We start from the raw sequence: 69,928 nt of genomic DNA, 5'->3' as shown, positions 1-69,928 counted from the left end.
CAGGAGCCCAGCCCAGCTCAGCAGCACAGGAACAGCCCAAGGTGCTTTAATGATCCCTCTGGTGGCTTTGGCGTTGAGTCCATGAACCTCAGACACAGAGAGGAAGTTGAAGAAACCTCTCAAGAAGTCCAAGTCAGATTCAAACTCCCAAGTTTCTGGTAATGTTAATGGGTCCCATTGAGGAACACTACTGAAGAAGTGACCCCAGGGTCTGGTTAGAGAAGGAAACTGGAGGCAGAGATGACAGGTCAGGAAAAGCAAGGTGAAGGTCTCTCTGATGATCAGGAAACCTGGATGTGTTTCATTAACCAAAGGGTCAAGCCCTGATCCCCAGCCCTGGGAAGGCAGATCCTGTCCCTCCCACGTTGTCCAGGGCTGTTCCTGGGACAGTGTGATGTGGGGCTGTGCAAGGCCAAGGGCAGGACTATGGTCCAACACCTCCCAGGTTCCTGGCTGGGGACAAGGAGGCCACGAGGCCCCTGTGCTGTAAGGACAAGGTGTCTCCTCACAGGCATCAGAGGTGGACACAACAGCCATAGCTAAGGGGAGAAGGAGCTCATGTCTGTTGGGGGCTTTCAGCCTCTTTACATCCCTTGATAATCTCCACAACAGCCTGTGCTATGTTGTGGCATCACCTGCACCTCTTTCTCTGCAGGCTGGAGACATCCCCCCTGCTGCCCCACCTTGCTCTTGTCTGAGCATCTTCCTTCCTTTGCTGATCTCTCTCCATCCTCCCCAGCTGTTCCTTGAAGCACAAAGCCTTGGGCTGATGCAGACTCCCTCTGGGTGACCTGCTCCACCACAGCACTGCCCTTCCAGTCACATTCCTTCCTCCACATGTCCAGCTGGAACCTACCCAGTTGCAATTTGTGCCATTATTTCTTTCTCAAGCTCTTTCCCACTATGACGAAAACCTCCACCATCTCTGAAACCACCCTTCAAGCACTCTCAGGCTACTCCTACACTGCTGCAGCCTCCCCAGCGCTGCTGGGCCAAAGCAGCCCAGGTCCCTCAGCATCCCACACCATGAGCACAAGGTCCTGAACCCTGCCTTGGCACAGCCCTGCACTCTCCAGTTCCTCCCTAGCTCTCCAAACTGGGAAGACGCACACTGGCACACACCTGTGTGTGTGGGGTCACACCAGTGCTGAACCGAATGGGATGAGAACTCCAGGTGTCTGGGTCCCCACGCTCCTCCTCATGCAGCCCCGTGTGCAGCTGCCTTGTTCATGGTGAGCGTGCAGCACAGGCTTGTGTGGCGGCCCTTGTAGTGCCCAGGCCCTTCTCCTCAGGGTCCCTGCTCAGCGTGTCAGGTCCTGGTCTGTCCTGGTGGATGGGGTTATTCTCCTCCCCCATAAAGCTCCTTCACAGCTTTCAGATGGTGGAATCCCAAAGTTTCTCAAGGTCTGGACCCTCCCTGGACTGAAGATCCATTTGTGGTCAGCTCTTGATGTTTGCATGCATATGGCTTATCCTGATGAGTGTGTATCTCCAAAGATAACAGCATGAGGATTTTCAGGGCACTACAAATAGCCCCTCCTGGAGAAACTGTGGAGTCTTGAGGGTCTGGTGCTCATCATGCCAGAGGTCTGGAGTCTGAGGGGAAGTTGCCCTTTATGTGAGGGAGCAGCAGGAATGTGTGGAGTTCTGCCTGGGGACAGAGAATATCAGCTCAGAGCTGAGGAGTCAGCATGAGAGGGCAGAACAACATGGGCAATGTTGTGGTGGGTGGACATCAGCAACAGACTCACTGATGAGGAAGAGGAATTAGATGAGGCCTCCTTCAGACAGATGAAAGTAGCCTCATGTTTGCAGGGCTGTGTCCTCATGGCAAACCTAAGATATCCCAATATCTGCAAGGTACCAGCCATGCAGGAGGGGTTTGGAGCTCATTGACAACATCTTCCTGACACGGGTGACTGAGGAGTCAGTGAGGTGAGCTGCCCTGTGGGACTTCACACCTACAAACCAGAAAGAGTTCGTCAGGGGTGTAGCAGTCAGGGATGAGAAAGGAGACTTGAGGCTCCTGGAAGATGATAACAAGGCAAAGAGCAGGATTTCAGGAGAGCAGGCTTTGGCCTGCTGAGGGACCTACTTGGGTCCTATGGGATATGACCTTGGTGTCTGCAGTGTTTTTTCCCTCACATTTCCTGCCTCCTCTCTCCCACCTGCTGTTGTGCAGTGTTTTTTACCCTTTCTCAAATACAATATCACAGAGGTGCTGTCAGCATCACTGAGTGTCTCAGATTTGTCAAGGAGTGGGTCCATCTTGGAGCCAGCTGAAATCGGCTCTGTCTGACGTCGGTCAAACTCCTGTTGTTTTCTCAGAGAGGTGACAACTCTAGCACAGCCACACTCAGCCCAGTTCCAAGACTTGGCCATGTAAACCCAATACAGGGTGACAACGTGTTGGATTTTACAAACTCCTTGACCATGAAGAAGAAATGGGAAAGATCTTCTATCAGCAACCAGAGGAAGTCTCCAGTCAATGAGCAGGTTCCTATGGGGAAGTGTAATTGCCCTGGTATTCACTGGCCAGGCAAAGCAGCAGGTGCCAACAGTCCAGAGGATCTTGGGCCAAGTTCTTAACATGTCTGCCTGGGGCGTCAACAAGGGTGATGCTCACCTGGATCTGGAACTGGCAAACAAGGCAGAGCTGGTCGAGGATGTGAACATCAGTGTCCACCTTGGCTGGTGTGAGCAGGAAACAGTGGGGTCCCAGGCACCAGAGGGGAGGGAGGAAGGCCAGCAGCAGAGCACAGGCTGGTGGGCTCCAGAGGAGAAGACTTTGACATGACTGGGGGCGCTGATAGAGGTGGTGCCAGGGAAGCAGCTCTGAAGGCTGAAGGAGCTCAGGAAATCTGACAGGCCTTACAGGACAGCCTGCTCTAAGAACGGGAATGATCTCTCTGAGTACCTACAAGAAGTAGCATTTATCTTGTGAGGCTGCTCGTCTGAACTGATGGAGCTCCAGGGCAAAAAGGCAACAGACAGAATGTGGGAGCGTGTCGAGCTGTAAAGCAGGAATTTAGAAATGTTTTCCATTGATGTGGCGATGATGCCACAGCTGCCCTGGACTTGAAACCTGCAGAGGAGGCTGAGGGCAGCCAGATGAGCTGACACTGCTTCCTTACAGTAAAATAACCGTCCAGGGTAACATGGACCTGCTGCTGAACTTTGTAAGAGTAGAAGCAGACAGGACTGAGGTACTTCACAGTTTCTTTGCCTCCATCTTCACCAGCAAGGTCTCCTGGGGCTTTGTTCCTGAAGACAGAAGTCTGGAGAACACCCAGGAGTGGATGGGGCTCAAGTCAGGGGTTATTTGAGCAAACTCAGACACCATGACAGAAAAGGAAATGGGTCATTTCACCAGCTCCCTGAACACAAGTATTGCTGTGCTGTGGCACCTGAGATTCCCAGGAACACCCACCTCTTGGTCCAGAGGAGTTGACTCCTCTTGAGCTGTCCTGGCCTGTCTCCTGACTCACAAGGTGATTTAAGCACCCACTTTTCTGACATCTTCAATCTTTATCAGGAGACGCTCCAGATCAATATGAACAGGAGACTGCTGAGAGCACCTGTTCTGGAAAGGGAGGGAAGGACGAGCAGGGAAGGAAACAGAAGAAATACTGGTTTATGGCTATTTGTTATGGAAATGCTCTCTGTTTGGCTGTTCCTGAAATCTCTCTCATCACCCACACCAGACTTGAAGCCTTTTGGAAAATGATGCACAGAGGATTGCCATGAAAGGGCATTTATATATTAGTGAACCCTCTGGTGCTGTGATCCTGAACTGCAGCTACTGAGAGAATGAACAAAGCTCTAATGAAGTGAAAGGCAGAAGCAAACCCCAAGTTTCTGAGGGTGTTTGGGACCCCACGAAGGGCCATCACTGACACAGCTGTGAAGGAAACAACCAGTCGAGGTCCCTGTCCCTGGAGGCTGGTGAAGCAAAGACTTGGACAACAAGGTGGGCATGAGGACATAGCAAAAAAGAAGATGCTAGGTTAGGGCAAATGAAAAGGGATGCACAAGATGTGGTCAGAACTGTTTGGGGGCACTTTTAAAGCAGCCCTGGACCTCATGTGAATTATTCCTCTAGTCAGAGAGATCCTGAGAGCTCTTCCTAAATTGAACACATGAAGGGGATGAAAGGACAGCCTCGTTCAGGCTGGATGAGACCTTGGGAGGTGTCTTGACCAACCTCCTGCTCAAAGCAGGGTCAGACCAGATTACTCAGGGCTTTATCCAAACACATCTTGGACACTTGCTGGGGTAAAGTGGATGTGCACTCCTGGGAAACAGCTTCCAGTGCTTGACTGTCCTCATGATTGGGAAGTTTCTCCCTTTCTATAGCACCTTTCCAAGCCCAACTATCCAGATTGTTTTTACCCATCTACTTACACACCAATGCAGATCCTATTATCCTTCCTTGGACACAAGAATATTGTGGGGGATGATGCTGAATGCCTTGCTGACTGCCAGGTAACAGACCACCACTGCTCTCCCCACGTCCTGCAACCCTGTCCTTTCCTCACAGGAAGCAGAGAGGATGGACAGACACAACCTGCCCTGGGTAAACCCCGTCACCTTCTCTTCCGGACACCCCGAAATGGGGTCCCAGTGGACATGTTCTGGGGCACAGCCCTTAGTTCTCCTTCTCACCCATTGGCCATTTTTGAGAAGTGCAGACAATGTGTGAGAGCTGCCAGTGGTCAGGGAGTCCCCCCAGTCTCCATGAGCTTTCCAAGGTGGTGGAGAGTGGCCTCACTGTGACATGGTCCTGCTGTCTCAGCTCCTGGATGCTGCCCCTCCTGTCCCACAGATTGGAAAGGATTAAGTTAGTGCCAGTGACCCCTGACTTGATCTCCATCCACTGCTGGTTGTTCTGCCTCCAGTCACAGAGTCCAGAGAGACCTTGCTGGTGAAGATGGAGGACAAGAGGACAAAGAAATTCTCAACTCTTTCCCTTATTAATTTCATCAGTGGCCACCCCGTGTCTTTATTTTTTAGTTAACTGTTCCTTGTATTGCCTTACACATCTAGACTGAGTTTTGATCTGGACTGTTGCTGTGCTTGGAGGCTGATGTCCTTGAAGACCAGACGAACTAATTTCTGCCACCCTGCCTTGGCAGTTTATTCCGTCCGTGTCACAGCTCTGTCTGCACCACTGACAGCTCCAGCTCCCCCAGTCAGGTCCCTGGCTGAGGACATTGCCTCACATCTGGGCTGAACCACTCCGGCTGTGGCACCAGCCCAGCTCTGACCTGCCCCAAGGAAACCTGGTACCAAGTGTCCAAGAGCCCATGTGTGCAAAGGCTTTGCTTCAGAGCACTGACATGACATGGCCAAAGATTGCTGAATGTCTCTCTAGTCCTAGGAGTATAAAATCAGAATCAAATGGCTAAATTCCCTCAACTGAGGATATTCCTCCCCAAACTTAGAGAAATTAGATCGTTTCCTGTAACATTCCTTGTGTCCTGTCTAATGATGGGAGAAGAAAAGATGATTCTCATATCAATTTATTTTTAAATACAAAGAACACAATTCTGGAAGGAAGTGTCTGTGCAAAAGAGAGAAAATCTACATCACTGATTACTTGAGATTGTTTCAAAGGCTGTTCCCCTGGAGCCCCAGGAACTCCTGGAGAGAGCCACGAGGGGCCAGAGAAAGGGACATCATGGCTGCTCCTGTGCTGCTGAGCTGGGCTGGGCTCCTGGGACAGAGGGAGCTCATGGCAAGCGGCAGCGCTGCAGAGAGACAGCTCTGCCCAGGAGCAGCTCCTCTGCAAAGCGCAGCAGGGCTGAGGGCTCTGCCTGCAGCACTGAGGGGACAGGAGCCAGGCACAGAGAGGGGAAAGGCAATGTAAGGTGTGAGGTGGCTGAGGGCTCATGGAGAGACAAATCTTCACAGTCCTAACACGACAAGTCTCTGCGTGTAGGACAATGCAGCTGCATTTCCAGGAGGGATCTCCTAAAGCTGGCACATGACACAGTTTGCAGGATCTGTCAGGTCTCTCTCACACTATCTCTGTTGTAGAGAAGAACACACTCCAGAGCAGAGCTTCCCTGCTGCCCTGTCAGTGGGAAAGGGCATGATGGCACCTTCTGCTGAGGGTGACTGCAGGGGGAGCACCCAGGGGTGCCCAGGGCTGTGCTGCAGAGCAGGGTCCCTGCACCCCAGGGCTGTGCCGGGGCAGGGACTCTGCCGCCTGCCAGGGTCAGTGCTCAGCCTGCCCGGGGAGATCCCAACAGCACTGAGGGGAGAAGCTGTGGGGGGAAGGAGGGACCGCCGGCAGGGCAGGGTCCTTCTGCTGCTGGGTTCTCCGTGGTTCAGGGCTGCTCACAGCTCCAGCTCACTGCAGACTACTTCCAATTGGATGTGTCAAGCACAAGGTCTATAGTGTTATTAGTGTAGATATAACGAGCTTTCCTGAGTCTGTCCTTTCAGTTTCCTCTTCCAAGACTGGGGGGAGGGAGGTGTAGGAAAGGATAAATGCAGAAGGAGGTCTCAAGTTTTAACAAGTCACTGAAACTCCTGAACTGCAGCTCTGAGGGACCAGCACATCTGCCAGAAGACTCGGAACATCCCTTCAGCCACTCCTCTGCCTATGGACAGCAGCAGCACCACATCTGCTGAACCCACCAGCCTGAGGCTGACCTGTCCTGTTTTCCATGCAGCAAACAGGAAGAAGCCCCCAGGCAGTGCCCTGCAAACAGGCAGGATCTGCAGGGCCCGAGTGAGGGCACAGAGGGTGGGATGGTCTGTGAGTGCTGACAGGGAAAAGACATGGACAGGGAAACACCTCCCAGGAGGAAAATCTCCCTGCAGCAAGGATATGATCTGGGAAGGAGAGGAAAATGAAAACAGAAATGTTGTAGGAGGGAGAATGCGGGAAACTCTGTACGAAGCCCTCCAATGCAGATCCCTCCTGTGAGCAGCCCCCTCACCTCCTCTCCCACCCAGCAAAGCCTCTGCCCTCAGGGCCGGGGGCTCCAAGGCATGAACCAGCTGCTGTGCAGCCAGAGCTCCAGTTCCCTCTGCAGAGCACAGGGGCTGAGAGCAGCTGCCCGGCAATGCTGGTGTGTGGGAGGTGGCTGCACAGCTGGGGAAGGGTGACGCTGTCTGAGTGCCCGGCTGCCTCTGCCCTGGCCTCTCTCACACCCACCCTCACCGCATTTTCCTTCTTGCTCCACTGCTCTGGGTCACTGCTGTTGTGATCTGGTTCTTGCTGTCAGGCTCTCTGGGGATGGGAGTTTCAGCTGCAGTCACAGCCTGATCTTGTGGGTCCTTTCCTGCAGGTGTGTCCATGGGAACACGTGTCCCAGCTTTCCTCTGACCTGTGGGGTGTGGGCAATGCAGTCTGTGGGGCTGGGGAATGAGCCCTGTGTGTCCTGGAGTAAATGTGGGGTACTGAGACCTTGGGAAAGGGTTAGTCATGTTGTGGCCTGAGGTGCATCCTTCTGCTCTCAGCAGTGCCTGGTGGCTTTTCAGGGTAACATGGCAGTGTGATCAGCCTCCATCTCAGCAAGGTGCCAGCCCAGGGCAGCTGGAGCAAGACAGAGGGACGGAGCAGCTGCCCTCACTCTGCACTGACCCACAGGCATTCTCTTGCCTTGCAGGACTCGCTCTGTTCTCCCTGAGCGCAGCAGAAATGCTGAGGGTTTATGACACCCAACAAAATCTGCAGTGACCATGAGGGGACATGTAAAAACCCTGGAACTCCTAAACCTCATTCACCATCTCTTTTACTTACCACTGGGAAAGAAGTGCTGACAGCCCTTCTATGTTAGCAGAACCAGGACAGTCCCCACCGTCCCCTGACTGCACTTCAGCAGGGCTGGGCTGACTTAGTGAGAGCCCGTGGGCAGAGGCCCTGCTTTTGGTTGCACATTTGGCCAGCACCAAGCAGGGCTCCAGCCACATTGTGAAGAAAGTTCTCCTAGAAAAAGAAAAGGGTGTCTGTGTGTAACAGGGGAGGGTCTATGGGAGTTGGTTTGATTATTGTCAGAGGACTTTCCCCTGGCTTCTCACCGTCTTTTTTTTTTTTCTCATGACACTGCCCCATGCTCAGGAAAAGCAAATGTCCAATGGCAGCTCCATCACCCAGTTCCTCCTCCTGGCATTCTCAGACACACGGGAGCTGCAGCTCTTGCACTTCTGGCTCTTCCTGGGCATCTACCTGGCTGCCCTCCTGGGCAACGGCCTCATCATCACCACCACAGCCTGTGACCAGCACCTGCACACCCCCATGTACTTCTTCCTGCTCAACCTCTCCCTCCTTGACCTGGGCTTCATCTCCACCACTGTACCCAAATCCATGGCCAATTCCCTCCAGGACACGTGCGCCATTTCCTACACAGGATGTGCTGCACAGGTCTTTTTTTCCTTTTTCTGTGGTACAGCAGAATATTGTCTCCTCGCCATCATGTCCTACGACCGCTACATTGTCATCTGCAAACCCCTGCACTACGGGACCCTCCTGGGCAGCAGAGCTTGTGTCCACATGGCAGCAGCTGCCTGGGCCACTGGGTTTCTCAGTGCTCTGCTGCACACGGCCAATACATTTTCACTGCCACTGTGCAAGGGCAATGCCCTGGACCAGTTCTTCTGTGAAATCCCCCAAATCCTCAAGCTCTCCTGCTCAGATGCCTACATCAGGGAAGTTGGGCTTCTTGTAAGCACTGTCTGTTTCACTTTTGGCTGTTTTGTTTTCATTGTGCTGTCCTATGTGCAGATCTTCAGGGCCGTGCTGAGGATCCCCTCTGAGCAGGGACGGCACAAAGCCTTTTCTACGTGCCTCCCTCACCTGGCCGTGGTCTCCCTGTTTGTCAGCACTGTCATGTTTGCCTACCTGAAGCCCCCCTCCGTCTCTTCCCTATCTCTGGATCTGGTGGTGTCTGTCCTGTACACAGTGGTGCCTCCAGCAGTGAACCCCCTCATCTACAGCATGAGGAACCAGGAGCTCAAGGGTGCCCTGTGGAAACTCATATCTTACTGTTTTCTGAAGCAATAAACTGCCCATCTGCTTCTACATAAGAGTTTTAATGTAGCTAATTGCAGGCCCAGCCTGTCATCTGGATTTTCTCTTGTTGGTTGGGTTTTTTATTGCGATAATTTTGTCATACCCTTTCTAATTCTCTCTCTGCTTTTCTTTTATAACCACTGGCTATGTAAATGAGGAGCCGTGCTCTCCTTGTCTCTTAAACAAAATAAACATTCCTGTACTACCTCGTTTTTCACTATATCCTTCCTCCAAGGCCTTTTTGGAGGTTCAGGGAAAATTCCTGTGTGGGTGGGAGGAGGGGAAAAGAGTCCAGCCTGGCAGCACTGCCAGGGAGCACCAGCGCTTGGCCTTCCAGAGCTGTTCTCATTCCACTCCCACACTCTCCTTCTCATCCCTCCTGTTGGTGCAAGGCCTGAGTGCTCTGGCAGCCTGGTCACCGTCCTGCTGTGTGTGAGTCCTGTGAGCGCAGGCAGGGACAGGCAATGGGCACTGCTGTGACAGAGCTGGCCTCCGTAACAGTACTTCTGTAAAGAAAAGTGATGTTCACAGGGCAGTGCCTGAAGGCTTAGGTCTTTTTCATGTTCGTCTTAAAAATATGCACAAGAAAGCAGCCTGCAGGTTGAAACACCAGTGTACAGCTGAACAGTGTGTGTGTGCAGGGCTGGGCACACAGCAGTGTCCGCTCACAGCCAGGCCTCCTGCCAGAGACCTGCAGGACCAGCAGAGCAGGGTCTGGGCTGTGCCCGTGTGCACTGGACACCCTGAGGAAGGAGCCTCAGGTCAATCATCATGCACTGGCCCCTCACAACCACCATTTCCAGCCCTGGCTTCTCACCCACAGAGGTTGTTTTTCCCTCCATGGATGGACACTGAATGAATAGTTCAGCAGTCCGAGTTTGTATTGTACAGATGAGATGTGAGCATGCACATCATGTATGTGACGTGACATGAACGCGAGTGAGCACAAACACCATCAACTATTCCTTGGGGTTCCATGAAGGCCTGTGGCACAAAGAAGGCCTTGAGGTCACTTCATATTGGGAGGAACACCCCATGGGAAATCACCCGAATGCAGCCCTGGGATGTGCTTCCTTTAACTGAGGTCCCCGTGTCCATTCCTCGTGACGTGGGACATCTCAGATGAGTGCAGAGCAGGGGGACACACCACAGGGCTGAGGTGTCTCCCGTCCCTTGGGAGTGGCAACAGGAGGCCAGAGAGACACTGTGACTCCTGCCTCTGTGTGTGAAAGGGACAGACTCTGTCTGTGAGCATCCCTGGGTGCATAAGGAGTCCATGAGGCCAGCTCAGATGTGGACACCTGACAGAACCCTGACATTTCTGTGTGTGACTCCAGGAACCAACAACACAGGCCCAGTGAGACTGATCTCAGCTGCCTTGGACAGGCTCACTGCAAGTGTTGCTGTCTGCTACGTCACCCTTGCCCATGATTCTGGATTGTGCTCTCATAAGAAGCAGGGTAATTAGAAAGGTTCTGGGGTCTTTGGAAAAGGCAGACATCAAAGCCATGTTCAAGAAAGGCAAGAACAGGCATTGGGAGAATTGCAGATAAGTCAGCTGCCTCTGTCCCTGGGAAGGGGATTGGACACGTCCTCCTGTAGAATGCGATTTTAGCTCTTTTGAGGGTGATGCAAAGGTGGGTGGAGGCCTTGAACAACCTCCCTTGGTTCACCCGGCCTTGAGCAGGACAGTGAGACAAGATGAGTGAGACAAGGGCTCTCTTCAAGCAAGGCAAGGAAGTGAGATGGGTGTCTACAGCCTGCAGTGAAAGAGGGGCAGGTGCAGGACTGTGTAGAACACGCTTCAGTCTTGGTCAGGTCCTGGGGGCTAAGGAGGGGGATGGATGGGTGTGGTATTTTGAAGGTCAGTTGGGTCTCAGACACTCATAATCCAGTCAGAAGCGCGTGGCTGTGAAGGGGACTGTGGGGTCATTTCTGTCTCTGGAGGTGACAGCCCAGCAGCAGGGACATGGCTGGGAAAGAACCTCGGCCTAAGCACCCACAGGCCCTACCCAGGAAGAGGCTTTGGAGACGGGCTGTCATGTCCATCCCACCTGAGTTCATGACGGGACAGCAGCAGGGACATGGTTGTGTCTGTCAGAGAAGCTGAAAGGCCAGCAGCAGTGCTGGGATTTAGAAGATCATGGTGAGGTGACTTCTCTCTGGTCAAGTGCAAGACCACAAGAAGACTAACAGGTTGGGTTCCCTGTTTGAATTGCAGTTTCTGAGGTGGTAAAGCTTTCTCAAGTAGTGGGAAAAAGCAGCAGAGAAAAAAAAAAAGCCACCAAGTACAGATTGGGAAGTGGAGACTGGTTATCAGGAGGAAGAAATGTCACTGGAAGGGCAGTGCCGTGGTGCAAGAGGTCACCCAGAGGGAGCTGGATCAGCCCATGGTTTGTGTTCCAAAGAACAGCCAGTGAGGGTGCAGACACATCAGTGAAGGAACAGAAATGCTGGGGTGAGAGCAGGTGGGGAAGGGAGATGGGTGTCTGCAGCCTGCAGGGAAAGAGGGGCAGGTGTAGGACCATGTAGAACAGCCTGTGGTGGAGATGGCAAAGGGTCCTGGCAAGGCTGGACGGCACCAACAGAACCCAGGTGTCTGTCTCCTTGGCCATGGCAGTTGTCTCTGCCACTGAGGCCTAGGAGAAGACATGTTGTCCCAATGGCACTGGGGCCTCGTTGTCTCCTTGCAGCCCCATGGGGAAGCTGGAAGTTGTTGTACCAGTGTTGTCCTTCCCTCGGCCTTGCACACCCACATCCCACGGTCCCAGGAAGAGCCCTGAGCCGTGTGTGAGGGACAGGATCCCCCTTCCCATTGCCTGGAGGTCATGGCTTCTCCTTTCTGCTTCAGAAAGCAAACCAAGGGGTTTCTCAGCATCAGAGCCACCTGCACAGGGCCTTGGCCTCCCTGTCATCACAGCCTCCAATTATCTGCTCTAACGAGTCTCTGGGGAGGCTTTGTCAGGAACAGCCCTCAGTGGGGCCCATTAATGCTTCAAGGAACTTTGAGGTTTTGCTTTTGCCTTTGGCTCCTTGAGAGCTTTGTTGAGTCTGTTCTCAGTAACTGATGTTCATGGACTCAGACTCATATACTCCATGGGCTCATTAAAATGTTTCAAGCTCTGACAAGCCATGTCTCTTCCATCATTTTCTTCAAGTATTGAAGACTCGTAGAGGTAATTAGAGAAGTTTCAGGGGGGCAGGTAAAGAGGATATTTAGGATGAGCACTAGGAAGAAGTGAGAGAAGAATTCTCCCATGGATACTGGTGCAGAGTGTCTCCTGAGGAGGTTGGACAGGTGGGAAAAGCAGTCCCTTGAGGCCAGACACGGGATGGACACCCTTGCTCCTCACCTCTCCAACCTCCCTGTTTCGCTCATGGCCCCCTGGCAGTTACATCACTTTTCTTTACATCAGATTTTCCACTCAAGTTTGCACCTGATTGTTACAGCTTCTCTGCATGAATTACTTCATGCTTTCCTTAGAGATCTGGATTTAAATAGGCACAAAGAGGCTTTTTTAATTGGCAAAAAGCAAAAAAGATAATGAGAAAGAAAACACAACAGAACATAAGGAAGAATAAACTATACTCTATCGTTAGTTTAAGCAATTTCCAGTGAGGTCCATCACCACAACTGAAGAGTTGCCTACAGGGAGTATGAGAGCGACGGCTGAAAGACAATTCAGCTTTACCTGCCTTAAGCTCAAAGCAGGGAGAGAGGTGAGAGGGATCTGAATGAGCAAAGAGTGAGAGGAGAACCACCTCTGGAGAACAGTGGAAAGTGCAAATGTCGAGACAGGCTTCTGAAGAGGTGACTGCATGGCATGATGGGTTGAATAATGACCAGTGGAAACATCTTGAAGGTCATGGAGATTAAATACACAGCATGACTGACAGAGCTCTGGCAATGTAAGCCCAGGAAAAGGCCAAGATTTCTTCTCACACAATGAATCCACATTCTGAAAATTCATATTGAGATATTCCACTGATATTTATGGAACGTGTTGAATCATCTCAACTGACTAAGAAGTTGTGGGGATTTTTTTTTTCCTGGTTTTTTTTTTTTTTTTTTTAGGTATTTAGTGCGGTTCTCATGTTTTCAGGCAGAACTCCATGGTCTGACCATAAGCCATCAGTGCAAATCTCTCGAGTCCCCAGTTCACCTGAGGTATCTGCCTGGGACTGGCAGTTGTCAGAGAAGACTGATAGAGCCCTGTTGCTTCAGTCTTGTACATCTGTTTTTTTGTATGCTTAGTTAGATAAGTTTCAAGAATGTAGTTAAAGAGTAAGGCATGTAAAGAGCACATAGAAGAAGTGATAGAGGAATTCTCCAGTTGATATCAATGCAGACTGTCTCCTTAGGAGGTGTGGACAGGTGGGAAAACCAGTCCCGTGAGGTCCATCACTGTATGGACAACCTTGCTCCTCACCTCTCCAGCCCCACCGTGTCTCTCTGTGTGGGTGGCTGTGTCAGTGGAAAATATATATCCATATGAGACACATATGGTTTAGATTCCTCCCCGAGCAAGTTTTAAGTTGACAGTCTATCTAGAAGTTCACCTTGGATTCCTGAATCTACACAGACAACTCAGAAAAAGGCAAACACACACAAATGAATGGTTCTGGGATGGACAGTTCTTGAGCTTGAAGGTCGCAGAAGCATAAAATATCTCAAGTTAGAAAGGACCCATAGGGTTCGTTAAGTCCTCTCGGCACTTCACAGGACTACCTAACACTTAACCTTATGACTAAGAGTGTCAGCTGGACACTCCATGAACTCTGAGAGGTTTGGTGCACTGACCAGTTCCCTGAGGATCCTGTTTGTGTGACCATCAACCTCTCAGTGAAGAACCTTGTCCTCATGTCCCATCTGAACTTCTCCCGACGGAGCTTCATTCCATTTCCTCAGGTTCTATCGCTGGTCACCAAAGAGAGAAGATCAACCCATCTTCCTCCACTGCCCCACTTGAGGAAGGTGCAGATGGCGATGAGCTCCATCCAGCCCCAGCCGCGTCCCATGCAGGGTCTGCAGACAGCCCTGCTCTGGGCTCTCCTAAGCTCTGGGCAAGAAGAGAGGCCGGGCAGGGCTGGCTGTTCCCTGACACAGGCACCGAGTCCCGCAGGAGGAAGGAGAGGGACAGAGAGCAAACCTGACCCATCAACTTGGGGAGTGGCCAGTGCTGGAAATGGCGACAGGAGAGACAAAGGTCCTGGGCACCGTCCCAGTCTGTCCATGCACCAAGGGCACAGAGCGGCCTCCTCTCTCTGCCCCTGCGTGTCTTGGCTCTGCACCTCACCCCACTGCAGTGTGTCCTCCCCCTGCACGGTCGCACAGCTCAGCCAGCACTGGGCTGTCCTCTCCCGGGCACTTTCCAGCTCAGCACAGCCCCTCCCCAGCTCTCCCCACAGCCCATTTCTCTCCAGCCCAGCCCAGCAGAGCAGCCCAGTCTGGGCTGGCCCCACGGCCGTGCCCAGTGCAGGGGGCTGCAGAGCTCTGGGCACTCACCCCACAGCCCCAGCCCCTCTGAAGGGCGCAGCAGCTGCTGGGGGCACAGATGGGTCTCAGCCTCCCCCACAGCCCCAGGGCTGGAGCTGGACATGGCACAAGGACATGGAGACCAGTGGAAATCCAGGACTGCTGATGTCAACTCCAGGAGACCCCCAGCACAGACGGCCTGTGTCCCTCAGTGCCAGCCCCTCTCCCCAGGCCAGAACAAGAGTCCTGGTCCAGCAGCAGAGCAGCCTGCCCCAAATGAGTGTCTGCAGAAAGAGGTTTCTCTTGCTCCTGGACTCCTCTCTGCAGGCACAGAAATGCTCCCTTGCCCAGCACTGCAAAGCCATGTCCTACTGCTGGCCATGGCCATGGCTGCAGGGTTAACAACACAGGGATGTTCTAGTTCCTGCTGAGCAGTGCTTACACAGCATCAAGGCCTTTTCTACTTCTCACACCACCACACCAGCGAGTAGTCTGGGTATTGGAGAGAATTTGGGAAGGGGACATGGCTGGGACAGCTGACCCCAACTGGGATCCCAAGGGATCTTCCCAAGCATATGACATCATGCTCAGCACTAAAAGCTGGGAGCAAAAGAAGGGAGGGGAGGACATTGGGCGTGATGATGTTTATCTTCCCAAGGAATTGTTATGTGTCATGAAGCCCAGTTTTCCTGGAGATGGCCAAAGACCTTCCCGGCTGATGGGAAGCAGTAAATGATTTTTTTATTTTGCTTTGCTTATGAACACAACTTTTGATTTGCCAATTAACCTACCTTTATCTCAACTCAGGAACTGTCTCGCTTTTACACTTCCAATTCTGTCCCCCACCTCACTTTGGAGGAGTGAGCAAGTGGCTGTGTGGTGCTGAGCTGCCTACTGGGGTTAAACCATGACAGTACATTGGGATAGCAGCTCATAAAAAACATGCCAAGAAGTGAGTTGAATACTACTATTTCATTGCAATTAATATTATCAAAGGTATTAGGAAAAAAACAAAATAAGGAAAAGAACAAAAGATAGTCCTGAGATTTCCTGAGATACTATGGGGTTCTTATAAGGCAGATGAGTATGTTAATGATGCTGAAACAGTAAGTGTTGAAACACTTTCCTCAGGGAATGTCTGATCTCTTTGTTCCTCATGCTGTATATGAGGGGGTTCACTACTGGAGGCAACACCGAGTAGAGAACTGCCATCACCAAATCCATGGACTGTGAGGAAAGGGAAGGAGGCTTCAGGTAGGCAAAAAAAGAGGTGCTTGCAAACAGGGAGACCACGGCCAGGTGAGGGACGCACGTGGAAAAGGCTTTGTGCCGTCCCTGCTCAGAGGGGATCCTCAGCACAGCCATGAAGATCTGTATATATGAGAGTATGATGAACTCAAAACACAGAAAGATTAAACAGGCGCTGACCGCTATAAGCCCAAGTTCCCTGAGGTAGGCATCTGAGCAGGAGAGCTTGAGGATCTGGGGGATTTCACAGAAGAACTGGTCCAGGGCATTGCCCTTGCACAGTGGCAGTGAAAATGTATTGGCCGTGTGCAGCAGAGCACTGAGAAACCCAGTGGCCCAGGCAGCTGCTGCCATGTGGACACAAGCTCTGCTGCCCAGGAGGGTCCCGTAGTGCAGGGGTTTGCAGATGGCAACGTAGCGGTCGTAGGACATGATGGTGAGGAGGGAATATTCTGTTGCAATCAAGAAGGAAAGCAGAAATATCTGTGTAGCACAACCAAAGTAGGAGATGGCCCTGATGTCCCACAGGGAATTTGCCATTGAATTCGGAACAGTGGTGGAGATGAAGCCCAGGTCAAGGAGGGAGAGGTTGAGCAGGAAGAAGTACATGGGGGTGTGGAGGTGCTGGTCACAGGCTATGGTGGTAATGATGAGGCCGTTGCCCAGGAGGGCAGCCAGGTAGGTGCCCAGGAAGAGCCAGAAGTGCAAGAGCTGCAGCTCCCGTGTGTCTGAGAACGCCAGGAGGAGGAACTGGGTGATGGAGCTGCTGTTGGACATTTGCTGCCTCTGCTGAGGACCTGTCCAAAGAAGAAAAGACAGTGACAGCTTCGGTGAGACGTCACTGAAGAAAAAAAACATGTCATTTCTCATAGAAAATCCCCTCCCTGAAAGAGCAATGATTCCATTCATTCTCCATGACTACCAACTGAATGACATGGTTCATCACAGCTTAAAATGTAGCTTCAGCATCTAGTTTCCATGAGGATGCTTCTGGGACAGGACTCCCAGTGTTGGTGTCTGAACAAAAACTGACCCACATCCCCACCCCAATCCTAGAGAGTAAGAGCACCAGGACAGGTGGAGAAACAGGGACGAACATGGCAGTGCTACAGAACAAATAAAGCAAGGACACAAAGGCAGACGGGCATGATGGGAAGCCTTCTCCCTACCCAGCTGTGCTCAGTGCCACTCACATGATGTCACGGTAGGGCAAGTGCTTTTAGCACCTTTTTTGTGTACCACCTTCTAGGAACCCTTCACCTGCAGGTCCAGCTGCTGAGGTGGTGACTCATGCCCTGGACCCCATGGCTTTGGGGCAGAGGCGCTGCTGAGGAGGAGAGGAGAGCAGGGGGTTGCACTGGGAAATGAGTCTGCACTGCAGGGGATGGCAGGGGGGTTCCTGAATCCCCTCCCCAGCATTTCTGGTCCCAGCTCCCTCTCCCTGCCCATGTCTCTGCTGCCTGGAGCTGTCCCTGCTGGGAGCTGCATCTCTGTCCCTGGGTCTGCTCCCTGTCACTGCTCATAGAGTCAAACTCTCCTGCTGTGTGCTCAGCTCTGTCCTGCTCACACCTCCTGGCCCCGGGCACTGCCCAGCGGCAGCTCTGTGTGTGCAGGCACTCAGGAGCAGCTCAGACAAGTCCTAATGAGAACTGGGGCCTCAGTTGCCTTCTCCAGGGCAGAGAAATAAATCTCCATCTCCCACTGCCCACCCAGCAAATCAAGAGTGGAAAAAATCAAAGCACAGTATCTGGACAAAGGCTGCCTCAATGTTCTTCGCAAGGACCCTCTGCAAGTGTCCCAGAGTGAGCTGGATCTGTGCGCTGCCTCCTCTCAACAGCAGAAGGACCCTGCCCTGCCGGGGGTCACTCCTTCCCCCCATGGCTTCTCCCCTCAGTGTTGTTGGGATCTCCCTGGGCAAGCTGAGCGCTGACCCTGGCAGGCGGCAGAGTCCCTGCCCCGGCACAGCCCTGGGGTGCAGGGACCCTGCTCTGCAGGACAGCCCTGGGCACCCCTGGGTGCTCCCCAGCTTCACACCCTGCAGCTGGGAGAAGGCAGCTGTCGTGCCCTGTCCATGCAGGGAATCCTTGCTGAGGAGCAGATCCTTCTCCTCCACACCAGCCATGGGTTGTGCCAGCTCTGGGAGATAATTGCAGGATCCTCATCTGCACCGCCCTGCACCCAGAGACTTACTGTGTTAAGGACTGTGAAGATTTCTCCTCCAGTGATCTCTCAGCCGTCTCACTACCCCAGACTGTGTTTCCCCTCTCTGTGCCTGGCTCCTGTCCCCTCGGTGCTGCAGGCAGAGCCCTCAGCCCTGCTGCGCTTTGCAGAGGAGCTGCTCCTGGGCAGAGCTGTCTCTCTGCAGCGCTGCCCTTGCCATGAGCTCCCTCTGTCCCAGGAGCCCAGCCCAGCTCAGCAGCACAGGAGCAGCCCATGATGTCCCTTTCTCTGGCCCCTCTGGGCTCCCCTGTGGTGTTCCTGGATCTCTGGGGGAACGTCCCATGAAACGCTGTGAAGTAATCAATGATGTTTCTTCCCTCAGTACTACAGAGACACTTCTTTCCTGCAAAAGCATTGTTCATATTAGAAAAGAATTTGGGTGTGAGAAACATTTTTTCTTGTCCCATCATTAGACAGGACACCAGGAAGATCATAGCAACGGATGTAATTTTTCCAGGCTGGGGGAAAGGATATCTTTAGTTGAAGGAATTTAGGCATTTTATTCTGGTTTTATACTCCTAGGGCTAGAGAGACATTCAGCAATCTTGGGCCATGTCATATCTGTGCTCTGAAGCAAAGCCTTTGCACCCATGGGCTATTGGACACTTGGTACCAGGTTTCCTTGGGGCAGGTCAGAGCTGGGCTGGTGTCACAGCTGGGGTGGTTCAGCCCAGATGGGAGGCAATGTCCTCAGCCAGGGACCTGACTGGCTGAGCTGGAGCTGTCAGTGTTGCAGACAGAGCTGTGACACAGACGGAATAAACTGCCAAGGCAGGGTGGCGGAAGTTAGTTCATCTGGTCTTCAAGGACAGCAGCCTCCAAGCACAGCAACAGTCCAGATCAAAACTTGGTCTAGCTCCATAAGGCAATTCAAGGGCCCCATAATGAGCTGTTACTACTCCAGGAACAGCTAAAGGAGAAACAAAGACACCGTGTGGCCACAGATGAATTTAATCAGGGAAAGAATTGAGAATTTCTGTGTCCTCTTGTCCTCCCTCCTCACCAGCAAGTTCTCCCAGGGTGTTCCAACCCGAGCTGGGTTTGGCGCCCGTGACCCCACGTACCAGCTCTCTGCTGTGCTTTCTGACCTCATGGACCCTCTTGTCCTGCCTCCCTTCTGCTGCTGAATCCTGTTGTAGGAAACAATCACCTTGCCAGTAGAATAGGCCTGGGCAGGATCTCTCAGCAAAGCATATTTTATAAATGGTTTTACAGGACCGGGTGTTCTATCCAAAAGTAGGTACACAGAACAGGGCAAAAAGCCTCCGCTTATATCCCCCCCAAATCCTGGCTGCAAATTCCCTCCCCTGCTCCCCATTGGTTGGGTACTGCAGAGTTTACAGACTACCCGACGCCTGCCTCAGTTTACCTGTCTCATTCATCTAATTCTAACAACTCTCTAACATTCTTGATTTAATTAAAATATGGATACCTGGTTACCCTATCTTTGGTTACCCTATCACTTAGCTTAACTTTTTAAATACAGTAATCAGTTTGCATTCCAGGATTATTTCAAAGAGACTTTGTTTTACATTAAGGATTCATAGTCTGATGTCTCTCAGTCCTCCCCCAGCTGGGGTCAGGTGCCAGATCAGTTGTAAAAACAACATTCCTCCTTCAATGGCTCCTTACAACTCGACCTCCACATTGAAACAGAAGAGACAGCAAGACGGGAACACACAGCACACAGCTCCCAAAACCCCATCACAGAGACTTCTTAGAATGGGGATTTCACCAATTGCCCCAAAACCCTCATAGAAGCAAACACCCCATAAATGACACACACAAGGCCAACAGGAGTTTGTTTTAATTGTGGCTTTGGCTTTTCGGCCTGCTGGTGCCCAGGGACTGTTTCTGAGAAGTGATCCCAGCCGTGGGACACAGGTTGCAGCTCCTCCTCGAGGGGCCTGTGGGCAGGCGGGCCGGCCGGCAGAGCTGCCCCTGGCTCTGGAAGGGCTCTCTGAGCTCTTCCTGGCCAGAGGCAGCACTGGCTGCTGGTGCCCTTGGGGCAGCTTGGTCCCTGCTGGGGCAGCTTTGGTGCTTCCTGGACTCTTCCTCCTCCTCTCCAGCATCACAGGCTTCAGACGCTGTGTCCTCCCTCATCCCAGGCTGCAATCTGCCTCTGTCACCACTGGCTGTTTTTCTGATTTGTAACTCTGGGGCACTGAAGCCTTCCTGCTCCTCCTCCTCCTCCCCCTGTGTGCTGAGGGGTCACAGTCCGTGATTTCCACAAACTGGCTGTGGACGTCATAGCGCCGCCGCGGGGATCTGCTCCGCTCCCTCTGCCTTGGCTGAGGTTGCTCCTGAGCAGCTTTGGGTGTGGAAGGACACTGGGAGATGCTGTTGGGGGGTCCTGGAGCTGCATCATCCCTTAGGGCTTGGTCACAGCATGGAGGACTTGTTCTCCAGCTCCTTGTCCTCCTCACAGAGCGATGCTGGTCCGTGATTTCCACAAACCGGCTGCAGAGATCACAGCCCCGCCATGGGGATCTGCTCCGATCTCTCTGCCTTGGCCGGGTTTGCTCCTGAGCAGCTCTGGGGGCAGGAACGGACTGGGAGCTGCTGCTGGAGGGCACTGGAGGTGCTGGTGCAGACTGGGAGCTGCTGCTGGAGGGCACTGGAGGTGCTGGTGCAGACTGGGAGCTGCTGCTGGAGGATCTTGGAGCTGCCTCATCCCTGTGAGTGCGGTCACAGCTCAGGGGACTGGTTCTCTCCCTCCTCCCATCTGAATGTTCGTAGTCCGTGGTGTCCACAACCCAGCTGCGGAGATTGTTGCCCCACTGCGGGGATCTGCTGCGGGCCCTCTCCCTGGCACCGTTCTCCTGGCAGTGGGCAGAAGGGCTGAATCCCTGCTCCTCTTTGCTGCTGTCCTCTCGCGCAGTGTGGGGCACACGGTCACGGGGGTGACAGCGCAGCGGGCACGCAGCTTTCCTTCTGGACACCAGCCTGACGCAGCCGTGGAAGAAGCGACGCAAGCAGGAGCCCACGGAGGAGATGCTGTTGATCCTGCCTGGCCAGATGGGGCACGGCCGGCCCGCAGCTGCCTCCCGGGCACCTGCCCGGCTTTGCTGGCTGCTGCTGGCTGGTGTGGAGGAGCTGCTGTCCTCTGCAGAGTCCTCCATGCCCCCCGCCATGTCCTGCAAAGAGAGCTGTGAGAAGCTCCTGCCCTTTCCTCCTGACAGGACCCACCAGTGGGGAACCCCCAGAAGCTTTGAGGGGACAGCTAAGGGCCTCCCAAAGGCTCCAGGAGGCTGCAGAGGGGCCAAGGAGGACAAATGGGATGGATGCAGGTGGGATGCTGGGAGAGGGAGCCGTGCTGCAACTGTGCAGAAAGCTGCTGTGTGGGAGGGAAAAGAGAGCGCTGCCAAGATCCCTGAAAGAAACCCGCTGTCCATCTGGTGCCCTGACCACCTCCCCACAGCCACCTTAGTCCTACGGGGCAGACACTGCGGTCCCACAGAACCCACCTGCTTGCTGCCGGCCACCCACTGACTGAGGAGGGAAAGGGCGTGTGATGGTGCCGGTGAGGAAGAAGTCATTTGTGCAACTTTCAAATCAGAGCACCTGGGGAAAAATGAGGGATCTCTGCTGAGGGCTGTTCTTGCAGCCTCCTCTGAGTTCAGGCATTTTCTTGGAGCACTTTACATGACAGAGAGAATATGTAACTAAGAACACAAATGGGAAATTTGATTGGGCTGAACGATGCACGTGGTAATTGTCTGCTATGACAGAAACACTCCAGAGGATCTGAAGAAAAATAGCAAAGCCAGGAAAAGGAAACATATTCTGAACACAGCTTAAAACTTGTGATTACCTGATGTAAAACAGTAAATAGGCTTGCTGCCTGAGAACTGTGTCGATGTTGCAAAGAACCACAGATTCATCGTTCATCTGGTACCACAGTCCATCGCTGGCCTGCAAAGAAAAGTGTCGATATCTGGAGATGAACGGCACAGCTCCTCCACAAAAATACAACCCAAAAGCTGCCGAACCAGGAGTGTTCTAAAACAAATCCAATCGAGCCCCTGAGGAAACCTTCTCCCCTCAGCTCCTTGGCTGCCAGAACACGGCAGGGGAAGTTGGTTTTGCCCAGGATACATTTTTCCCTTGTTCAGAAGGAAGTTGCTTTTCACCTTGATGTAGCAGAAGTAGTGTCCTGCACGGCAGCTGCCACCTCCATGCACCAGGACAGCGTATAAGGAGTAGAGGAGAGGTTCTCCGGCTGCCCGAGACATGTACGGGTGAAGATCCAGGTACTGGGGATACTCCACAACCTACGGAGAGACCAGGAGGGCTCAGCAATGATCCTGAAAAACTTGAGGACACAGCCTTCCAAGACTAAAGGCCAGAGGTGTAGAAATGCATCGTTTGGAATCACCAATGCTTGCTTTTCCCTAAAGCAAGATGTCACCTTTTGGGTGGCAGGAAGCAGACCTGGGCCAAAGCAGCTCTGTGGGAGCAGAGGACACGCTTGTCTTCCCATGGGAACTGTCCCCAGAAGGGAACGTAGAAATCTCAACATGAGCTGCTTGTGACAGAGCGTCTGGCTTTGGGAAACCCCCTCCAGGAAGAGAACGTTGCCCTCCAGTTGTGTACACACCTTGCTGATCTTGTCGCCGGTGAAAGCTTCAAACCTCTTCAGACACACCGTGAGAACCTTGGGTGCGCGATGGACCGTGAACCTCTTGGAGGCGGCAGTCATCTTGTCACACCTTGAAAGCAAGTACAGAGCCAAGGGCTGAAACTCACCATTTTTTCCCCCAAAGGCCAGACAGCCTTTCCTGTCTCACACATCCTGATGCTATTTTAAAGCTGTTCAGTACCATGAGGCCATGTTAAAAAACCTGCCTCTCATTACTGTGCCTTAACCCAATGTGAAAACATGACTTCTGCTCAATGACACCTTCACACGGCATCTAGTATTAATATGTCATCAGTAATCGTCTTACTTGCTACATTTAAAGCAGTTTTCACCATCCAGGTGCTCGGGTTTCACAAAGTCCTCCAGAGCTGCGGTGACAGATGCGGCTGCCTGGAGGAGTGAGAAGGGAGAGCCCTGAGCTCTGGGAAATGCCCTCGCCCAAACACTTGGGAGGAGTTTACACAAGACAACAGCTCGATGACGCTGAGGAGACCCACTGTGAACCCGCAAGCAGTGTCCAGAAGGAGGCAGAAAGAGGGCGTGATGCTGAACACAATACCCTCATTTCCCAGGGATTCCCGGTGCTCTCCAGAGCCACCTCTTCGTGGCACCGCACAGTTGAGTGACAATGGTGTGCGGGTCACCAGTGATGGAAACAACACCCCCCATGAGCCTGGGAGCCAGACGGGTATTGAGGGAGGGCAAGGAAAGAAGGAGGAGGGTACGTCACAGTGCAGAGAGGGGCACGGGTGCCTGTCCAGCTGAAACCAGCACCGACAGGGAGACCACTGCCATGGCCTCTGCAGGAGAACACAGTCCATTCCACCTCCTGCCCACCACCAAGCTCTCTCGTGTTTGTCGGATACATTTTTAAGCCAATTGTGTGGATTCTGGAAAGCTCCAGTGGCCTTGGGACAACGTGAAGAACAATTACAAAGCCTCTTACTTTGATATCCAGAGGAACATCCAGGAAGGCCTCGTAGGAATCGGAAACTGCTTGGCAGCTCCAGCACGTGACTGGAAGGCAAATGGAAATGCTCAGCGAGAGGGGAAGTCGACCGACTGTGCCGGGTTACGCTCTTCACACCCACTGCGCCAATCACACGATCAGGTGCTATCGCAGGCAGACAGGAGGGCACAGAGGATTCCAAGGAGAGCAATAGCTGTGGAAAAGTACCTCTGGATCTCAGAAAGCCCCCAAAGATCTGATGGACGATGGTAGTTGCTTGAGAGGAAACGTCCAAGCTGCAAACCAATGGGAAGGCAGACAGTTATCTCCTCCAAGAGTCTGGCTTTGTCTGAAAGCCCTGGGCATAGTTTTCCTTGAGGGGAGGACATCAAGGAGTCCAAAGGGCTTGGGAATGCTGGAAAGACAATTTGCTTGTGCTTACTCGCTGCTTCCGCTCAGACAAGCTCTCTGCATGGCATCCACGGTGCAGCGTAAGAACTCGTGGGCGTCCTCCTGCCTGCCATGCTCGAAATTTTCTCCTATTTCTAAGGAAGAAAAATTTACTAGTTCTCTCCTTCGAGAATGGCATAAAACATGTCGCAGCAGCTGGACTGACTTACGTGTGAGACCATCAACAACAGCCCAAGGCTCGATGGCACTGGCTGAGGAATGCAGGACCTGTTTAACGTGCACTTCCATTCTGCACATCATGCAGAAGCCTTCCTGGCCACCTGGAGAGGGAGGGAGATGGGGAGGGAGAGAGGGAAGCTCCTCAGGTTTCCAAAATATCCACAGCAATGGGAAACCTAAGTAGTTCTAAGAATCCTCCACTCCTGCCAAAGGGCCCATGTCCCAATAGCCTAGGACATTTAAGTGCACAGAAAACTTTCTTCAGAGGGATGCTGAACTGACAGAAGCTTTCCGTGCAATAAGCAAAAGAGATTAACTTGCAGGAATAGGGACCAAGAGCCCGGGCTAGAAAGAGGTGCCTTTCTGAAGATGAACACATCCAGGTACAACAAGCCGCTTCTAGGCTTGAGTGTTCCAAGAACACCAACTCAGGGAGCTGATCAGCTTCCAGATTCTGGGAGCCCTTGGGCAGGGCCCAACAGATGTACAAGGAAAAGTTCCCCAAAGTACTGACAGGCCCGGCTGTGCTCCCCAGAGAGCAGGTGGTTGGCCAGAGGTGGGGTGTAGGTCAGGCACTGCAGGACGGAGTTGAGGAAGCACGTGTTGCCCAGGTTGTGCAGTCCCGCTCCAGCTCTCTGGCTGTGCTGCCAGCCCATGCAAATCTTCTGCGGGGGAAAGAGGATCCTCTGCGGCAGAGCCATTCCCTCAGCCACAACTGCCAAGAAAGCACATTGGAAGAGAGATGAGACCATGTTATTGCACAAAAGCATATTTAAAAGTCGAGTTCTGTACAGGAGCACCCAGGAAAATGAGCTCTATCCTCCAACACATAAACACTGGGGGAAGCCTCACGCTGCTCTTGAAATGTCCTGGTAAAGAAACAGTTTTGGAAAATAGTCTGTTCCTCTGCTCACTTTGCTGAAAGTGCAACAAAGGCACACTCTGACTTCTGTGCCTTGAGCAACTTTCAATTCACTCGGGAGTCTTGAACTGGATCATCCCCCAGCGTGTCAGGGCTGGAGGGTGCCCAGCAGACCCCAGGCAGGACAGGGAAAGCCCCCAGTGCAGCAGGTGAGGAACTCGCTTCAGACGGGCAGGAAAGGTCCCCGTCCCACAGCACGGCTGCCTCCTGCCCGCCCAGCTGCCTCTCGCTGCCCGTGCCCTGGAGCAGGACCTGGGTCCTCTCTGCCCGCAGAGGCTGTGCTGGGGCCGGCTCCCAGCTCGGAGCAGCCCTGGCATTCGGGCAGCATCATGACTACCACCCGTGGGACCCCCCCTGCCAGCGTGTGGGGAAACGTGATCCTGGTGTTGAGCAGGGAGCGCTCGCTGGCCCCCGCCCTGCCCAGACATTCAGGGCCCCTCACTCACCCATCTCCAGTTGCTGGGCCATGCACAGCTCCTGGGGCTCCACTGGAGATCTGCTCCCCTGGGGAGCCCTGTCCTCCTCCAGGGCCACCCTGGGTGTGCTGAGATGTTTCTCTTCCATCTTGTGGGTCCAAGCAAAGAGCTCTAGGTGGGGAAGGGGGAAGCTTTGGCCAAATGCCAGGGGTCTGCCGGGGGCAGCCGGGAAAGACTTGGGCTGCACTCGAGGAGTCTTCAGCACAAGTCTGCCGGGGGCAGAGCGGAGTCTGCCAGGGGCAGCTAGAGTTAGGATATGGCTGGACTCGATGATCTTTAGGGTCGCTTCCAACCAAAAAGATTCACTAATTCTCTGAAAGACGTGGGCTACGCTCGGGGGCTCTCGCCAGCTCCGTGCTCCTGCCCTGTCCCGTCGCCGTCCTGTCGGACAGTGCGGGCTGGGGCCACAGCTGCGCTGAGCACAGGCAGGGCAGTGGGTGTCACAATGTGAGGTCACAAAGGGCCCCACTGTGACCCTGCGCCTGGGCAGGGAGGGGCAGGGTGTCCCTTTGGGAGGCACAGGGTCAGCTCAGCGCTGGGCGCCTGGGTGCTAAATTTGAATCCCAGTTTCTAAAAGTTCCACCACCCATTGCTCTGAGCATAGTCTCTAACAGTCTGTTGCACCGCTCCATTTTCCCGGAGGCTGGTGCATGAAGGGGATGTGACAGAGCCACTCAATGCCCTACTCCTTGGCCCAAGTGTCTATGAGGATGTTCCAGAAATGAGTCCCATTGTTTGGGTCAGTTCTCTCTGGGCTCCTGTGTCACCACACGACTTGCTTCTCGAGGCCCAGGACAGTGTTGCGGGCAGTGCCGTGGGGCACGGCGCATGTTTCCAGCCATCCGGTGGTGGCTTCCACCATTGTAAGCACAGAGCTCTTGCCGTGGCAGGTTTATGGCAGCGTGATACAGTCAGTTCGCCAGGCCTCTCCATATTTACACTTCAGTCATCACCCCCCATACCACACAGGCTCTGACCACTTTGCTTGCTTGATCATAGCCGATCTTTCACAATGGTGAATAACCTGTGCAACAGCGTCCATGGTCGAGTCCACCCCTCGGTCACGAGCCCATCTATATGTTATATCCCTTCCTTGATGACCTGAGGCACTGTGGGCCCAATAGGCCATCAATAATTCACCTTCATCTTGCCAGTGCAAATCTACCTCAGACACTTTAATCTCAGCACCTCGATCCCCCAGCTGGTTGTTCGGATCAGGTTCTTCAGTGACCGACTCTCGGGCACATGAGCTTCTACGTGGCGCACTCTCACTGGCAGGTTCTCCAGCCGGGCAGCGATATCTCACCAGGATTCAGCAGCCCCGATGGGTTGGGCTCTGCGCTGCCAGCGGCTCTGCTTCCATTGCTGTAACCAGCGCCACGGGGCATTTCCCACCATCCACGAGGCAGAGGAGAGATGAAGCTTCTTAGACGCGGGGGCCTCCTCAGCCCCTGTCAGGATGGCGGGTGCTGGGTCTGGTGGGGCCTCTGCCCCACGGCGGGGGCTGTGGCCCAGGGGACAGCGGGGGCCACGACGGTCGCACGTGGTCGGCGGTGGCGGCGAGAAGCCGGATGGCCCATGGCTGCGTTCCGGCGGCATGGTCCGGGATACCGACTGTGTGATCGGGTGGTGCCACGGAGACGCGGGGTCTGGAACATGGGGGTGGCCGGGGGGACGGGAGGGACGGGGAGGGCGGCAGAGAGGAAGGGGCCCCGGGGCTGGGCCGGGGCTGCTCGAGCTCGGGCAGGCCTGACGGGCGCCATGTCAGAGCTCGGCCTGGCCGCCCGCGGAGCCGCCTCCTGCTCACATCACTCTTCGCCGCCATTGGTCGGGAGGGCTGTCAGTCTCCCGGCCTGAGCTGATGCTGCCTGGGATTGGCTGCCTGGGCTGTCACTCTGCCCTGGTTTGGGGCCCACCCTGCCCTGAGGCGCTGTTTTCTCTGATTGGCTGTCCGGGATTTCCCCGGCTCCTCCCATCAAATGAGTGGTCAGATCGCTTGTCAATCATCCATGTGATGCACTCCCACCAGCTGTGATTGGTGCAGCCAGCACGGCCCACCCCTGAACGCTGCCCAGCTCGGTCAGCTCTCGCCACCTTTCCTGCAGGCCTCAAAGCTGGATTGGCTGGTTACATATCAATCACATGACTTGCCCCGCCTCCTCAAATGCCATTGGCTGTCCTGGGTCCACTGACTCCCCAGAGACTTCTGGTTGGCTGTTGCCAGGCAACGAGCTCCACCCAAACATGAAACTGTGGGCCCTGATCAGAGGCCGTGGGTGATAAAAGACACGTTGGGACCCTGAACATGAGGATTTGGGCCCCAAGGAGGAGGCTCTGGGCACTCAAAAGCAGGGTCAGAGCAGATTACTCAGGGCTTTATCCAAACACATGTTGGGTAATTTTTGGGGTAGAGTGAATGTGCACTCCTGGGAAACAGCTTCCAGTGCTTGACTGTCCTCATGACTGGGAAGTTTCTCTCTTTCTGTAGAACCTTTCCAAGCCCAACCATCCAGATTGTTTTTATCCCTCTACTTACACACTGACACAGACCATAATATCCTACCTTGGACACGAGAACATTGTGGTGCATGATGCTGAATGCCTTGCTGACTGCCAGGTAACAGACCACCACTGCTCTCCCCACATCCTGCAACCCTGTCCTTTCCTCACAGAAAGCAAAGAGGGTGGACAGACACAACCTGCCCTGGGTAAACCCCGTCACCTTCTCTTCCAGACACCCAGAAATGGGGTCCCAGTGGCCATGTTCTGGGGCACAGCCCTTAGTTCTGTGATAAACAGGACTTGAGGCTGGTTGAGTTTCAATCAGAATCAGTCATTTCATTAACAGATATCAAAGCAAAAGGCTAGGTAATAAAAGGCAAGCAAACAGCGCTGGGTGTGCGGGGAATCACCGCTTCCACCCACACGCACACCGCTTACTTTTTCCCTTGGTCTTTTATACTTTCTTAAGTTCCCTTTTCCAAGAAGTATCCTCCTACTTTCATTTCCCCAGATTAACGTGGCGTTGGGGTTTCTGCGCATGTCTCAGAGGTTTAGGTGGTCATCTCTCCCCTCCTGGTGGTCCTCAGGAGGAAGGCTTCTCCTCTTCTTTAGTGTCCTTTTCTTTGCACTTTATTCGGTGCATGCGTAAAGCGCGTTTTCTTTAAGCAAGTCGTTAGCACTACCTAACGGCAATATCCTTTTCTTTACATTAGTCCTTACTCCTACCTAACCACAATATCCAATGTCCTTGCTCCATGCCTTATTTGGTTAAAGTCACCAGTGGCCACCCAGTGTCTTTGTTTCTCCTTTACCTGTTCCTGAAGCAGTAACAGCTCATTAGGGGATCCTTGAATTGCCTTACAGGTCTAGACCGAGTTTTGATCTGAACTGTTGCTGTGCTTGGAGGCTGCTGTCCTTGAAGACCAGATGAACTAACTTCTGCCACCCTGCCTTGGCAGTTTATTCCGTCCATGTCACAGCACTGTCTGCAACACTGGCAGCTCCAGCTCCCCTAGTCAGGTCCCTGGCTGAGGACATTGCCTCCCATCTGGGCTGAACCACCCCAGCTGTGGCACCAGCCCAGCTCTGACCTGCCCCAAGGAAACCTGGTACCAAGTGTCCAAGAGCCCATGGGTGCAAAGGCTTTGCTTCAGAGCACAGACATGACATGGCCAAAGGTTGCTAGATGTCTCTCTAGACCTAGGAGTATAAAACCAGAATAAAATGCCTAAATTCCTTCAACTGAAGATATTCCTCGCCCAGCTTGGAGAAATTAGATCCTTTGCTGTAACATTCCTGGTGTCCTGTCTAATGATGGGACAAGAAAAGATGATTCTCATACCAGTTTATTTTTTAATGCAAAGAAAACAATGCTGGAAAGAGGTGTCTCTGCAGAAGAGAGACAATCAACATTACTGATTACTTCATTTCGTTTCCAAGAATGTGCCCCTAGAGCCCCAGGAACACCACAAGGGAGCCCAGAGGGGCCAGAGAAAGGGACATCATGGGCTGCTCCTGTGCTGCTGAGCTGGGCTGGGCTCCTGGGACAGAGGGAGCTCATGGCAAGTGGCAGCGCTGCAGAAAGACAGCTCTGCCCAGGAGCAGCTCTTCTGCAAAGCGCAGCAGGGCTGAGGGCTCTGCCTGCAGCACCGAGGGGAGAGGAGCCAGGCACAGAGAGGGGAAACGCAGTCTGGAGTGGGAGGACAGATGAGAGCTCACTTGGAGAAAAATCTTCTCAGATATTAAGCCTGTGGTTGCAGGGCATGCATCTGCAAATCTTGGTAGGATCTCAGAAAGCTGTCACATTGCAGAGCCTGCAAGAGATGTAAGTACAACTCTCAGAGATTCTCTGATCAGAGAAGAAGGATGTGCTGCAGAGCAGGGATTGCCTTCTGCACTGTCAGCGTGACAAGAGATGAATGCTGCGTTCTCCCAAGGATGGCTGTGGGGTGTAAATGCAAATGTGCAGGCAGGGGTGCCCAGGGCTGTCCTGCAGAGCAGGGTCCCTGCACCCCAGGGCTGTGCCGGGGCAGGGACTCTGCCGCCTGCCAGGGTCAGCGCTCAGCCTGCCCGGGGAGATCCCAGCAACACTGAGGGGAGAAGCCGTGGGTGGAAGGAGCGACCCCTGGCAGGGCAGGGTCCTTCTGCTGCTGCGTTCTCCATGGGTAAGGGCTGCTCACAGTTCCAGCTCACTTCAGACTACTTCCAATTGGACATTTCAAGGAGAAGATGTATACAGGTATTACTATAAAGAGAAGGAGCTTTCCTGAGTCTGTGCTTTACGTTTCCTGTTCCAAGACTGGGGAGAGGGAGAGGGGTGTAGAAAAGAATAAATGCAAAAGGAGTTCTCAAGTTTTAACAAGTCTCTGAGACTCTTGAACTGCAGCTCTGAGTGATCAGCACATCTGCCAGAAGCCTCAGAACATCCCTTCAGCCACTCCTCTGCCCATGGACAGCAGCAGCACCACATCTGCTGAACCCATCAGCCTTAGGCTGACCTGTCCTTTTTTCCAACCTGCAAACCTCTGCTCTCAGCAGTGCCTGGTGGCTTTTCAGGGTAACACGGCAGTGTGATCAGCCTCCATCTCAGCAAGGTGCCAGCCCAGGGCAGCTGGAGCAAGACAGAGGGACAGAGCAGCTGCCCTTACTCTGCACTGACCCACAGGCATTCTCTTGCCTTGCAGGACTCGCTGTGTTCTCCCTGAGTGCAGCAGAAATTCTGAAGGTTTCTGACACCCAAGAACACTCTCCAGGGGAGTTGCAGGATTGGACTAGATGATCTTTCGAGGTCCCTTCCAATCCCAAACATTCTGTGATTCTGTGAAGCTTTAAAAAACCAAACATTTCAAATTTCATTTTACCGTCCTGTTTCATTCTCGGGATAGTGCAGATGCTGAAAGGCCCTTCTTCACTTTGAACCCCAGGACTGGCCCCTGCCCACCGTTCCCATGACCTCTGCTGCAGAGCAGGGCTGACTCCTGGGCAGCCAGCGGGCACAGGCCCTGCTCCTCACAGCACCTCCAGCCAGCACCACCCAGGGCTCAGCCACGGAGCTGAAGGAAGGTCTGGAAAAGGACAAGGGGTGTGGAGCAGGGGAGGGTGTTTGAGAAATGCTTTGATTTTGCTCAGAGAAGTCTCCCCTAACGTGTTACTTTCATTACCTCCTCTGACAGTGTCCATGCCCAGAGCCAGGAAATGTCCAACAGCAGCTCCATCACCCAGTTCCTCCTCCTGGCGTTCACAGACACACGGGAGCTGCAGCTCTTGCACTTCTGGCTCTTCCTGGGCATCTACCTGGCTGCCCTCCTGGGCAACGGCCTCATCATCACCACCATAGCCTGTGACCAGCACCTCCACACCCCCATGTACTTCTTCCTGCTCAACCTCGCCCTCCTCGACCTGGGCTCCATCTCCACCACTGTCCCCAAGTCCATGGCCAACTCTCTGTGGGACACCAGGGCCATCTCTTACACAGGATGTGTTGCACAGCTATTCTTGTTTGTCTTTTCCATTTCAACAGAGTATTTTTTTCTCACGGTCATGGCCTATGACCGCTACATTGCCATCTGCAAACCCCTGCACTACGGGACCCTCCTGGGCAGCAGAGCTTGTGGCCACATGGCAGCAGCTGCCTGGGCCTCTGGGTTTCTCATTTCTCTGCTGAACATGGCCAATACATTTTCACTGCCACTGTGCAAGGGCAATGCCCTGGACCAGTTCTTCTGTGAAATCCCCCAGATCCTCAAGCTCTCCTGCTCACGCTCCTACCTCAGGGAAGCTGGGCTTCTTGCACTTGGTATATTAGTAGTATTTGTGTGTTTTGTTTTCATCGTGCTGTCCTATGTGCAGATCTTCAGGGCCGTGCTGAGGATCCCCTCTGAGCAGGGACAGCACAAAGCCTTTTCTACGTGCCTCCCTCACCTGGCCGTGGTCTCCCTGTTTGTCAGCACTGGTGCATTTGCCTACCTGAAGCCCCCCTCCATCTCCTCCCCTTCACTGGATCCGGTGATGTCTGTTCTGTACTCTTTGGTGCCTCCAGCAGTGAACCCCCTCATCTACAGCATGAGGAACCAGGAGCTCAAGGGTGCTGTGTGGAAACAGATGACTGGATTTCTTCTGAAGCTATAAAGTGTCTCTGTCTTCTTCTACATAAGAGTTATACTCTAACTCATTGCAGGTTCATCCTGTCTGCTGTACTTTTCTCTAGTTGTATTTATTGTGATAATGTTGTAATTCCCTTTGCAATTCACTGCCTGCTTTTCCTTTCTCACTGAATGTCTGTGTCAATGAGGAATGGTGCTCTCTGTGTATAAGAAAAATAAAGAGCCCTTCAGCAAATACTTTTCTGCTGACAGCCTAACTCCAAGGCCTTTTTGGAGCTACGGGGATAGTTCCTGTGTGCATGGGTGGAGGGGAAAAGAGTCCAGCCTGGCAGCACTGCCAGAGACCACCAGCACTTGGCCTTCCAGAGCTGTTCTCGTTCCACTCCCACACTCTCCTTCTCATCCCTTGTGTTGGGGCAAGGCCTGAGTGCTCTGGCAGCCTGGTCATCGTCCTGCTGTGTGTCAGTCCTGTGAGCGCAGGCAGGGACAGGCAATGGGCACTGCTGTGACAGAGCTGGCCTCAGAGCAGCCTTTCCAGATGGCAAGGTGATCTCCTCAGGGCAGGGCCTGAAGGTTTATGTCTTCCTACAAAGTATCTCTCAAGAACATTCCCATTACAGTGGCTGACAGATTGAAAAAGCTAAAAACTGTAGGCCTGCAGGGCTGGGCACACAGCAGTGTCCTCTCACAGCCAGGCCTCCTGCCAGAGACCTGCAGGACCAGCAGAGCAGGGTCTGGGCTGTGCCCCTGTGCACTGGACACCCTGAGGAGGGAGCCTCAGGTCAATTGTCATGGACTTGCCCCTCACAACCACCATTTCCAGCCCTGGGCTGTCACACCAGCTTGGAAAGTTTGTTCACAAACGAGCAGGTCAGCAGTCCATGTTTGCCTTGTACAGAGGAGAGCACAGCATCCACATCATGTACGTGAGCAGAAATGCCATCAGCTATTCTTTGGGGTACCATGAATGCCTCTGAGAGAGACAGTGTCTCAAGGTCACCTCATGTCCTTCCCTCGGCCTTGCACACCCACATCCCACGGTCCCAGCAAGAGCCCTGAGCCGTGTGTGAGGGACAGGATCCCCCTCCCCATTGCCTGGAGGTCAGGGCTTCTCCTTTCTGCTTCAGAAAGCAAACCAAGGGGTTTCTGCGCATCAGAGCCACCTGCATAGGGCCTCAGCCTACCTGTCATCACAGCCTCCAATTATCTGCTCTAACGAGCCTCTGGGGAGGCTTTGTCAGGAACAGCCCTCAGTGGGGCCCATTAATGCTTCAAGGAACTTTGGGGTTTGCTTTTGCCTTTGGCTCCTTGAGAGCTTTGTTGAATCTCTTCTCAGTACCTGAGGTTTATGGTCTCAGCCTCAAATACACTATGGGCTCATTAAAATGCCCCAAGACCTGACAAGCCATGTCTTTTCCATCATTTTCTTCAAGTATTGAAGAATTATAGAGCTAATTAGAGAGGTTTCAGGGGGGCAGGTAAAGAGGATATTTAGGATGAGTACTGCAAACAAGTGAGAGAAGAATGGGATCCCATGGATACTGGTGCAGAGTGTCTCCTGAGGAAGTTGGACAGGTGGGAAAAGCAGTCCATTGAGGCCAGACACGGGATGGCCACCCTTGTTCCTCACATCTCCAACCTCCCTGTTTTGCTCATTGGCCCCCTGGCAGTTACATCACTTTTCTTTACATCAGATTCTCTACTCAAGTTTGCACCTGATTTTACAGCTTCTCTCCATGAATTACTGCATGCTTTCCTTAGAGATCTGGATTTAAATAGGCACAAAGAGGATTTTTTAATTGGCAAAAGCAAAAAAGAAAATGAGAAAGAAAACACAGCACAACATAATGAAGAATAAAATATACTCTATCGCTAGTTTAAGCAACTTCCAGTGAGGTCCATCACCACAACTGAAGAGTTGCCTACAGGGAGTATGAGAGCAATGGCTGAAAGACAATTCAGCTTTACCTGCCTGAAGCTCAAACCATGGAGAGAGGTGAGAGGGATCTGAATGAGCAAAGAGTGAGAGGAGGAAGAACCTCTGGAGAACAGTGGAAAGTGCAAATGTCCAGACAGGCTTCTGAAGAGACGACTGCAGACATGGTGGGTTGAATAAGGACAGGTAGAAACACCTGGATGTTCAGGGGGATTAAATACACACTCTCATAGGCAGAGTTCTGGAAATACAAGCACAGGGTAACTACAATATTTCTTCTCCTGCAATTCATACATATTGTAAAAATCCATATTTTGGCAGGACAGAAATTCATGGACATTTTATTTAAAACATTGAATCATTTCAGCTGATGAGTAAGTTGTGGTTTTGTATTGTTTGTTTGTTTGTTTTTTGAAGAACTGAGAGCAGTTGTCATGTTTTCAGGCAGAGCTCCGTGGTCTGACCATAAGCCCCCAGTGCAAACCTCCAGAGCCCCCAGGGTACCTGAGGTATCTGCCTGGGACTGGCAGTTATCACACAAGACTCATAGAGCCCTGTTGCTTCCATCATGTACATCTGGTCTTCAACACTTGTACACTTAATTAGATAAGTTTCAAGGGTGGAGTGAAGGAGGAAGGTACAGAAAGAGCACTCTCCCATTGATACTGCTGCAGAGTGTCCCCTGAGGAGGTGTGGACAGGAAGGAGCAGCAGTCTGCCTGAGGTCCATCACTGTATGGAGAACCTGCTCCTCACCTCCCCAACCCCGCCATGTCTCTCTGTACTCTTGACTGTGCTAGTGGAAAATATTCATCCATATGACACATGTAAGGTTTAGATCCCTCCCAGAGATCTCCTCATCTCCCCAGTTAGCCCAGAAAGAGACAAACACACACACACACAAATGGGTCTGGGATGGACTATTCTTGAGCTCGAACATCACAGAATCAAAGAATATCTCGAGTTAGAAGATCCCCATAAGGATCAATGAGTCCAGCTCCCCGCTGCTCGCACAACCACATAACACTAAACCACAAGACAAAGAGCATCGTCCAGACACTCCTTGACCTCTGACAGGCTGGGAGCCGTGACCACTTCCCTGGGGAGCCTGTTCCAGTGACCGACCACCCTCCAGTGAAGAGCTTTCTCCTAATGTCCAGTCTGAACTTCCCCTGACGCAGCCTCATTCCATTTCCACCTGTCCTGTTCTCACTGGTCACCCGAGACAGGACATCGGCCCCTCACCTCTGCTGCCTCTCTGAGGAAGGTGCAGACTGTGATGAGGGCTGTCCTGCTTTTCGTTAAAACAAGACTAATTGTCTTTTAGTGAATTTTCCTTTCAGCTTAAGCTCTTCTAAGTAACTGCATATTTCTGCAGTTGGCTGCATGTTTTTCAAACACTGTCTGCTCCAGAGCTGACAACGGCCAATATTGACAGTTTTACTGAGCTAACAGTAGGGCTGGTATGCAGAAGAGGCCTAGGACTAGATCTTATTGCTATAGCAGCCAACATCGCTGGTGAATCTCTTATGTCCCATAAGTGAGGGGGTTGTACTTGCAGGGGGGGTTGGACAGAACAAGTGACGCCAATTGAAAACCGAGTTGTTCCATGCCATCCACGTCATGCACAGTTTAAAGCTGGGAGATCACAAGGGTCTCAGGCTCTTGGTCCATGGCTGGCATCTCAAGAGGAGCCTGCCTGTTGTCCTGCCTGCAACCCTGATCCTGGTTCCAGTCCTTGCATCCCTGAATCCAGTTCCTGTGCACTGCCGAGTCCAGTCCAGGACTTCCTGATGTCTTCCCTGCAGCCTCTGCTGTGACACCAGCCCCTGTGGCAGCATTTTGGCTACTCTGGGAAATACAATATTGGTTTTGTATATTTTGCCTTATTTGTCTCATTATTAGTATTACGAGGAAAGTTTTAATTTTTGTCTCGTTTTGTTTTTTAAATCTATCCAACTTGTAAGTCTCTCTCCCTTTTCCTCCTTTTCCTTTTCCTTAGTGGGGAAGGGAGCGTGGTTAAGACAGAACATCAGCCACACTTTATTGTTGCCACTGTGCTCGGTGCTGGTGAGGCCACAGCTTGAATCCTGTGTTCAGTTTTGGGCCCCTCATCAGAAGAAGGACATTGAGGCACTAGAGAGAGTGCAGAGGAGGCGACAAAGCTGCTGAGGGCCCGGAGCACAAGTGTGATGAGGAGTGGCTGAGGGAAGTGGTGGGTTCAGCCTGGAGAACAGGAGGCTGAGGGGAGACCTGATCGCTGTCTACAACTGCCTGAAAGGAGGTTGGAGCATGGGGGGTGTTGGTCTCTTCTCCCAAGGAGCAAGTGATAGGACAAGAGGAAATGGCCTCAAGTTGTGCCAGGGGAGGTTTAGACTGGAGGTAATTAGGGACATGGGTTAGTCCTAGGGTTGGGTAGAGGTGGAAGGGGCTGGAAAACAGAAGATGGAAGAAGGTGCAGCGTGTGTGTGGCAGCGGGGATGAACTGACACCCTCAGTTTGGTGTCTGGATCCGTGCTGGGCTTGCACATGGACTAAGCCCCAGCTCAGAGCACAAATTGCTGTTGCCAGCCCTGGGTGCCAAGCGCTGTTGCTGCTCTCTCCGCCGTGGTGTGACTCGAGGAAACGACTGCCCTGCCTGCTCCTGCCTTGGGGTTGGGGAACTCGGGGTCAAAAGGAAAGGCGGACTCATGTGGTTATGGGATCTCTGAAGTGTCCTGAATTTGCTTTGCTAATCACTCTGTAACAGTTCCTGAGCTATTAATTCGATTATAGGCACAGAGAGGCAAATGAGGCACGAACCAACTTTCCAGTTAAGGTTTCCTTCTTAGAAAAAAACACACTCCCATATTCTCACTGGCAAAACACTGAAAAATGGACGCCGAAGCAGCATCGGCCTCTTGTGAAAACAGGTAACAACAGATGGTTCCACTCAGGCGATCCTTAGTTGCTTCCTGCACAGGAAAACTGTCCATTAATTTAATCTTTGGTGTACAGGCAGGGCCTTGCTGATGTTCCTGTGGAGGCAGCAAGCATGTGGATGTCAGGCTTTCTGCAGATTTGTGACTGAGTTTTCCTGTTTTCCCTAATAAGGAAAATCTTGCTGTGGACTCCTGAAGTCTCCCATAAGCTGATGGGTTCAGAGAAGGACGGAGAGCTGCAGTTAGCTCAGGGAGGACCAGTCAGCATCACAGGCAAAGCAGACTGGAACTCGACTTGGTGAACATTAATGGAATTTATTGATAGATGAAACTGGCACCTCTCCCCCGTCGTTGGGCGGATCACCGTGCACCCTGAACCGATACAGGCAGGTGTGCTCCGGGTGGCCCCAGTTGCTCAGCACTTGCAGCTGGATGTAATTCACGACCCCAGGGAGCTCGTTCTGAAACGACAAGAAGAAATGAGTCGCCTTTTCCTCTCTGGTACGTGACCACTGACAGAAGTGCCGCAGCGACGACCTCGTTCAACAGCTTCCTTCCAGCTGCCCCGCGAGGGCTTTGGACCTGTCGTGGGCAAGATGTTCTTATCCTGCTCTACCTCATTGGGCCATGAGAACTAGTAAAGGAAGAAGCAGCACCCAGATGCCTCAGCAAATACTCTGGAAAGCTCTCGCCTGCTTTGGGGCACAGGCTTCCACAGTCAGAAGACCCAGTGGTGGTGTCAGGAAAATAGCTCATTGTCTTCTCTAGAAAGCCAAGGAAACAGAATGGCCTGCCTGTCACTGCTCACTGCCAGCACCAACAGAATCCTCAGGAAGCCCAGTATTTCTGGTCTTTAACTGGCAGAGCAGCAGTCGTGCATCCTACGGGATGTGGCCTCTTGTGTGTACTTGGGGTCCAGACAGTCAAGTTAAATCAGAAGAAAGGCCAGCATGGCACACGTTCAAGTACAGGGCTGCCTGTAGCCCTTTGGCAGGGAAACCTCTCCCCATCCAGCTGCATTTCTCCTCCTCTCCTACAGTTCTCCCCCCTCTTTGTCCCCATACCTTCAGCTGGAAGGTCTGACTGGGATTCAGCGTCGCCAGGAAGGTGAACTGTCCCAGGAATGTTCCTTGCTTATCGTGTTCTTCCTTGAAGCCCTACAGAAGGATAGAGGTGGAGGAAACAAGAGCGTTTGATGCACCATGGCAAGACTGAACTTCAGTCGGGGAAGTACAGCGTTATTTCGGATACGTAGTCCAAGGACCACGAGCACAAGGAAAAGATGAGAAGCTGCAGGTGGGCAGCACGCCACACTTGCCTACTCATGAGTCCAAGCTGCCGGTCAGAAAAGGAGCAGACGCTCCCAGTGAGAGGGAGGTAACCTGAGGATCACAAATGCCACTGGCATTGGAAGCCAAGAAGGTCTAGGACCATGCACTGTCCAGCTTCTTTTCCCTATGGCTCCTGGAGTAGCCTCTTGCCCCAGAAGCTTCCTTTCAAGTGGTCCATTGAATAAAAGAGGAATACGATAGGAAGGGAGCGACTCCAACGAGGAGTCTGTTTGTTCTGAGAGCCAGGGGGAACCTTCAGGCCACTCCACTCTTAGAACCACCTTCACCCCCTGCTTAGAAATGCTGTGCAACCCCCTGCCCCCCACTCCAGAGAAATCACTTACGTAGACAGCAAAATCCTTTGGAGCTCTGGAGATACTTTCTCCATGGAACGCTGTCCCTGAGACATGGCCCATGCTGACTGCTCTGGGAATCACTGGCACAGACAGCTTGATGAAGACCTGTCCTTGACTTCCTGGGAAGGGCCAGCAGCTTCCAGGATGATTTTCTGGCTGAACAAAGAAGAAACTACATTGACATGGAGAAGGTTGCCCTGGCCCTCTCCCAGAGCTCTGCAGGCACCTCTGCCATTCTCCTTCTGTGCCGTGCTGACAGTTTGCACAGCGACTGGGCAGACACAGACTGCAGGAGCAGCCTGGCCTGGTAGAAGCTCCCACCGAGAACCTGGGGCACTCTGGGACAGGAAATACTCAGCAGGGAGACACAGGAGGAGAGCAGGTCCATGCGAGAAGGAGGCAGGAGAAGAAGCTTCGAGGTGCAAAGACGGGGGGAAAGGCAACTCTAGAGCAGCATGTGTGGTTCATCCTCCTGACCTGTGTTTTACTGCTTCTTGGTGCTCCTACCTCAAGAACAAGCTCAGGGGACCTCATGTAATCCATCACCGGCATGGAGTACAGGAAGACTTTGGCTTTGTCATTCCGGAGGGATGGAGAAGTCCTCCAATGAATGACAGCAGCCCCTGGAAATTAAAACATGAGCAGAATCATCAGGCAGTGTTGGGAGGAATATTGCACTGTTGACTGGAAAAAGCTTCTCAGTTGTCATCCATGTCCTACAGTGGGTTCCCCTCTTTCTTACTGGAATGACCCCTCTAGAACACACAGCAGGGAGTCATGGGGCTGTGGAAAAAGACAAGAATGTGAACCAGGCTTTCTGTGCTTCCCATGGAGTCTGGTCCATTACAGGCTCTGTCAGTGGGGGCACTTGTTAGGGCACAAGGTGACCCTTGACTTCTCGCCCCTTCTCTCCTACCCCTGGGCACGTTCCAATGCCCATCTTGTCAATCTGGACAGGAAGCGCTTTGGAACTGGTTTGTTTGTACAGTGTCATGGTACCTGCTGATTTTAGGGCGTAATCAGGCATCGGGACCTGCATTTCTTCCAGCTTCTCCAGGGCTTCATTGATGATCTCCTGAACCGCCTGGGAAGGAACACAAAGGAGAGCGCCTGTTGGAAGGAAAAGGAAGGGGGCAAGCAGCTCCCCTGCAAGGCCAGCCAAGGTGAATGGGGACAAGGCCCATATCAGATGGAAGGAACACCCAAATTGCCTGGAAGCCTCCCAGATTTGTTCTGCTGTGCTTGACGGGATCAGAAAGGGGGGGCTGCTCACTCCAGTGCTCTGAATGCTGGAGCTGCGGGAAGGGGCTTTTCCCGTGGAGAGGCCCCAGGCCAGGCAGCACAGACAGACAAGGAAGCGTGGCCATGACAGCACTTGTTCCAGCAGCACCAGCCTGTTGGCTGTGACAGGGAATGGAGTAGGATACGTGCCGGAGGGAGGATAAAACCCCTGAGGAGATCCTTCTGCCTTGTGCCCTTACCCGTCCGGTAAAGCCTGGGAGCCTTCCCTGCTTCACGCCTTCATGGAGAGCCCGCTCAGCCACATCCTTTGCGCTCCAGCGCAGATTGTAAAGCTGTTCCTGGAGCTTACGGAGCTGGTCTGGCAGGGGTTGAGTTTCGATCAGGTCTCCTAATTCCGCTGCAGTGCTCCAGAGTGATAAGGCGCCAAGTCGTCCCACATGGAAAACACCTGTGAGACACACACCAGAGCTTAGAACTTGGTCTAAGGCTGGGTTGTGCCTTGGGCTGCCCTCTCCCCTTTCTGTGTCTCTCCCAAGTGCCATCGTTGTCTCTCCTCTTATTGTCTTTGACAGTGGCCATCATGGCATACGGGCTCCGCAAGAGATGGGCGTTCCCTGCCCTGGACTGTGCTCCTTGTCCTGCAGAAGATTTTCATCCCCCTGGGGCAGGAGAGCTCAGCCATGGCCTCTCCCTCAGCTGAAGAGAACTGGCTTAGCCCTCCTGGGGAAGGCAAGTCACCCCTTCCTCACCCCCACACCCATCCCGCTGGAGCAGGGACTGGCACAGCTCTGTCGGGGACTTTCTGCTCTCAGCTGAGCTCCTCTGGTCACAGCGGGGGAAGCAGAACAGGACAGGATGGAGCCCTGAGTACATCCTAAAGCACCATCCTCAGGTCAGAGCTCTGCAGAGACTCACCAAGAGAGAACAGGCCCAGAAGCAGCACCAGGATTGTTGCCTTCACTGCCTTCATCTTCCTGCAGAGCAACAAGGAGGAAAAGGCTGGTGAAGCTGGCGGTTCCCGTGCAGATCAGCAGCAGACTGGAGAGCAGCAGCAGGGACTGCAGCCCTTGAGCCTGGCGTTCCTGGCGTGTGCGTTGGCTTGGTCCTGCACCAGCTCGAGTCACTGCTGGGGTTGTCACCAGCTGAACCAGTGAGGGATTTGTCATGGCAGCAATTGTTTTGTTAGGGACAAAGGGCTCAAGATTGACTCTGGACTAAGAGCAGGAGTTGCAACAAGAGCTGTGGCCACACTTCCCGTCTGTGGGGCTGGACAGGTATTCTTTGGAAATGGAAGGCACATGACGAACGCTGTTTCTGCTGCCCAGCATCTGATGGGCACTTGTGCTGATCCTGTTCTCCACCCTCTCAAGAGAAGGTTCAGCCTGTGCCCCTACGGCAGGCTGTATCGGGGCCACTGCTTGGGACTCCCTCCATGTGATCCAAAATAGACCTGTCCCTCATTCTGCAGAGATCAAAGGCTTTCTGGGCCTTGCCCCTGTGGTCATGAAGAGGCTGAAAGGCGGCTGCTGCCTTCCACCAGCTCCAGAGCGAGCTCTCAGGCTGCCCTTGTGTTCCTCTCCTGTCCACCCTCCACCCACCCCAGCTGATGAGGTTGAAAACACTCCTGGGCAAAGGGGAGGAGGATTTTTCAAACATACCTGTTCAGACCTTCAACCTTTTCCATCTGCCTCTTGGTACCTGCTGAGGTGCAGGTAACAAGCATCTGACTTGCTCACGAGTGAACCAAAAGCTCTGCGATCTCAGTTCCCTCAAGATCGAGAGTGACAAAGGCGCAGGGAGACCCCTGCTTTTATACCCTGCTGTGCCGACCTCAGCGCTGATGCTGCTTTGTGACATCAACGGCAGTGAGTGATGTCACAATGGAAGAGGCTGCACCACGTTGGGAGGCAAAGTCCAACCTGACAGCAGCGGGTTTTGCAGTCCTCTCTGCAAGGGCAGAAATCCTTCGCCATAGAAAGACTGGAAAGGTAAAGGAACATGTTACTCTCAGAAAACAGACTCTGTCAACCACTCTTCCTCTTGCTTACTGAAGTTCAGATGGTGTGAGAAAAAAAAAAACCACCACAAAAAAGCAAGATTCTTGTTCTTATTTTATGGAGCCCATTATATCAGCCACTCAACATTAAGTCCAACTCCAGTCTGAACCTCAGAATAAGAAATGCCATCTTAAAATCTCAAGGAAATGGAAGGGCTTTGAAGTGGCAAGACCAGAAAACATTCATGAAAGCAGCGCCATGCAAGTCCACAGCCCTGATCACAGACCACCTGCCCCGTTACCTAAGGCAATGATGTTCTCAGCTGATTTGCAGCCACTGACATCTGGAAAACAGCACAAGGTCTCTTGTTGTTTCGCACCGAGCATGTAGGTTGACACTGGAGCTGGTCAGAAAAACATTCACAGTCAGTCTGGTTTCATTGGAGGACACCAGGACAAGTTCAGTTCACATTCACAAGGAATCACAGCAGGTCCCACGAGTCCCTGCAGACCCCGACACGGCTCCTGTGCAGGGTCCCGAGGAGCAGTGAGTGCAGAATAAGAAACCTTCCTTCAAAAGAAGGTCCCCAGCCGGCTCTTTCCCCAAGCTGCACAGAGCAGCAGCTGAGAACAACCTCTGCCACAACTACACCCGGCTCTGCCGTCTGCAGGAGGAGACCAGCTCCTAAATGATCCCCAGCCCTACAGACACAGATCTTCCCCAGGGCAGTGCTCAGCAAATACCAGAGCACAGCGACACCTGGTCATTCAGTTGGAGCTGCTGGGGAGAAGGACAGAGGACTAGAAAGAGACAAATCAGACAAGAGAGAAGATAAAGGAGCCCGGAGAGAAAGAAACACACAGGGAAAAGGCTGGAGAGATGGAGAGATCAAGAGAAATAGGGACGAGGAGCCACAATGAGACAGGGAGGAAGAAAGAGGAGGGTGGAGGAGCAGGACAGAGGGACAAGGGGATGGGAAGGAGAAGAAGGAAAGTTGGGTAGAGAAAGACAGGGACAGGGAGGGGGATGTACAGATGGAGAAAAGGAAGGAGAGAGAGCAGAACAAAGCGACTGAGAAAGAAAGCAAAGGTCAGATGGGGATGAAGTGACTCACAAAGGGAGAAAACGCACAGTGAGCTGGAGGAAGAGGAAAGGAGGGCTGAGAAGCAGCAAAGAGGAAGAGACAAAAAATAAAAGGCAGAGCCAGCTGGACAGGGGTCGATTGCCAGAAGCAATGGGACAGGCAGCGGGGCAAGAATAAAGACAGAAAAGATGGGGACAGGCAGCAGGACAGAGGGACAGTGAGAGGATAAAAGGGGCAGGGAACAGGATATACATGGAGAAACAATCAGCAGGAACAGGGAGAAAGACAGAAGAGAAAAAAAGAGATGAAGAGGGACATGGGAGAGGGAGAGAAAGAAAGAAAGAAGGAAAGGGAGCAGGACAAGGATGGTCAGAGAAACACAAAGACAGGGAGCAGGACAGGGGAACACAGACAGAGAAAAAAGGGTCATGGAGGGAGCACAAAGGGAAAGACAAAAAGAAGAGACAGGCAGCAGGGCACGGATAGAGGTAAAAAGGCCTGGGCTGGGCAGCAGGGCAGAGATGGAGACCAAAAAGCAGCTTTGGGCTGCAGGACAGAGATGGAGTGAGAAATGAAAGTGATAGGGAGCAGGAGAGAGTGACAGAGAGAGTGGAAAAACTACAGAGGGAGCAGGACAGCAAAACAGAGCGGGGGACAGACAGGGAGAAGGGCAGAGAAACAGAGAGGGAATGAGAGGGGCAGGGAGCAGGACAGAGAGCTGGAGCAGGAAGGGAAAATGAGATGGGCAGCAGAACAAAGGGAAGGAGAGACAAAGACAGGGGCAGGGAGCAGGACAAAGGGGTGGAAGAAGAAAAATGTAGTAATGGTTCAGGACTGAGATGAAAAAACAAATTAAAAATACACCGGGACTGGGATGGAGTGACAGAGAAAGGGCAAAGGAACAGGGGGCGGGACAGCACTGAAGGAATAAACAACTGTGGTGGGCAGTGGGACAGAGAGATGGAGAGAGGAAAAACAGAGCAAGAGAGAGAGGAAAGAAGGGGCAGCAGCTGGACAGGGGGATACAGTGAGAAAAGATGGGACCGGGAACAGAACAGAAAGGAAAGAAAAAAAAGGACAAAAAGACAGCAAGAGGGGAAAATGCACAATCAAGCAATCAGGTCAAGAAGCCGACACCGGGGGGGCAGCAGCTGGGGAGAAACCGGGGACACCAGAGACCCTGATGAAGCGTCTCGAGTACCAAGGATGGACTTCAGCAAAGTTATGGCGGTGTTATGGAAATAATTGATGTTTGATGCATTAACTAAGCAGGAGAAACACATGAATATGCAATAGGTGTATGTAAGAAATACCAAGAAGTGCGAATCACACACACGCTCGATCAGAGGAGCAATCTTCCGAGTGTCCGGCGCTGTAACAAAAGTGCTGCTTTTACCACTTTCCAAACCGTGTCAAAGAACCTTTTTGCCGACTTTTCGGTACCATTTCCCCCCGCCCAGGAGAACAAGGCCAGAGCAGCCCACGCACACCTGAGCCAGATGCAGCAACAACATCCCCAGGGCCCCAGTTGCAGGAAAAAGGGCCCCAGGGCTGGGCCGGGGGCTGCTCAGCCTTGGGGCAGCTCCACGGGCGCCACGGCAAAGCTCAGCCTGGCCGCCCGCAGAGCCGCCGCCTCCTCAGCCTGGGCTGCGCTGCCATTGGGCGGGAGGGCTGTCAGTCTCCTCCCCTGAGGTGATCCTGGATCTGATTGGCTGCCTTAGGGGTCACTCCCCCCACAGTGCCCGCCCTGCCCTGAGGTAATGTTTCCTGTGATTGGCCAGCTGGGATTTCTCATTTCCCCCCCTACCAAGTGATGGGTCAGACAACTTGTCAATCATCCATATGCTCCAGTCCTGCCAGCCGTGATTGGTGCAGCCAGCACGGCCCGCCCCTGAACGCTGCCCAGCTCGGTCAGCTCTCGCCACCTTTCCTGCAGGCCTCAAAGCTGGATTGGCTGGTTACCTATCAATCACATGACTTGCCCCGCCTCCTCAAAGGCCATTGGCTGTCCTGGGTCCCCTGACTCCCCATAGACTTCCGGTTGGTTGTTGCCAGGCAACGAGCTCCACCCAAACATGAAACTGTGGGCCCTGATCAGAGGCCGTGGGTGATAAAAGACACGTTGGGACCCCGAACATGAGGATTTGGGCCCCAAGAAGGAGGCTCTGGGCACTCAAAAGGACGGGCAGATGCTGCAGATGCCGCTTTGGGCCCTGAACACGAGGGGACCCTCTTGGTTCCCACCCGAGCTGGGTTTGGTGCCCGTGACCCCACGGAACAGACACCTGTGCTGTCCGGAGTGCCCACGGAACAGACGGAGCCCAAAGCCACGGACTCCATGAGCTCAACGGGGAGCTGTGACATTTTATGGACGTTTCACAGGGCGGCCCATGGGCTGAGGGCAACTGTGTGTGTGTGACATCAAAGGGTGGGCAGGGGAGCGGTGGTTGGTGAGGACGTGTTGGATCGTGTGGGACCTGAGCCTGACGCCCATGGGGTGGAACAAGGGCTGGAGAAAGGACCGTCGTGTTGAACCCCAGTCGGTAACTGAGCCCACGCAGCCGCTCGCTCCCTCCCCGCAGCGGGACGGGGGAGAGAACCGGAAGGGTAACAGTAGAGAACACTTGTGGGTTGAGATAAAAAAGAGTTTAGTAATTGGAATTAAAAAAAAAAAAAAATTAAAAATTAAATTAAAGCAATTGAAATTAACATATGCAATATTAAAAATTATACCTATGATAATGAAAAAGAAAATACCAAACAGAAACCTAAAAAAGTCATAGAATCATAGAATTTCCTGAGCTGGAAGGACCCATAGGATCATCAGGTCCAACTCCTGTCCCTGCACAGGACACCCCACAGTTCACACCGTGCGTCTGAGGACGTTGTCCAGTCTCTTCTTGAACACTGTCAGGTTGGGGCTGTGACACCTCCCTGGGGAGCCTGTTGCAGTGTCCAGCACCTCTGGGTGAAGAACCTTTTCCTCATGTCCAACTGACCCTCTCCCAGCACATCTTCCTGCCATTCCCTCAGGTTCTGTCATTGGTCACTAAGGAGAAGAGTTCTGTTCCTGCCCCTCCAGCTCCTCTTGTGAGGAAGATGTAGACCACCAAGAGATCTCAGTCTCCTCCAGGCTGAACAAACCCAGTGACTTCAGCTGCTCCTCAGATGCTGCCCCCTCCAAACCCTTCCCCAACTTCGTAGCCTCTTCTGGACACTCTCCAGTAGCTTTATCTCCTTTTGATCCTGTGTCCCCAGCCCTGCACACAGTGAATGCTCCAGGTGAGGCCGCCCCAGCGCAGAGCAGAGCGGGACAATCCCCTCCCTGCCCGGCTGGCCGTGCTGTGCTGGATGCACCAGGACACGGGTCCCTCTTGGCTCCAGGGACACTGGTGGCTCATGTTCAACTTGCCATTGACCAGAACCCCCAGATCCCTCACCGCAGAGCTGCTCTCCAGCATCTCGTCCTCTAGTCTGTCTGTACAGCCAGGGTTGCCGTGTCCCAGGTGCAAAATGGTACCCCCAGGATATCTGACAGCATTTGTGCTTACTTGGGTTCATCTCGCCTCATGTACATGACATTCATTCTCACATCTCATTTGTACAATGCAAACATGGACTTCTGACCCACTCATTCAGTGTCTCTCCATGGAGGGAGAAAGAACCTCTCTGAGCTGGGGTGAGAGGCCAGTGCTGGAGATGGAGGTTGTGAGGGATTGGTCCATGATGATTGGGGCAGATTGCATTGGGGGTCCAGTGCACATGGCACAGCCCAGACCCTGCTCTGCTGGTCCTGCAGGTCTCTGGCAGGAGGCCTGGCTGTGAGAGGACACTGCTGTGTGCCCAGCCCTGCACACACGCACGGTTTAGCTGTGCCCTGGTGTTTTAATTTCCAGGCAAGTTTCTCAGAAGGTTCTTGAGAAAAAGTTTGAATGAAGACCTAAGCCTTTCACCTTTCTCGTGGAAAGGCTGTTCTGAGGCCAGCTCTGTCCCACAAGTGCCCATTGCCTGTCCCTGCCTGCGCTCACAGGACTCACACACAGCAGGACGGTGACCAGGCTGCCAGAGCACTCAGGCCTTGCACCAACACAAGGGATGAGAAGGAGAGTGTGGGAGTGCAACGAGAACAGCTCTGGAAGGCCAAGCGCTGCTGCTCCCTGGCAGGGCTGCCAGGCTGGACTCTTTTCCCCTCCACCCATGCACAGGAACTGTCCCTGCAGCTCCAAACACAACTTGGTGAAAGGATCTCAGTAAAAACTAGAGTCTGTGAGGCCTTTTAATTTGTTTAAACACAGATACAGCAAAGCTGCTCATTTACACAGCCCCTCAGTAAACAAAGAAGAGAGTGAATTGGAAAGGGGATGACAATATTATCAAGTGAAAAACCACAAGCGGCAACATAAAATACAGAAAACGGGCTGGGCTTGCAACAATTTACACTGTAACTGTTATGCAGAAGATGATGGGCAGTTTACTGCTTCAGAAAATAATCCAGTCATCAGTTTCCTCAGAGCACCCTTGAGCTCCTGGTTCCTCATGCTGTAGATGAGGGGGTTCACTGCTGGAGGCACCAAAGAGTAAAGAACTGACACCACCAGATCCAGTGATGGGGAGGAGATGGAGGGGGGCTTCAGGTAGGCAAATGCACCAGTGCTGACAAACAGGGAGACCACGGCCAGGTGAGGGAGGCACGTGGAAAAGGCTTTGTGGCGTCCCTGCTCAGAGGGGATCCTCAGCACGGCCCTGAAGATTTGTACATAGGACAGCACAATGAAAACAAAACACACAAATACTACTAATATACCAAGTGCAAGAAGCCCAGCTTCCCTGATGTAGGCATCTGAGCAGGAGAGCTTGAGGATCTGGGGGATTTCACAGAAGAACTGGTCCAGGGCATTGCCCTTGCACAGTGGCAGTGAAAATGTATTGGCCGTGTGCAGCAGAGCAGTGAGAAACCCAGTGGCCCAGGCAGCTGCTGCCATGTGGACACAAGCTCTGCTGCCCAGGAGGGTCCCGTAGTGCAGGGGTTTGCAGATGGCAATGTAGCAGTCGTAGGACATGATTGTGAGAAGAAAATACTCTGTTGAAATGGAGAAGAGAAACAAGAATAGCTGTGCAACACATCCTGTGTAAGAGATGGCCCTGGTGTCCCACAGAGAGTTGGCCATGGACTTGGGGACAGTGGTGGAGATGGAGCCCAGGTCGAGGAGGGCGAGGTTGAGCAGGAAGAAGTACATGGGGATGTGCAGGTGCTGGTCACAGACTATGGTGGTGATGATGAGGCCGTTGCCCAGGAGGGCAGCCAGGTAGATGCCCAGGAAGAGCCAGAAGTGCAAGAGCTGCAGCTCCCGTGTGTCTGAGAATGCCAGGAGGAGGAACTGGGTGATGGAGCTGCTGTTGGACATTTGCTGGCTCTGGGCATGGACACTGTCAGAGGAGGGAATGAAAGTAACACGTTAGGGGAGACTTCTCTGAGCAAAATCAAAGCCATTTCTCACACACCCTCCCCTGCTCCACACCCCCTTGTCCTTTTCCAGGCCTTCCTTCAGCTCCGTGGCTGAGCCCTGGGTGGTGCTGGCTGGAGGTGCCGTGAGGAACAGGGCCTGTGCCCGCTGGCTGCCCAGGAGTCAGCCCTGCTCTGCAGCAGGGGGTCATGGGAACGGGGGGCAGGGGCCAGTCCTGGGGTTCAAAGTTGTCATCTGAAACTGCTGCTGGTGAAGAAGGGCCTGTCAGCATCTGCGCTATCACCGAGAATGAAACAGGACGGTAAAATGAATTTTGAAATGTTTTCAGCTTCAGGTTTTTACAGCTTCACTGAGTTACAGAGTATTAGAGATTGGAACAGACGTCGAAAGATCATCTAGTCCAATCCTGAAATTCCCCTGGAGAGTGTTCTTGGGTGTCAGAAACCCTCAGCATTTCTGCTGCACTCAGGGAGAACAGAGTGAGTCCTGCAAGGCAGGAGAATGCCTGTGGGTCAGTGCAGAGTGAGGGCAGCTGCTCTGTCCCTCTGTCTTGCTCCAGCTGCCCTGGGCTGGCACCTTTCTGAGACAGAGGCTGATCACACTGCCGTGTTACCCTGAAAAGCCACCAGGCACTGCTGAGAGCAGAAGGATGCACCTCAGGCCACAACATGACTAACCCTTTCCCAAGGTCTCAGTACCCCGCATTTACTCCAGGACACACATGGCTCATTCCCCAGCCCCACAGACTGCATTGCCCACACCCCACAGGGCAGAGGAAAGCTGGGACACGTGTTCCCATGGACACACCTGCAGGAAAGGACCCACAAGATCAGGCTGTGACTGCAGCTGAAACTCCCATCCCCAGAGAGCCTGACAGCAAGAACCGGATCACAACAGCAGCGACCCAGAGCAGTGGAGCAAGAAGGAAAATGCGGTGAGGGTGGGTGTGAGAGAGGCCAGGGCAGAGGCAGCCGGGCACTCAGACAGCGTCACCCTTCCCCAGCTGTGCAGCCACCTCCCACACACCAGCATTGCCGGGCAGCTGCTCTCAGCCCCTGTGCTCTGCAGAGGGAACTGGAGCTCTGGCTGCACAGGAGCTGGTTCATGCCTTGGAGCCCCCGGCCCTGAGGGCAGAGGCTTTGCTGGGTGGGAGAGGAGGTGAGGGGGCTGCTTACAGGAGGGATCTGCACTGTGGGGGATCACAGGGAGTTTTCTGTGTTTTGCCTCCTATAACAATTCCGGGTTTAGTTTCCTCTCATTTCTGATCATTTCCCTGCTGCCTGGAGATTCTCCCCCTGGGAGGTGTTGCCATGTGTCATGTCTTTTCCCTGTCAGTGCTCACAGGCTCCATCCCACCCTCTGTGCCCTCACCCTGGCTCTACAGATCCCCTGCCTGTTGCAGGGCACTGCCTGGGGGCATCTTCCTGTTTGCAGCCTGGAAAACAAGACAAATCAGACTAAAGCTGAGGGGTCCAGCAAAGGTGATGCAGGTGCTGCCCACAGCCAGAGGAGTGGTGAAGGGATGTTGTGAGCCTCCTGGGAGATGTACTCATCACTCAAAGTTGCAGTTCAGGAGTCTCAGTGACTTTTTTAAGCATGAGGGCTCATTTTCATTTCATCCTTTTCTGCTTCTCTCAAACCTTGGGATAGGAAACTGAAAAGACAGGCCCAGAAAAGCTTCTTATCTGTCTGGTAATCCTTGCATTGATCTTCTCCTTGAGGAATCTACTTGGAAAAAGTCCTGGGGGTGATCTAGAGCTGTGAGCAGCCCTGAATCACACAAGTCCCTCTCCAGAGCACAAGCTCCCTTCCTGCCCTCATAGGGGTTACTCCTTCCTCCCACAGCTTCTCCCCACAGTGCCATGGGGATCTCCCCGGGCAGGCTGAGTGCTGACCCTGGCAGGCGGCAGAGCCCCTGCCCCGGCACAGCCCTGGGGTGAAGGGACCCTGATCTGCAGGACAGCCCTGGGCACCCCTGGGTTCTCACCTGACTTCACAGCTGTTCAACATTTCTTGAACAAGAGGCCCCTTCTTACAGATCCCACAAACTGTGCCTGTGCTAACTTTAGGAGATGCCTCCAGGACGTACAGCTGCATTGCCCTGCACCCAGAGACTTACCATGGCAAGGGCTGCAAAGATTTCTCCTCCAGTGAGCTCTCAGTCATCCTCCCAGTCCTGACCACCTTTAATCTCTCTCTGCCTTGCCCGTTTCCCTGAGATCCCCAGGCAGAGCCCTCAGCACTGCTGCGCTTTGCAGAGGAGCTGCTCCTGGGCAGAGCTGTCTCTCTGCAGCGCTGCCGCTTGCCATGAGCTCCCTCTGTCCCAGGAGCCCAGCCCAGCTCAGCAGCACAGGAACAGCCCAAGGTGCTTTAATGACCCCTCTGGTGGCTTTGGCGTTGAGTCCATGGACCTCAGACACAGAGAGGAAGTTGAAGAAACCTCTCAAGAAGTCAAAGTCTCATTCAAACTCCAAAGTTTCTTATAATGTTAATGGGTCCCACTGAGGAACACTACTGAGGAACTGACCCCAGCGTCTGGTTAGAGAAGGAAACTGGAGGCAGAGATGACAGGTCAGGAAAAGCAAGGTGAAGGTCTCTCTGATGATCAGGAAACCTGGATGTGTTTCATTAACCAAAGGTTCAAGCCCTGACCCGCATCCCCTGCAACATCACATCCTGTCCCTCCCACATTGCCCAGGGCTCTTCCTGGGACACTGCGATGTGGAGCAAGGCCAAGGGCAGGACTATGGTCCAACACCTCCCATGTTCCTGGCTGGGGACAAGGAGGCCATGAGGCCCCTGTGCTGTAAGGACAAGGTGTCTCCTCACAGGCATCAGAGGTGGAGACAACAGCCAAAGCTAAGGGGAGAAGGAGCTCATGTCTGTTGGGGGCTTTCAGCCTCTTTACATACCTTGATCATCTCCACGACAGCCTGTGCTATGCTGTGGCATCACCTGCACCTCTTTCCCTGCAGGCTGGAGACATCCCCCCTGCTGCCCCACCTTGCTCTTGTCTGAGCATCTTCCTTCCTTTGCTGGTATCTCTCTGTCCTCCCCAGCTGTTCCTTGAAGCACAAAGCCTTGGGCTGATGCAGACTCCCTCTGGGTGACCTGCTCCACCACAGCACTGCCCTTCCAGTCACATTCCTTTCTCTGCATGTCCAGCTGGAACCACCAAAGCTAAACTTTGTGGCATTAGTTCTTTCTCAAGCTCTTTCCCACTATGAAGAAAACCTCCACCATGTCTGAAACCACCCTTCAAGCACTCTCAGGCTACTCCTACACTGCTGCAGCCTCCCCAGCGCTGCTGGGCCAAAGCAGCCCAGGTCCCTCAGCATCCCACCCCATGTGCACAAGGTCCTGAACCCTGCCTTGGCAGAGCCCTACACTCTCCAGTTCCTCCCTGCTTCTCCAAACTGGGAAGCCGCACACTGGCACACACCCGTGTGTGTGGGGTCACACCAGTGCTGAACCGAATGGGATGAGAACTCCAGGTGTCTGGGTCCCCACGCTCCTCCTCATGCAGCCCCGTGTGCAGCTGCCTTGTTCATGGTGAGCGTGCAGCACGGGCTTGTGTGGCGGCCCTTGTAGCGCCCAGGCCCTTCTCCTCAGGGCCCCTGCTCAGCGTGTCAGGTCCTGCTCTGTCCTGATGGATGGGGTTATTCTCCTGCCCCCTTAAAGCTCCTGCAGAGCTTTTGGATGGTGGAATGCCAAAGTTTCTCAAGGTCTGGACCCTCCTTGGACTGAAGATCCATTTGTGGTCAGCTCTTGATGTTTACCTGCAGATGGCTTATCCTGATGAGGGTGTCTCTCCAAAGATAACAGCATGAGGAGTTTCAGGGCACTACAAACAGCCCCTCCTGGAGAAACTGTGGAGTCTTGGGGGTCTGGTGCTCATCATGCCAGAGGTCTGGACTCCGAGGGGAAGTTGCCCTTTATGTGAGGGAGCAGCAGGAATGTGTGGAGTTCTGCCTGGGGACAGAGAATATCAGCTCAGAGCTGAGGAGTCAGCATGAGAGGGCAGAGCAACATGGGCAATGTTGTGGTGGGTGGACATCAGCTACAGACTCACTGATGAGGAAGAGGAATTAGATGAGGCCTCCTTCAGACACATGAAAGAAGTCTCATGTTTGCAGGGCCGTTTCCTCACAGCAGACCTAAGATATCTCAATATTTGCAAGGTACCAGCCATGCAGGAGGAGTTTGGAGCTCATTGACAACATCTTCCTGACACGGGTGACTGAGGAGTCAGTGAGGTGAGGTGCCCTGTGGGACTTCACACCTACAAACCAGAAAGAGTTCGTCAGGGGTGTAGCAGTCAGGGATGAGAAAGGAGACTTGAGGCTCCTGGAAGATGATAACAAGGCAAAGAGCAGGATTTCAGGAGAGCAGGCTTTGGCCTGCTGAGGGACTTACTTGGGTCCTACGGGATATGACCTTGGTGTCTGCAGTGTTTTTTCTCTCATATTTCCTCTCTCCTCTCTCCCACCTGCTGTTGTGCAGTGTTTTTTACCCTTTCTGAAATACAATATCACAGAGGTGCTGTCAGCATCACTGAGCGGCTCAGATTTGTCAAGGAGTGGGTCCATCTTGGTGCCAGCTGAAATTGGCTCTGTCTGACGTCGGTCAAACCCCTGTTGTCTTCTCCGAGAGGTGACAACTGTAGCACAGCCACACTCAGCCCACACTTGGCCATGTAAACCCAATACAGGGTGACAACGTGTTGGATTTTACAAACTCCTTGACCATGAAGAAGAAATGGAAAAGATGTTCTATCAGCAACCAGAGGAAGTCTCCAGTCAATGAGCAGGTTCCTATGGGGAACTGTAATTGCCCTGGCATTCACTGGCCAGGCAAAGTGGCAGGTGCAAACAGTCCAGAGGATCTTGGGCCAAGTTCTTAACACGGCTGCCTGGTGGGTCAACAAGGGTGATGCTCACCTGGATCTGGAATTGGCAAACAAGGCAGAGCTGGTCGAGGATGTGAACATCAGTGTCCACCTTGGCTGGTGTGAGCAGGAAACAGTGGGGTCCCAGGCACCAGAGGGGAGGGAGGAAGGCCAGCAGCAGAGCACAGGCTGGTGGGCTCCAGAGGAGAAGACTTTGACATGACTGGGGGCGCTGATAGAGGTGGTGCCAGGGAAGCAGCTCTGAAGGCTGAAGGAGCTCAGGAAATCTGACAGGCCTTACAGGACAGCCTGCTCTAAGAACGCGAATGATCTCTCTGAGTACCCACAAGAAGTAGCATTTATCTTGTGAGGCTGCTCATCTGAACTGACGGAGCTCCAGGGCAGAAAGGCAACACAGAGGAGGTGGGAGCGTGCTGAGCTGCAAAAAAGGAATTTAGAAAGGTTTTCCATTGATGTGGCGATGATGCCACAGCTGCCCTGGACTTGAAACCTGCAGGGGAGGCTGAGGGCAGCCAGATGAGCTGACACTGCTTCCCTACAGTAAAATAATCAACCAGGACCTGCTGCTGAACTTTGTAAGAGTAGAAGCAGACAGGACTGAGGTACTTCATGGCTTCTTTGCCTCCATCTTCACCAGCAAGGTCTCCTGGGGCTTTGTTCCTGAAGGCAGGAGTCTGGAGAACACCCAGGAGTGGATGGGGCTCAAGTCAGGTGTTATTTGAGCAAACTCAGACACCATGACAGAAAAGGAAATGGGTCATTTCACCAGCTCCCTGAACACAAGTATTGCTGTGCTGTGGCACCTGAGATTCCCAGGAACACCCACCTCTTGGTCCAGAGGAGTGTGACTCCTCTTGAGCTGTCCTGGCCTGTCTCCTCACTCACGAGGTGATTTAAGCACGCACTTTTCTGACATCTTCAATCTTTATCAAGAGACGCTCCAGATCAATATGAACAGGAGACTGCTGAGAGCACCTGTTCTGGAAAGGGAGGGAAGGACGAGCAGGGAAGGAAACAGAAGAAATACTGGTTAATTGCTGTTTATTATGGAAATGCTCTCTGTTTGGCTGTTCCTGAAATCTCTCTAATCACCCACACCAGACTTGAAGCCCTTTGGAAAATGATGCACAGAGGATTACCATGAAAGGGCATTTTAGATATTAGTGAGCCCTCTGGTGCCGTGATCCTGAACTGCAGCTACTGAGAGAATGAACAAAGCTCTAATGAAGTGAAAGGCAGAAGCAAACCCCAAGTTTCTGAGGGTGTTTGGGACCCCACGAAGGGCCATCACTGACACAGCTGTGAAGGAAACAACCAGTCGAGGTCCCTGTCCCTGGAGGCTGGTGAAGCAAAGACTTGGACAACAAGGTGGGCATGAGGACATAGCAAAAAAGAAGATGCTAGGTTAGGGCAAATGAAAAGGGATGCACAAGATGTGGTCAGGACTGTTTGGGGGCACTTTTAAAGCAGCCCTGGACCTCATGTGAATTATTCCTCTAGTCAGAGAGATCCTGAGAGCTCTCCCTAAATTGAACACATGAAGGGGATGAAAGGACAGCCTCGTTCAGGCTGGATGAGACCTCGGGAGGTTTCTTGACCAACCTCCTGCTCAAAGCAGGGTCAGACCAGATTACTCAGGGCTTTATCCAAACACATCTTGGACACTTTCTGGGGTAGAGTGAATGTGCGCTCCTGGGAAACAGCTTCCAGTGCTTGACTGTCCTCAGGATTGGGAAGTTTCTCCCTTTCTATAGCACCTTTCCAAGCCCAACTATCCAGATTGTTTTTACCCATCTACTTACACACCAATGCAGATCCTATTATGCTTCCTTGGACACAAGAATATTGTGGGGGATGATGCTGAATGCCTTGCTGACTGCCAGGTAACAGACCACCACTGCTCTGCCCACGTCCTGCAACCCTGTCCTTTCCTCACAGGAAGCAAAGAGGATGGACAGACACAACCTGCCCTGGGTAAACCCCGTCACCTTCTCTTCCAGACACCCCGAAATGGGGTCCCAGTGGACATGTTCTGGGGCACAGCCCTTAGTTCTCCGTCTCACCCATTGGCCATTTTTGAGAAGTGCACACAATGTGTGAGAGCTGCCAGTGGTCAGGGAGTCCCCCCAGTCTCCATGAGCTTTCCAAGGTGGTGGAGAGTGGCCTCACTGTGACATGGTCCTGCTGTCTCAGCTCCTGGGATGCTGCCCCTCCTGTCCCACAGATTGGAAAGGATTAAGTCAGTGCCAGTGACCCCTGACTTGATCGCCATCCACCGCTGGTTGTTCTGCCTCCAGTCACAGAGTCCAGAGAGACCTTGCTGGTGAAGATGGAGGACAAGAGGACAAAGAAATTCTCAACTCTTTCCCTTATTAATTTCATCAGTGGCCACCCCATGTCTTTATTTTTTAGTTAACTGTTCCTTGAATTGCCTTACACGTCTAGACCGAGTTTTGATCTGGACTGTTGCTGTGCTTGGAGGCTGATGTCCTTGAAGACCAGACGAACTAATTTCTGCCACCCTGCCTTGGCAGTTTATTCCGTCCGTGTTGCAGCTCTGTCTGCAACACTGACAGCTCCAGCTCCCCCAGTCAGGTCCCTGGCTGAGGACATTGCCTCCCATCTGGGCTGAACCACCCCAGCTGTGGCACCAGCCCAGCTCTGACCTGCCCCAAGGAAACCTGGTACCAAGTGTCCAAGAGCCCATGTGTGCAAAGGCTTTGCTTCAGAGCACAGACATGACATGGCCCAAGATTGCTGAATGTCTCTCTACTCCTAGGAGGATAAAATCAGAATCAAATGGCTAAATTCCCTCAAATGAGGATAATCCTCCCCAAACTTAGAGAAATTAGATCTTTTCCTGTAACATTCCTTGTGTCCTGTCTAATGACGGGAGAAGAAAAGATGATTCTCATACCAATTTATTTTTAAATACAAAGAACACAATGCTGGAAGGAAGCGTCTGTGCAAAAGAGAGAAAATCTACATCACTGATTACTTGAGATTGTTTCAAAGGCTGTTTCCCTGGAGCCCCAGGGACTCCTGGAGGGAGCCGCAAGGGGCCAGAGAAAGGGACATCATGGCTGCTCCTGTGCTGCTGAGCTGGGCTGGGCTCCTGGCACAGAAGGAGCTCATGGTAAGCGGCAGCGCTGCAGAGAGACAGCTCTGCCCAGGAGCAGCTCCTCTGCAAAGCGCAGCAGGGCTGAGGGCTCTGCCTGCAGCACTGAGGGGACAGGAGCCAGGCACAGAGAGGGGAAAGGCAATGTAGGTCGTAGGTTGCTGAGGGCTCATTGAGAGACAAATCTTCACAGTCCTAACACGGTAAGTCTCTGCATGTAGGACAATGCAGCTGCATTTCCTGGAGGGATCTCCTAAAGCTGGCACATGACACAGTTTGCAGGATCTGTCAGGTCTCTCTCACACTACCTCTGTTGTAGAGAAGAACACACTCCAGAGCAGAGCTTCCCTGCTGCCCTGTCAGTGGGAAAGGGCATGATGGCAACTTCTGCTGAGGGTGACTGCAGGGAGAGCACCCAGGGGTGGCCAGGGCTGTGCTGCAGAGCAGAGTCCCTGCACCCCAGGGCTGTGCCAGGGCAGGGACTCTGCCGCCTGCCAGGGTCAGCGCTCAGCCTGCACGGGGAGATCCCAACAACACTGAGGGGAGAAGCTGTGGGGGGAAGGAGAGACCCCCGGCAGGGCAGGGTCCTTCTGCTGCTGGGTTCTCCGTGATACAGGGCTGCTCACAGGTCCAGCTCACTGCAGACTACTTCCAATTGGATGTTTCAAGCACAAGGTCTATAGAGTTATTAGTGTAGATATAACGAGCTTTCCTGAGTCTGTCCTTTCAGTTTCCTCTTCCAAGACTGGGGGGAGGGAGGTATAGGAAAGGATAAATGCAGAAGGAGGTCTCAAGTTTTAACAAGTCACTGAAACTCCTGAACTGCAGCTCTGAGTGATCAGCACATCTGCCAGAAGACTCGGAACATCCGTTCAGCTACTCCTCTGCCTATGGACAGCAGCAGCATCACATCTGCTGAACCCACCAGCCTGAGGCTGACCTGTCCTGTTTTCCATGCAGCAAACAGGAAGATGCCCCCAGGCAGTGCCCTGCAAACAGGCAGGGTCTGTAGGGCCCGAGTGAGGGCACAGAGGGTGGGATGGTCTGTGAGTGCTGACAGGGAAAAGACATGGACAGGGAAACACCTCCCAGGAGGAAAATCTCCCTGCAGCAAAGATATGATCTGGGAAGGAGAGGAAAATGAAAACAGGAATGTTGTAGGAGGGAGAATGCAGGAAACTCTGTACGAAGCCCTCCAATGCAGATCCCTCCTGTGAGCAGCCCCCTCGCCTCCTCTCCCACCCAGCAAAGCCTCTGCCCTCAGGGCCGGGGGCTCCAAGGCATGAACCAGCTGCTGTGCAGCCAGAGCTCCAGTTCCCTCTGCAGAGCACAGGGGCTGAGAGCAGCTGCCCGGCAATGCTGGTGTGTGGGAGGTGGCTGCACAGCTGGGGAAGGGTGACGCTGTCTGAGTGCCCGGCTGCCTCTGCCCTGGCCTCTCTCACACCCACCCTCACCGCATTTTCCTTCTTGCTCCACTGCTCTGGGCCACTGTTGTTGTGATCTTGTTCTTGCTGTCAGGCTCTCTGGGGATGGGAGTTTCAGCTGCAGTCACAGCCTGATCTTGTGGGTCCTTTCCTGCAGGTGCGTCCATGGGAACACGTATCCCAGCTTTCCTTTGCCCTGTGGGGCTGTGGGCAATGCAGTCTGTGGGGCTGGGGAATGAGCCATGTGTGTTCTGGAGTAAATGCGGGGTACTGAGACCTGGGAAAGGGTTAGTCATGTTGTGGCCTGAGGTGCATCCTTCTGCTCTCAGCAGTGCCTGGTGGCTTTTCAGGGTAGCATGGGAGTGTGATCAGCCTCCATCTCAGCAAGGTGCCAGTCCAGGGCAGCTGGAGCAAGACAGAGGGACAGAGCAGCTGCCCTCACTCTGCACTGACCCAGAGGCATTCTCTTGCCTTGCAGGACTCGCTCTGTTCTCCCTGAGCGCAGCAGAAATGCTGAGGGTTTATGACACCCAACAAAATCTGCAGTGACCATGGGGGGACGTGTAAAAACCCTGGAACTCCTAAACTTCATTCACCATCTCTGTTACTTACCGCTGGGAAAGCAAGTGCTGACAGCCCTTCTATGTTAGCAGAACCAGGACAGTCCCCACCGTTCCCTGACTGCATTTCAGCAGGGCTGGGCTGACTTAGCGAGAGCCCATGGGCAGAGGCCCTGCTTTTGGTTGCACATTTGGCCAGCACCAAGCAGGGCTCCAGCGGCCTCATCATCACCACCATAGCCTGTGACCAGCACCTCCACACCCCCATGTACTTCTTCCTGCTCAACCTCTCCTTCCTTGACCTGGGCTTCATCTCCAGCACTGTACCCAAATCCATGGCCAATTACTCCGGGACACGTGCGCCATTTCCTACACAGGATGTGCTGCACAGGTCTTTTTTTCCTTTTTCTGTGGTACAGCAAAATATTGTCTCCTCACAATCATGTCCTACGACCGCTACGTTGCCATCTGCAAACCCCTGCACTAGGGGACCCTCCTGGGCAGCAGAGCTTGTGTCCACATGGCAGCAGCTGCCTGGGCCACTGGGTTTCTCTATTCTTTGCTGCACACAGTCAGTACATTTTCACTGCCACTCTGCAAGGGCAATGCCCTGGACCAGTTCTTCTGTGAAATCCCCAGGATCCTCAAGCTCTCCTGCTCAGACACCTACCTCAGGGAAGCTGGGCTTATTGTCTTTAGTGCCTGTTTAATTTCTGTGTGTTTCATTTTCATTGTGCTGTCCTATGTGCAGATCTTCAGGGCCGTGCTGAGGATCCCCTCTGAGCAGGGACGGCACAAAGCCTTTTCCACGTGCCTCCCTCACCTGGCCGTGGTCTCCCTGTTTGTCAGCACTGCCATATTTGCCTACCTGAAGCCCCCCTCCATCTCCTCCCCATCCCTGGATCTGGTGGTGTCAGTTCTTTACTCTTTGGTGCCTCCAGCACTGAACCCCCTCATCTACAGCATGAGGAACCAGGAGCTCAAGGATGCCCTGAGGAAACTGATGAATGGATTATTTTCTGAAACAGTGAACTGCCCATCATCTTCTGCATAACAGTTACAGTGTACATTGTTGCAAGCCCAGCCCGTTTTCTGTATTTTATGTTGCCGCTTGTGGTTTTTCACTTGATAATATTGTCATCCCCTTTCCAATTCACTCTCTTCTTTGTTTACTGAGGGGCTGTGTAAATGAGCAGCTTTGCTGTATCTGTGTTTAAACAAATTAAAAGGCCTCACAGACTCTAGTTTTTACTGAGATCCTTTCACCAAGTTGTGTTTGGAGCTGCAGGGACAGTTCCTGTGCATGGGTGGAGGGGAAAAGAGTCCAGCCTGGCAGCCCTGCCAGGGAGCAGCAGCGCTTGGCCTTCCAGAGCTGTTCTCGTTGCACTCCCACACTCTCCTTCTCATCCCTTGTGTTGGTGCAAGGCCTGAGTGCTCTGGCAGCCTGGTCACCGTCCTGCTGTGTGTGAGTCCTGTGAGCGCAGGCAGGGACAGGCAATGGGCACTTGTGTGACAGAGCTGGCCTCAGAGCAGCCTTTCCAGAAAGAAAGGTGAAAGGCTTAGGTCTTCATTCAAACTTTTTCTCAGAAACCTTCTGAGAATGTGGCCTGAAGATCAAAACACCAGGGCACAGCTGAACAGTGTGTGTGTGCAGGGCTGGGCACACAGCAGTGTCCTCTCACAGCCAGGCCTCCTGCCAGAGACCTGCAGGACCAGCAGAGCAGGGTCTGGGCTGTGCCATGTGCACTGGACCCCCAACGCAATCTGCCCCAATCATCATGGACCAATCCCTCACAACCTCCATCTCCAGCACTGGCCTCTCACCCCAGCTCAGAGAGGTTCTTTCTCCCTCCATGGAAAGACACTGAATGAGTAGGTCAGAAGTCCATCTTTGCATTGTACAAATGAGATGTGAGAATGAATGTCATGTACATGAGGCGAGATGAACCCAAGTAAGCACAAATGCTGTCAGATATTCTGGGGGTACCATTTTGCACTTGGGACACAGCAACCCTGGCTGTACAGACAGACTGGGGAATGAGATCCTGGAGAGCAACTTTGCGGAGAGGGATCTGGGAGTTCTGGTCAATGGCAAGTCGAACATGAGCCACCAGTGTCCCTGGCAGCAAAGAGGGACCCGTGTCCTGGTGCGTCCAGCAGAGCACGGCCAGCCGGGCAGGGAGGGGATTGTCCCACTCTGCTCTGCGCTGGGGCGGCCTCACCTGCAGCATTCACTGTGTGCAGGGCTGGGGACACAGGAGAAAAAGGAGATAAAGCTACTGGAGAGTGTCCAGAAGAGGCTACGAAGTTGGGGAAGGGTTTGGAGGGGGCGGCATATGAGGAGCAGCTGAAGTCACTGGGTTTGTTCAGCCTGGAGGAGACTGAGATCTCTTGGCGGTCTACATCTTCCTCACAAGAGGAGCTGGAGGGGCAGAAACAGAACTCTTCTCCTTAGTGACCAGTGACAGAACCTGAGGGAATGTCAGGAAGATGTGCCAGGGGAGGGTCAGTTGGACATGAGGAAAAGGTTCTTCACCCAGAGGTGCTGGACACTGGAACAGGATCCCCAGGGAGGTGTCACGGCCCCAACCTGACAGTGTTCAAGAAGAGACTGGACAACGTCCTCAGACACACGGTGTGACCTGTGGGGTGTCCTGGGCAGGGACAGGAGTTGGAACCGGTGATCCTTGTGTGTCTCTTCCAACTGAGGACACTCTATGATTTTATGATGCCTTCTCTTTGGTATTTTCTTTTTCATTATCATAGGTATAATTTTTATTACTGCATATTTTAATTTCAATTTTTTAAATGTCATTTTTAAATCTTTGGTCTATTTTTTTAAATTCCAATGATTAAACTGTTTTTAAGTCAACGCATGAGTGTTCTCTACTGGTACCCTTCCGGTTCTCTCCCCCGTCCCGCTGCGGGGAAGGAGCGAGCAGCTGCGTGGGGCTCAGTTACCGGCTGGGGTTCAACACGACGGTCCTTTCTCCACCCCTTGTTCCACCCCATGGGCGTCAGGCTCAGGTCCCACACGATCCAACACGTCCTCACCAACCACCGCTCCCCTGCCCACCCTTTGATGTCACACACACACAGTTGCCCTCAGCCCATGGGCCGCCCTGTGAAATGTCCATAAAATGTCACAGCTCCCCGTTGAGCTCATGGAGTCCGTGGCTTTGGGCTCCGTCTGTTCCGTGGCCACTCCGGACAGCACAGGTGTCTGTTCTGTGGGGTCACGGGCACCAAACCCAGCTCGGGTGGGAACCAAGAGGGTCCCCTCGTGTTCAGGGCCCAAAGCGCCACCTGCAGCATCTGCCCGTCCTTTTGAGTGCCCAGAGCCTCCTTCTTGGGGCCCAAATCCTCATGTTCGGGGTCCCAACGTGTCTTTTATCACCCACGGCCTCTGATCAGGGCCCACAGTTTCATGTTTGGGTGGAGCTCGTTGCCTGGCAACAACCAACCGGAAGTCTTTGGGGAGTCAGGGGACCCAGGACAGCCAATGGCATTTGAGGAGGCGGGGCAAGTCATGTGATTGATATGTAACCAGCCAATCCAGCTTTGAGGCCTGCAGGAAAGATGGCGAGAGCTGACTGAGCTGGGCAGCGTTCAGGGGCGGGCCGTGCTGGCTGCACCAATCACAGCTGGCGGGAGTGCAGCACCCGGATGATTGACAAGTGGTCTGACCCATCACTTGGTAGGGGGGGAAACGAGAAATCCCAGCCGGCCAATCACAGGAAACATTACCTCAGGGCAGGGTGAGCACTGTGGGGGGAGTGACCCCTAAGGCAGCCAATCAGATCCAGGATCACCTCAGGGGAGGAGACTGACAGCCCTCCCGCCCAATGGCGGCGCAGCCCAGGCTGAGGAGGCGGCGGCTCTGCGGGCGGCCAGGCTGAGCTTTGCCGTGGCGCCCGTGGAGCTGCCCCAAGGCTGAGCAGCCCCCGGCCCAGCCCTGGGGCCCTTTTTCCTGCAACTGGGGCCCTGGGGATGTTGTTGCTGCATCTGGCTCAGGTGTGCGTGGGCTGCTCTGGCCTTGTTCTCCTGGGCGGGGGGAAATGGTACCGAAAAGTCGGCAAAAAGGTTCTTTAACACGGTTTGAAAGTGGTAAAAGCAGAACTTTTGTTACAGCGCCGGACACTCGGAAGATTGCTGCTCTGATCGAGCGTGTGTGTGATTCGCACTTCATGGTATTTCTTACATACACCTATTGCATATTCATTTGTTTCTCCTCTTAGTTAATGCATCAAACATAAATTATTTCCATAACCCCACCATAACTTTGCTGAAGTCCATCCTTGGTACTCGAGAGTCTTCATCAGGGTCTCTGGTGTCCCCGGTTTCTCCCCAGCTGCTGCCCCCCAGGTGTCGGCTTCTTGACCTGATTGCTTGATTGTGCATTTTCCCCTCTTGCTGTCTTTTTGTCCTTTTTTTTCTTTCCTTTCTGTTCTGTTCCCGGTCCCATCTTTTCTCACCGTATCCCCCTGTCCAGCTGCTGCCCCTTCTTTCCTCTCTCTCTTGCTCTGTTTTTCCTCTCTCCATCTCTCTGTCCCACTGCCCACCACAGTTGTTTATTCCTTCAGTGCTGTCCCGCCCCCTGTTCCTTTGCCCTTTCTCTGTCACTCCATCCCAGTCCCGGTGTATTTTTAATTTGTTTTTTCATCTCAGTCCTGAACCATTACTACATTTTTCTTCTTCCACCCCTTTGTCCTGCTCCCTGCCCCTGTCTTTGTCTCTCCTTCCCTTTGTTCTGCTGCCCATCTCATTTTCCCTTCCTGCTCCAGCTCTCTGTCCTGCTCCCTGCCCCTCTCATTCCCTCTCTGTTTCTCTGCCCTTCTCCCTGTCTGTCCCCCGCTCTGTTTTGCTGTCCTGCTCCCTCTGTAGTTTTTCCACTCTCTCTGTCACTCTCTCCTGCTCCCTGTCACTTTCATTTCTCACTCCCTCTCTGTCCTGCAGCCCAAAGCTGCTTTTTGGTCTCCATCTCTGCCCTGCTGCCCAGCCCAGGCCTTTTTACCTCTATCTGTGCCCTGCTGCCTGTCTCTTCTTTTTGTCTTTCCCTTTGTGTTGCCTCCCTGACCCTTTTTTCTCTGTCTGTGTTGCCCTGTCCTGCTCCCTGTCTTTCTGTTTCTCTGAACATCCTTGTCCTGCTCCCTTTCCTTCTCTGTTTGTCTCCCTGTCCCATGTCCCTCTTCATCTCTTTTTTTCTCTTCTGTCTTTCTCCCTGTTCCTGCTGATTGTTTCTCCATGTATATCCTGTTCCCTGCCCCTTTTATCCTCTCACTGTCCCTCTGTCCTGCTGCCTGTCCCCATCTTTTCTGTCTTTATTCTTGCCCCGCTGCCTGTCCCATTGCTTCTGGCAATCGACCCCTGTCCAGCTGGCTCTGCCTTTTATTTTTTGTCTCTTCCTCTTTGCTGCTTCTCAGCCCTCCTTTCCTCTTCCTCCAGCTCACTGTGGGTTTTCTCCCTTTGTCAGTCACTTCATCCCCATCTGACCTTTGCTTTCTTTCTCAGTCGCTTTGTTCTGCTCTCTCTCCTTCCTTTTCTCCATCTGTACATCCCCCTCCCTGTCCCTGTCTTTCTCTACCCAACTTTCCTTCTTCTCCTTCCCATCCCCTTGTCCCTCTGTCCTGCTCCCCCACCCTCCTCTTTCTTCCTCCCTGTCTCATTGTGGCTCCTCGTCCCTATTTCTCTTGATCTCTCCATCTCTCCAGCCTTTTCCCTGTGTGTTTCTTTCTCTCTGGGCTCCTCTATCTTCTCTCCTCTCTGATTTGTCTCTTTCTAGTCCTCTGTCCTTCTCCCCAGCAGCTCCAACTGAATGACCAGGTGTCGCTGTGCTCTGGTATTTGCTGAGCACTGCCCTGGGGAAGATCTGTGTCTGTAGGGCTGGGGATCATTTAGGAGCTGGTCTCCTCCTGCAGATGGCAGAGCCGGGTGTAGTTGTGGCAGAGGTTGTTCTCAGCTGCTGCTCTGTGCAGCTTGGGGAAAGAGCCGGCTGGGGACCTTCTTTTGAGGGAAGGTTTCTTGTTCTGCGCTCACTGCTCCTCGGGATCCTGCACAGGAGCCGTGTCGGGGTCTGCAGGGACTCGTGGGACCTGCTGTGATTCCTTGTGAATGTGAACTGAACTTGTCCTGATGTCCTCCAATGAAACCAGACTGACTGTGGATGTTTTTCTGACCAGCTCCAGTGTCAACCTACATGCTCGGTGCGAAACAACAAGAGACCTTGTGCTGTTTTCCAGATGTCAGTGGCTGCAAATCAGCTGAGAACATCATTGCCTTAGGTAACGGGGCAGGTGGTCTGTGATCAGGGCTGTGGACTTGCATGGCGCTGCTTTCATGAATGTTTTCTGGTCTTGCCACTTCAAAGCCCTTCCATTTCCTGGAAATTTTAAGATGGCATTTCTTATTCTGAGGTTCAGACTGGAGTTGGACTTAATATTGAGTGGCTGATATAATGGGCTCCATAAAATAAGAACAAGAATCTTGCTTTTTTGTAGTTTGTGGTTTTTTTTTCTCACACCATCTGAACTTCAGTAAGCAAGAGGAAGAGTGGTTGACAGAGTCTGTTTTCTGAGAGTAACATGTTCCTGTACCTTTCCAGTCTTTCTGTGGCGAAGGATTTCTGCCCTTGCAGAGAGGACTGCAAAACCCGCTGCTGTCAGGTTGGACTTTGCCTCCCAACGCGGTGCAGCCTCTTCCATTGCGACATCACTCACTGCCGCTGATGTCACAAAGCAGCATCAGCGCTGAGGTCGGCACAGCAGGGTATAAAAGCAGGGGTCTCCCTGCGCCTTTGTCACTCTCGATCTTGAGGGAACAGAGATCGCAGAGTTTTTGGCTCACTCGTGAGCGATTAAGATGCTTGTTGCCTGCACCTCAGCAGGTACCAAGAGGCAGACTGAAAGGGTTGAAGTTCTGAACAGGTATGTTTGAAAAATCCTCCTCCCCTTTGCCCAGGTGTGTTTTCAACCTCATCAGCTGGGGTGGGTGGAGGGTGGACAGGAGAGGAACACGAGGGCAGCCTGAGAGCTCGCTCTGGAGCTGGTGGAAGGCAGCAGCCGCCTTTCAGCCTCTTCATGACCACAGGGGCAAGGCCCAGAAAGCCTTTGATCTCTGCAGAATGAGGGACAGGTCTATTTTGGATCGCATGGAGGGAGTCCCAAGCAGTGGCCCCGATACAGCCTGCCGTAGGGGCACAGGCTGAACCTTCTCTTGAGAGGGTGGAGAAGAGGATCAGCACAAGTGCCCATCGGGTGGTGGGCAGCAGAAACAGCGTTCGTCATGTGCCTTCCATTTCCAAAGAATACCTGTCCACCCCACAGACGGGAAGTGTGGCCACAGCTCTTGTTGCAACTCCTGCTCTTAGTCCAGAGTCAATCTTGAGCCCTTTGTCGCTAACGAAACAATCGCTGCCATGACAATTCCCCCACTGGTGCAGCTGGTGACAACCCCAGCAGTGACTCGAGCTGGTGCAGGACCAAGCCAATGCACACGCCAGGAACGCCAGGCTCAAGGGCTGCAGTCCCTGCTGCTGCTCTCCAGTCTGCTGCTGATCTGCATGGGAACCGCCAGCTTCACCAGCCTTTTCCTCCTTGTTGCTCTGCAGGAAGATGAAGGCACTGAAGGCAACAATCCTGGTGCTGCTTCTCGGCCTGTTCTCTCTCGGTGAGTCTCTGCAGAGCTCTGACCTGAGGACGGTGCTTTAGGATGAACTCAGGGCTCCATCCTGCCCTGGTCCGCTTCCCCCGCTGTGACCAGAGGAGCTCAGCTGAGAGCAGAAAGTCCCCGACAGAGCTGTGCCAGTCCCTGCTCCAGCGGGACGGGTGTGGGGGTGAGGCATGGGTGACTTGCCTTCCCCAGGAGGGCTAAGCCAGTTCTCTTCAGCCGAGGGAGAGGCCGTGGCTGAGCTCTCCTGCCCCAGGGGGATGAAAATCTTTTCCAGGACAAGGAGCACAGTCCAGGGCAGGGAACGTCCATCTCTTGCGGAGCCCATATGCCATGCTGGCCACTGTCAAAGACAATAAGAGGAGAGACAACTACGGCACTTGGGAGAGACACAGAAAGGGGAGAGGGCAGCCCGAGGCACAACCCAGCCTTAGACCAAGTTCTAAGCTCTGGTGTGCGTCTGACAGGTGTTTTCCATGTGGGACGACTCGGCACCTTATCGCTCTGGAGCACTGCAGCGGAATTAGGACACCTGAGTGAAACCCAATCCCTGCCAGACCAGCTCCATAAGCTCCAGGAACAGCTTTACAATCTGCGCTGGAGCGCAAAGGATGTGGCTGAGCGGGCTCTCCATGAAGGCGTGAAGCAGGGAAGGCTCCCAGGCTTTACCGGACAGGTAAGGGCACAAGGCAGAAGGATCTACTCAGGGGTTTTATCCTCCCTCCGGCACGTATCCTACTCCATTCCCTGTCACAGCCAACAGGCTGGTGCTGCTGGAACAAGTGCTGTCATGGCCACACTTCCTTGTCTGTCCATGCTGCCTGGCCTGGGGCCTCTCCACAGGAAAAGCCCCTTCCCGCAGCTCCAGCATTCAGAACACTGGAGTGAGCAGCCCCCCCTTTCTGATCCCGTCAAGCACAGCAGAGCAAACCTGGGAGGCTTCCAGGCAATTTGGCTGTTCCTTCCATCTGATATGGGCCTTGTCCCCGTTCACCTTGGCTGGCCTTGCAGGGGAGCTGCTTGCCCCCTTCCTTTTCCTTCCAACAGGCGCTCTCCTTTGTGTTCCTTCCCAGGCGGTTCAGGAGATCATCAATGAAGCCCTGGAGAAGCTGGAAGAAATGCAGGTCCCGATGCCTGATTACGCCCTGAAATCAGCAGGTGCCGTGACATTGTCTAAACAAACCAGTTCCAAAGCGCTTCCTGTCCAGATTGACAAGATGGGCATTGGAACGTGCCCAGGGGTAGGAGAGAAGGGGCGAGAAGTCAAGGGTCACCTTGTGCAGTACAAGTGCCCCCACTGACAGAGCCTGTAATGGGCCAGACCCCATGGGAAGCACAGAAAGCCTGGTTCACGTTCTTGTCTTTTTCCATGGCCCCATGACTCCCTGCTGTGTGTTCTAGAGGGGTCATTCCAGTTAGAAAGAGGGGAACCCACTGTAGGACATGGATGACAACTGAGAAGCTTTTTCAAGTCAACAGTGCAATATTCCTCCCAACACTGCCTGATGATTCTGCTCATGTTTGAATTTCCAGGGGCTGCTGTCATTCATTCAAGGACTTCTCCATCCCTCCGGAATGACAAAGCCAAAGTCTTCCTGTACTCCATGCCGGTGATGGATTACATGAGGTCCCCTGAGCTTGTTCTTGAGGTAGGAGCACCAAGAAGCAGTAAAACAGAGGTCAGAGAATGACCCACACACACTGCTCAGAGTTGCCTTCCCCCCTGTCTTTGCTCCTCGAAGCTTCTTCTCCTGCCTCCTTCTCGCATGGACCTGCTCTCCTCCTGTGTCTCCCTGCTGAGTATTTCCTGTCCCAGAGTGCCCCAGGTTCTCGGTGGGAGCTTCTACCAGGCCAGGCTGCTCCTGCAGTCTGTGTCTGCCCAGTCGCTGTGCAAACTGTCAGCACGGCACAGAAGGAGAAGGGCAGAGGTGCCTGCAGAGCTCTGGGAGAGGGCCAGGGCAACCTTCTCCATGTCAATGTAGTTTCTTCTTCTTTGTTCAGCCAGAAAATCATCCTGGAAGCTGCTGGCCCTTCCCAGGAAGTCAAGGACAGGTCTTCATCAAGCTATCTGTGCCAGTGATTCCCAGAGCAGTCACCATGGACCATGTGTCGGGGACAGCATTCCATGGAGAAAGTGTCTCTGGAGCTCCAAAGGACTTTGCTGTCTACGTAAGTGATTTCTCTGGAGTGGGGGGCAGGGGGTTGCACAGCATTTCTACGCAGGGGGTGAAGATGGGTCTAAGAGTGGAGTGGCCTGAAGGTTCCTCCTGGCTCTCAGAACAAACAGGCTCGTTGGAGTCGCTCCCTTCCCATTGTATTCCTCTTTTATTCAATGGACCACTCGAAAGGAAGCTTCTGGGGCAAGAGGCTACTCCAGGAGCCATAGGGAAAAGGAGCTGGATAGTGCATGGTCCTAGACCTTGTTGGCTTCCAATGCCAGTGGCATTTGTAATCCTCAGGTTACCTCCCTCTCACTGGGAGTGTCTGCTCCTTTTCTGACCAGCAGCTTGGACTCGTTGAGTAGGCAAGTGTGGCGTGCTGCCCACCTGCAGCTTCTCGTCTTTTCCTTGTGCTCATGGTCCTTGGACTACGTAGCCGAAATAACACTGTACTTCACCGACTGAAGTTCAGTCTTGCCATGGTGCACCAGACGCTCTTGTTTTCTCCACCCCTGTCCTTCTGTAGGGCTTCAAGGAAGAACACGACGAGCAGGGAACATTCCTGGGACAGTTCACCTTCCTGGCACCACTGAATCCCTGTCAGACCTTCCAGCTGAAGGTATGGGGACAAAGAGGGGGAGAACTGTAGGAGAGGAGGAGAAATGCGGCTGGATGGGGAGAGGCTTCCCTGCCAAAGGGCTACAGGCAGCCCTGTCCTTGAACGTGTGCCACGCTGGCCTTTCTTCTGATTTAACTTCCTGGTGGCATATGGCTGGACTGCCAGTCTTCTTCTCTTTCATTTTGGCTTTAAACTTCAGCACTTAGAAGCGCCACAGTTGAAGCTAGAATCAGCTTGACTGTCTGGAGCCCAAGTGCATACAAGAGGCCACATCCCATAGGATGCACGACTGCTGCTCTGCCAGTTAAAGACCAGAAATACTGGGCTTCCTGAGGATTCTGTTGGTGCCGGCAGTGAGCAGTGACAGGGAGGCCATTCTGTTTCCTTGGCTTTCTAGAGAAGGCAATGAGCTATTTTCCTGACACCACCACCGGGTCTTCTGACTGTGGAAGCCTGTGCCCCAAAGCAAGCGAGAACTTTCCAGTATATTTGCTGAGGCATCGGGGTGCTGCTTCTTCCTTTACTAGTTCTCATGGCCCAATGAGGTAGAGCAGGACAAGAACATCTTGCCCACGACAGGTCCAAAGCCCTCGCAGGGCACCTGGAAGGAAGCTGTTGAACGAGGCCGTCGCTGCGGCACTTCTGTCAGTGGTCACGTACCAGAGAGGAAAAGGCAACTCCTTTCTACTTGTCGTTTCAGAACGAGCTCCCTGGGATCGTGAATTACATCCAGCTGCAAGTGCTGAGCAACTGGGGCCACGCGGACCACACCTGCCTGTATCGGTTCAGGGTGCACGGTGATCCGCCCAAAGACGGGGGAGAGGGGCCAGTTTCATCTATCAATAAATTCCATTAATGTTCACCAAGTCGAGTTCCAGTCTGCTTTGCCTGTGATGCTGACTGGTCCTCCCTGAGCTGACTGCAGCTCCCCGTCCTTCTCTCAACCCATC

General features: G+C 53.2%; 2 protein-coding genes and 1 pseudogene across 2 annotated transcripts; 1 reads left to right on the top strand and 2 right to left on the bottom strand.

The window, feature by feature from the left end:
• Positions 1–15,590: 15,590 nt before the first annotated feature.
• LOC135999881 (olfactory receptor 14J1-like) lies at positions 15,591–16,526 on the bottom strand. Its single transcript, XM_065653453.1, has one exon. It carries the CDS (start codon positions 16,524–16,526, stop codon positions 15,591–15,593), a length of 936 nt encoding a protein of 311 aa, XP_065509525.1.
• Positions 16,527–32,052: 15,526 nt separating this feature from the next.
• On the bottom strand, positions 32,053–48,119 carry LOC135999880 (olfactory receptor 14J1-like). The gene is made up of 4 exons (XM_065653452.1): positions 47,576–48,119; positions 38,725–38,780; positions 38,114–38,206; positions 32,053–32,145 (listed from the first exon to the last, which is right to left on the bottom strand). The coding sequence occupies exons 1-4, from the start codon at positions 48,117–48,119 to the stop codon at positions 32,053–32,055; spliced, it is 786 nt and encodes a 261-aa protein (XP_065509524.1).
• A 19,211-nt stretch (positions 48,120–67,330) lies between these two features.
• LOC135999879 (olfactory receptor 14A16-like) overlaps positions 67,331–69,928 on the top strand; it is an 8,249-nt pseudogene continuing 5,651 nt past the window's right edge.

This window comes from Caloenas nicobarica, chromosome 30 (genome assembly GCF_036013445.1).
Source record: "Caloenas nicobarica isolate bCalNic1 chromosome 30, bCalNic1.hap1, whole genome shotgun sequence".
In the NCBI taxonomy this organism is placed as follows: Eukaryota; Metazoa; Chordata; class Aves; order Columbiformes; family Columbidae; genus Caloenas; species Caloenas nicobarica.
The sequence above is the reverse complement of the archived record's forward strand: the minus strand, read 5'-3'. Positions and strand labels throughout refer to the sequence as shown.

Coding starts and splice junctions, on each gene's coding strand:
- LOC135999881 (XM_065653453.1), bottom strand. CDS start 16,526: ATGTCCAACAGCAGCTCCATCACCCAGTTCCTCCTCCTGGCGTTCTCA.
- LOC135999880 (XM_065653452.1), bottom strand. CDS start 48,119: ATGTCCTACGACTGCTACATTGCCATCTGCAAACCCCTGCACTACGGG. Junction 38,781..47,575: donor GAGGAACCAGGAGCTCAAGG/GTGCTCTGAGGA, acceptor GCCATGTCTCAG/GGACAGCGTTCCATGGAGAA. Junction 32,146..38,113: donor GTCAGACCTTCCAGCTGAAG/GTATGGGGACAA, acceptor CTCATGCTGTAG/ATGAGGGGGTTCACTGCTGG.